The sequence below is a fragment of the Psammomys obesus genome, unplaced genomic scaffold (assembly GCF_907164565.1).
Source record: "Psammomys obesus unplaced genomic scaffold, mPsaObe1.curated_primary_1811, whole genome shotgun sequence".
NCBI lineage: Eukaryota > Metazoa > Chordata > Mammalia > Rodentia > Muridae > Psammomys > Psammomys obesus.
Genome location: NW_026585698.1, coordinates 11484520 through 11545031, shown reverse-complemented (window position 1 = coordinate 11545031; position 60512 = coordinate 11484520). Strand labels below are relative to the sequence as shown.

General features: G+C 39.2%; 1 protein-coding gene across 4 annotated transcripts; it reads right to left on the bottom strand.

The window, feature by feature from the left end:
- Positions 1 to 2334: 2334 nt before the first annotated feature.
- Zwint (ZW10 interacting kinetochore protein) lies at positions 2335 to 32850 on the bottom strand. Of its 4 annotated transcripts, none has more exons than XM_055598858.1 (8): positions 32786 to 32850; positions 32063 to 32153; positions 31775 to 31898; positions 31447 to 31613; positions 31253 to 31309; positions 30948 to 31087; positions 30752 to 30868; positions 2335 to 2520 (listed from the first exon to the last, which is right to left on the bottom strand). In XM_055598858.1, the coding sequence occupies exons 1-7, from the start codon at positions 32821 to 32823 to the stop codon at positions 30754 to 30756; spliced, it is 732 nt and encodes a 243-aa protein (XP_055454833.1). In that variant the 5' UTR covers positions 32824 to 32850; the 3' UTR covers positions 2335 to 2520; positions 30752 to 30753. The 4 variants fall into 4 exon arrangements, with proteins under 4 accessions (XP_055454833.1, XP_055454836.1, XP_055454834.1 ...); XM_055598859.1 differs by lacking the exon at positions 2335 to 2520 and adding an exon at positions 14536 to 15208; XM_055598860.1 differs by lacking the exon at positions 2335 to 2520 and adding an exon at positions 28283 to 28658.
- Positions 32851 to 60512: the final 27662 nt, after the last annotated feature.

The following is a 60512-nucleotide window of genomic DNA, read 5'->3' as shown; positions in this document are numbered from 1 at the left end:
GGGGAGGGAGGAAGGAAGGAAAGAAAAGAAAAGAAAAGAAAAGAAAAGAAAAGAAAAGAAAGAAAAAAGAAGAGAAGAAGAGAGAAGAGAAAGAGTTAGGGCTGACTTAGGTGGGCTTTATATTATTCTAAATGTTTTCCCTGAAACTTTACATTGCAATAGGGAGTCAAGGAAAGTCACCAAAATTCTCAAAGATAAATGAAAATCCATGAAGGCTGGAGGCATTGACTAACACCTTGCAAGAGACGAAAGTCTAGTAGAGTTAATGATATCCTAGGGCATAGGTAATGTACTGTATCAGAAAAGCAGAATAGGTAGGGAATAGAAATGTAAATTCTGTTTTATTAGGCATGTATACAGGCAGTCTTGGGAGATAAGGGTAGAAATTAGGTGAATTTGGGTCATGATATATAATGCCTTTTTGGAACTAGTAGGGGAATCTATAATTAATTCTGAAAGAAGTAAGGAGTCAGGGAAATTGCTTTGCATATTTTGAGGCCTAATTAAATCTCTGTTTAAGAACATAAATTGTTTCAGCACCCAAAAAATTAGACTTCCCAATTATCTAACCTTCCAAGTGTACCTCCCAGTAAGAGTATTTTAAATTATGTCTGTCATGCAAAAAAAAAAAAAATCATGCGCCCTGTTAACCTCATTAATAAATAAAGACATCTTTGGAAAGTCTATTATCTTTGTACCAAATCACCTAAAATGCTTTCTTAGAAAATATATCCAGTAAGTGTTAACTATACTAAGTAGACTCTGTGGTTTGCAAGCAATCAAGATGCTGGTATTCAGCAGAGCTCACTTACCTCTGAAAGTATCGCATCCTTTTTGGTCCTTCTCTCCTTGATTGACAAGGTTCCGTCAGATCTTGTAGTCATTTGGGTAATTATTATAGTAATCCTCTATAGTAATTCCTCTTCAGAATTTTATAAACATGCATGTATGAGCCTGATTTTCCTGTCTTGTCTTCTTGGTACATGTAGAGCTCACTAACAGATGTGAACCTGCCACAACTGGAAATCCAGTCTAGGTTTGCTGATTGCCCCTACTGTACTCAACTTTCAATCCACTTCAGACTCTTGTACATTCATAATTTTTCTAATCAGTCCCAAGTGTTTTCTAATAGGTATATTGGTTTCTGTGTTATTTAGGAAACAGTACCTGTACTGTTGATTTCTCTAAACCCTACAAATATTTTTCTTTTATTCTATATCTACTTTTGGGCTCTGATACTATTGTAGGTCATAATAAGTTCATGGATGAAAACAGTGCAGGCAAGTTGCCATTTCTGCTTTATAGATAATGTGATCATTGCTGTTTTTCCATAATTTCTGTCATACATGAGACAAGAATGGGAGCACCAGGAACATCTACACACAACCAGGTCAAACGCATCCACTTGAAACTTCAAATAAAACCTGAACCTAAAACACTAAGAAAGATTATGTACTTGTAGGTAATTGCCCAAGTGCTGCCTCATCAACTTTCTTCATTAACACAAGTGCTGTTAGCACCTAATTAAATTTATAAAAACAAAAATTTCCTGAGCTGTTTTACTGTGTAAAACACATTCTTGTGTAGTTTAGAAAAAGAAATTTAAAATGTAGATATGTCTCCTCTGTTATTATAACTGAATACTATTTTCAAATGATCAATAGTTTGTGAAGTATTTTTTCCAGCTTCACATTTTCTGTGATGAAAGCCTGAATATTTGAGGATTTAGATTATTTAGATGTGAAGCAGAAAAGGTTCCTTAGCAGACATTTTATTTCTATGTCTATTGTACATCACTTCTCCAGCACAGTATTAAGGAATCTGCTAAAGAAATATGACATGCAGAGAACTAAAGAGGCCTGGGAGAACACAATAAAAGTCAATGAAAGTCATCGTTGTCCTCAGGTTCCTACACCTAATCTTACCTTTACTGTTGCTCTTTGGAACTAGAACAAAACTCTACTTGAGTTAACTCTTTACTTACTTGAACTATGTGCTTTTTAAACCAATATCTTCATGCTTTATAAAACATAGAGATAAAACACTCGCCTCAGAAAAGAATGGGAGTTTAGCTAAGTGCAAACTACTTAGACATAAAACTAATTGCCTGGAATCTAGATCTATGTTGTCTTCCCATATGCCATGTCTGTAAGTGTATAGTTGGAAGAAATCAGAGACAGTGAATGCGCATAAGATCTATGTGCGCAGACAGAATATATTGGAGATGGTGGGAGAGAGTAAGGCTAGAACACACATAGATTCATCCCTCTGATTCCACCAACTCCATTCTTGACAAACTCAAAATAACAGAACTCTGGGACTATTACAGTCAACTTGAGTTAGAGTTTTTATTGCAACTGGAGGTACAAAGTATTTCTTTTATCTTATACATGTCAACCGAAGTCAGGGAAGGAAGTCAAAGCAGGGTCCTGGAGGCAGGAACTGATGAAGAGGCTGTGGAGGACTGCTGCTTACTGACTTACTGGACTGACTTCCTTCTTGTCGTTCCCAGGATGTCACCTTCATAAATAGCACAACATAAAATTTATTATAAACTTGAAAGTCTTAGTCTTCAGAATTTCAAACAATTTAAACAATTTAAAAGGTCAGTCTCTTTAAACTATCTCAAGTCCCTAAAGATCCTGGCCTCTCTAAAGATCCAAAAGCTCTTTCAAAGTTCAAAGACTCCTATCTTTGGGTTCCTATAAAATCAAAATAAGTTGAATACATTGTTCCTCCAATGCAGAAGAACCAGGGCATAGTCATAATCAAATCAAAGAAGAACCAAAGAGCAACAGCATAAAGCTCAGGGTCAGACTTCTGAGATTCATTCAGTCTTCTGAGTTCTTCCAGCTGGCTTCAGCCACTTTTCTGGCTCCACTCTCCACATAGCATTTTTACCTAGGCTCAGGCTGGCTCCACTCCCTGGATGCTGCAGGCCTTGGCAGCTATCCCACTGCATTGGTTATGTCCATAATGCTCTGGTCTCCACTGCAATCAGGCTGCCTTTTCACCACCAGTCTCTCCTGAGATCTCTCAAGGGCCTGTAACCCTGCCATATGAAGCAAAGCCTCTACATGACCTCTCTCCATGACCCCTTCAACCGTAAGCCTTTTACTGTAACTGAGGCTGCAACTCACCAATGAACTTTGCCAGCCTTTCTTCAAAGACATTAGCCCTACCACATAGTGTCACGCCTCAGCTTCTCTCTATGAAACTCTCATGCCTTCAATACTAATACCAAACTGATGACTCTCAGACTACCAAGTCTGGCTGCAAGCACAATGTATAGCCTTGCCCAACTTTTGATTTACAGCCATCATGTGTTGAGCTTGAGGAAACACTTCCCTGATGGTTCTACCTCAGTGATGCTGGTCTCTCTTTTTTTTTAATTTTTATTAATTACACTTTATTCACCTTGTATCCCCCCTGTAGCTCTCTCCTTAATCCCCTCCCAACCTCTCCCTCTCCCTTCTCCACCCATGTCCCTCCCCAAGTCCACTGATAGGTAAGGTCTTCCTTTCCTTCCTTCTGATCCTAGTCTATTAGGTCTCATCAGGAGTGGCTGCATTATCTTTTTCTGTGGCCTGGTAAGGCCGCTCCCCTCCTTAGGGGGAGGTAATCAAAGAGTAGGCCAATCAGTTCATGTTGGAGATAGTCCCTGTTCCCATTACTAGGGAACCCACTGGGACACTGAACTGCCATGGGCTACATCTGTGCTGAAATGCTAGGTTATCTCCATGCATGGTCCTTGGTTGGAGTATCAATCTCAGAAAAGACCCCTGTCCCCAGATTTTTTGGTTCTGTTGTTCTCCTTGTGGAGGATATCAAAGCAGATGCTGAGACTTATGGCCAACCTTTGGGCAAAGTGCAGGGAATCTTATGAAAGAAGTGGGAAATAGTAAGACCTGGAGAGGACAGGAGCTGGTCTCTTCTTAATCAGCTGTTTCTCTAAGTCCCAGCGGAAAAGCACCCATCACCCCAGGAAAACAATGGTTTTACTTCAGTGATGCTGGCCTCTTCTTAATCACAGCTGATTCTTCACCTCCAACTGACCAGACATCACAGATCCTTAACAAAAATGGCCCGGGAGAGACTTTAAGGGACTCAACTTCCTTCTGAAACTTCACAAGCATACAGTGTGTATATCACTCTCAACATGCTTATTTTCTAAACCACCACAAAACAGCCCACTGAGCTTTGAGCACCCAATGGCTTTTCCACCCGAATATTCCAAAATCCTTCCACAGTCCTGCTCCAAATATGGTCATGTCTGTCTGTCAGAACAGCACTTCATTCTCTGGTACCACTTTTTGTCTTAGTTAGGGTTTCTACTGTTGTAATAAAACACCATGACCAAAAGCTCCTTGGGGAGGAGAGTGTTTTTCTCTTCTTACAGCTTGTGTAGTTCAGCATCCTGGTCAGTCAAGGTGGGAACTCAAGGCAGGAACTGAGACAGAGGTCATGGAAGAGTGCTGCTTACTAGCTTGTTCCTTATAATGTAGTCAGCCTGAATTCTATTATTATTGTTAATTACTTTGCAGACTGATCCCAACCTCTTCCCTCCCTCCTCTTCTCCTAGTCCCACCCTCACGCTTCCACCTCTCATGACCCCCTCCATCTCCTTGAAGAGGACCCCCTTGGGTACCAATTCACACTGACACATCAAGTTGCAGCTGGACTAAGCACATCCTCTCCCAGAGGCCAGACAAAGGAGCCCAGCTATGGGAGAGGGATCCAAAGGCAGGTAATAGAGCCAGCCTGATTTTTTCTTCTCATTTGCTTTATTTTATTGGTCCAGGATCTCTTGACCAGGGAATGGTGTCACCTGTGGTAAGCAGGTCTTACCTCAGTTAACACAATCAAAATAATTCCCACAGGCATCCCCAGAGAACCATCTCCTGTTGACAATTAACACTAACCCCATGTCTCCACTCCTTTTATTTATTTATTTTTTTTGGCATTTCTTATTTTTTTTTATTTTTTTAACTTTTATTAATTACACTTTATTCACTTTGTATCCCCCATAAACCCCTCCCTCCTCTCCTCCTTCTTCACCCATGCCCCTCCCCAAGTCCTTCCTTTTGATCCTAGTCCATCAGATCTCATCAGGAGTGTCACCTTCTGTGCCCTGGTAAGGCTGCTCACCTCTCAGGGGGAGTTGATTAAAGAGCAGGCCAATCATTTATGTCAGAGGCAGTCCCTCTTCCATTACTATGTAACCCACCTGGACACTGAATTGCCATGGGCTACATCTGCACTGGGGTTCTAGGTTATCTTCATTATATCCCCCAAGGAAATAGAAGCGGTCATCGAAAGTCTCCCATCCAAAAAAAAGCCCAGAACCAGATGGTTTCAGTGCAGAATTCTACCAGACCTTCAAAGAGGAGCTAACTCCAGTTCTCTTCAAACTTTTCCACAAAATAGAAACAGAAGGAACACTACCAAACTCATTCTATGAAGCCACAGTCACCTTGGTACCTAAACCTCACAAAGACCCAACAAAGAAAGAGAATTTCAGGCCAATCTCCCTTATGAACATTGATACAAAAATACTCAACAAAATACTTGCAAATCAAATAGAAGAACACATCAAAGATATCATCCACTATGACCAAGTGGGCTTCATCCCAGGTATGCAGGGGTAGTTCAATAAACGGAAATCCATCAATGTGATCCACCATATTAACAAACGGAAATAATAATAATAAAAAAAAACATGTGATAATCTCCCTAGATGCTGAAAAAGCATTTGACAAAATCCAACATCCATTCATGTTTAAAGTACTGGAGAGTTCAGGGATACAAGGCACATATCTAAACATAGTAAAGACTATGTACAGCAAGCCTATAGCCAACATCAAACTAAATGGAGAGAAACTTAAATCAATCTCACTGAAATCAGAGACAAGGCAAGGCTGCCCACTCTCTCCATATCTGTTCAACATAGTTCTGAAAGTCCTTGCTAGAGCAATAAGACAGTCCAAGGAGATCAAAGGGATACAAATTGGAAAGGAGGAAGTCAAATTATCACTATTTGCAGATGATATGATAGTACACCTAAGTGACCCCAAAAATTCTACCAGAGAACTCCTACAGCTGATGAGCACCTTCAGCAAAGTGGCTGGATACAAAATTAACTCAAAAAAATCAGTAGACCTCCTGTATATAAAAGACAAAAGGGCTAAGAAAGAAATTAGGGAGACAACACCCTTCACAAGAGCCACAAATGACATAAGTACCTTGGAGTAACCCGAACCAAACAAGTCAAAGACTTGTATGAAAAAAATTTAAGTCTCTGAAGAAAGAATTGAAGAAGATATCAGAAGATGGAAAGATCTCCCATGTTCATGGCTTGTCAGGATTAACGTAGTAAAAATGGCCATCTTACCAAAAGCAATCCAAATACTCACTCATATAGATTCAATGCAATGCCCATCAAATTGCCAACACAATTCTTTACATACCATGAAAGAAAAATTCTCAACTTCATATGAAATAACAAGAAACCCAGAATTGCTAAAACAATCCTCTACAATAAAAGATCTTCTGGAGGTATCTCCATCCCTGATCTCAAGCTGTACTATAGAGCAACAGTAATAAAAACTGCATGGTATTGGCATAGAAACAGAATGGTGGATCAATGGAACTACAACAGACAACCCAGAAATAAACCCACACACTTATAGACACCTCATCTTTGACAAAGATGCCAAAACCATACAATGGAAAAAAGATAGCATCTTCAACAAATGGTGCTGGTCTAACTGGATATCTATATATAGAAAACTGCAAATTGATCCATACTTATCACCCTGCACAAAACTGAAGTCCAAGTGGATCAAAGACCTCAACATAAAACCAGACACATTAAATCGGTTAGAAGAAAAAGTGGGGAAGACCCTAGAACTCATTGGCACAGGAGACAATTTCCTGAAGAGAACACCAACAGCACAGGCTCTAAGATCAACAATCAATAAATGGGACCTCATGAAACTGAAAAGCTTCTGTAAAGCAAAGAACACTGTCATCAAAACAAAACGACAGCCTACTGCCTGAAAGGATCTTCACCAACCCTTTATCTGACAGAGGGCTAATATCCAGCATATATAAAGAACTAAAGAAGCTGAAAAGCAACAAACCAAGTACTCCAATTAAAAAATGGGGAACAGAGCTAAACAGAGAACTCTCTGTAGAGGAATACTGAATGGCAGAGAAACACTTAAAGAAATGCTCAACCTCATTAGCCGTCGCAAATCAAAACAACCCTGAGATTTTACCTTACACCCATCAGAATGGCCAAGATGAAAAACTCAAGTGACAACACATGCTGGAGAGGTTGTGGAGAAAAGGGAACCCTCCTCCATTGCTGGTGGGAATGTAAACTTGTACAACCACTCTGGAAATCAATCTGGTGCTTTCTCAGACAAGTAGGAATAGCGCTTCCTCAAGATCCAGCCATACCAATTCTAGGGATATATCCAAAAGAGGCTCAAGTACACAAGAAGGACATTTGCTTAACCATGTTTGTAGCAGCTTTATTTGTAATAGCCAGAAGGTGGAAACAGCCCAGATGGCCCTCAACTGAAGAATGGATGCAGAAATTGTGGTACATCTACACAATGGAATATTACTCAGCAATGAAAAATAAAGAAACCATGAAATTTGCAGGTAAATGGTGGGACCTAGAAAGGATCATCCTGAGTGAGCTGTCCCAGAAGCAGAAAGACATACACACTGTATATACTCACTCATATAGACATATAATATAGGATAAACTTACTAAAATCTGTACATTAGTTTCTGTAAAGAAACTAATCTAGAGGGAGGACCCTGACTAAAATGCTCAATCCCTATCCTGAAAGGCAAAGAGGATGGACACCAGAAGAAAAAAAAACAAAACAAAACCAGTAAACAAGTTAGGAACCTGCCACAGTGGGTCTCTGGAAGGCTCTGCCCTGCAGACTATCAAAGCAGATGCTGAGACTTAGGGCCAACTGTTGGGCAGAGTGCAGGGAATCTTATGAAAGAATTGGAAAATAGTAAGATCTGGAGAAGACAGGAACTCCCAAGAAGAGCAACAGAACCAGAAAATGTGAACACAGGGGTCGTTCCAGAGACTCACACTCCAGCCTGATTTTTTAAAGTACCTGCCCCTGCCTGTGGGATGGCACAGACAACTATGACCAGTGCCCTCCCATACCAATCTTCAGTTTTAAAAATGGACCAAGGATTTGCCCACAGGTCAAGCGAGGGGATGCATTTTCTCATCTGAGGTTCCCTTTCCAATATGACCCTATCTTGTGTCAGGTTGACCTAAAACTAGTGAGCATGGCTTTGTGAACAAAAGACTACTGACAAAGCAGCACAGCCTGAAGTATGTGGAATGCGAGTGTCTTGTCCATAGGTCCCAGTCATCTAGCAGCCCTAATGATATGCTAATGAGAAGCTTAGGAATATGTGTGGCTTCTACTTTAAGCTTAATGAAATGAGACTTTGTAAAGAAAGTTTTTTGTCATGTTTAGAAGCCCAGTGGGTGACTTGATGACAACTGCTAGGAGGGTTCTGGGGCTGAGCTAACTTATTGCCATCATCTGCTTCTGACCTCATTTGTGTCTACAGCTGCCAAGGGAGGTTTTGCATCTAACCACAGGAAGCTTGCATCTGGACACCAGATTTCTTAGAGTTTTTATATACATCTATCATACCCACTTAGAAAGGACACAAATCCATTCAGTTTTAGCTGTAGCAGTGTTTATGACTTTGAGTTTATGCGAATATTTTCTATGTGTGCATATCCACATATGTGGATCCCTATGTTTTATTTTCAATCAGTCTTCTGTAATATAATTCTTTTGTATTTAATCCTATGGAAAAGTTATTGGAATTTAAATAGAGACTATTGCATATGAATGCCCACCTAAACATAAGCAGCCAGGGCCTAAGGATGTAGCTCAGTGGTAGGGTACTTACCTAACATGTGGAAGACCCTGAGTTCCATCTCCAGCACCATTATATTCATTACTAATTAAAAGCATTTATTCACAGTCTCTCATTTGGATTAATGGTTCATTGGCAGTTGTGCTTTTTACACATTTGACAGTAAATTACTTAATTCCAAGTGTAACAACTTAATTGCTTTGAACTTTGAACAGAGTTACATTACAGTAGATTCTTGACGTTTTCAAAGAGTAGCTCTTATACATTTGTAAACTGCCCTTTTTGCTAACCATTTGGGAATAGCACGATGATATGTTAATATATACTCTAAGACATAATGCCATAAATAACAATTAAAAAAAAAGTGGATTTTTGTCTGTGGCTGTGAAATTACCCAACCTCACTCCACCACTGCCTCTTCCTTTATATATTTATCTTGTTTACAACTTTGTTTACAAAAAAAATGCTAAATCACCACACAATATTGATTTTCAAACAATCAACTCCATAAATACTTAAACTAAAAGAATTATTCTGCCTGTTTCTGATTCTTCTCAAACTTTTTTACTTTACAGAGGTTTGTAGTTACAAGGACACCCCTTTAACGGCAGAACCCACATAACTAAACACATGGCAGACTGATCCTTTTCAGTAGACGTTATCCATTTGTTGAAAAGGTGAGACAGAGAGGACAGTATTCTAAATACACTCCAAAGACTAAAACACGCTACAAGGACATTGGACAATCTGATAGACATGTGTGTTGTTTTATTGCCTATAAAACATTGTTTTTGGTTCAATCAATAAGCAATTATCAAGTATTTACTCATAGACTTCCCAAAACTTTAACACAATAGTCAATAGTGTGAGTTCACAGAAACACAAGGTTTCAAGCTCTGAATTCAGGATTAAGTGACTACTGAAACTGTTTAGTTCCATAGTCAGTTTTTATAGGTAAAAATGGAGCGTGTGCTACTTTTCTCATCTCTGTGATGAAGCATCTTAAAGAAAGAATTAGTTTGGTTTTGTTTCCTGTTTTTGTGGACTGTTTTTCAGACCAATCTTGCTATAGTCATGGCTGGCCCAGAACTCCCCAACTAGAGAAGAATGGCATGAGAACCACACGTTTCATGCCACATGATTGCAAATGTAATCGTTTATTTTGTTGCCTTTTGCCTTGTTTTGTTTGAGATGGGATCTTGTTCTGTACCCCAAGATGGCTTGGAACTCAGAAATCTTCTTGCCTTGACCTCCTGAACAACAAAATCACAGGTCTGGTTCGGTACATTTCCCTGCTTACGCAGTGCCCCTCCCCCCACACACAATGCTGCAATCAGATCTTTAGTGAACACAGGGCCCTAATGGGAACTAGTGATGCTGAACATTGTACTCTCAGGAGTCTTTTCAAATAGGGATTAATTACACAATATGTTCAAAGTTCCTGTGTTATATATTGAATCCCTCCCTCATTCATAAGCAGGTTTCTTGGTAAATTTTGGAGATACCAGAAATTTCAATTTAATATAGACCAGATATTTGATATAAACTGTGATCCAGAGAATACAAGTCACCTGACATCTAGAAATAGGAAAATTAGAAAGAAATTAGTCAGATTATGAAATCAGAACTTAATTTGCACTAGTATCAATTGCTATTACATATGCCTGATAGAAGAAAATAATGTCAGAGAGTCTTGCCCAATGTTACTGGCTAAACCTAGCGCCTACTGTTCTTTTTCCTAAACTAAAATCTAATGAATGATTCCAACCAGGAGTCAGTGTACCCATGAAAAACACCAAGAGGAATAAAATGGTAACGCATTCATGTATTTTAGTAAATTCTTGAATCAAACATTCTACATGGGAAGCTGGGCACAGTGGTTCACACTTAAATCCCAGTACCTGAGAGGCTGGAATGTAGGAGACTCAAGGCTTCAAGGTTAGCCCTAGTCACATGTTAGAGTCTCTGCCTGGGATTTACAAAGATACTGCCTCAAGAACACTACATTTAAAAATGACTGTCAACTAAATCAGAATACATTTACTTATCGTATGTATTTTATTTAAGATTCATTTTTCTGTTGGAATTGTTTATCCTCAAAGCAGTGGATGCCTTTCAGCTAAATCCTGAGGAGTGCTTGGCAACCACTACCCCAACTGACTGAGCTTCCTGATACTTTTAGTCAGAACTTTGCTTGTGAAACTACAGGTGTCCTTGTACTTCACTGCTATTTTTGTGACTACTGTATACTTATAATGCATGCTAGACACTCAATGGTCTTGGAAGTCAGGTAAACCTGTGGAAGTACACGCTGAGACAGTTACTCTGTGTGTGATTTAGGAAAGGAGCTTGTCAGGATTGCAACAGCCTGGGTAACAGGCCATGCAGCACAGTGGCTTCTAAGGTACATTCAAAACCCTATGAGCACTGATGCTTTCACTACTGTTAACTCAGTTTGTGGGGATAACTCTCTAACTCCCTTATAAGGCATGATTGATCCCTAAGACATCAGAATGAGTTGTCATCTTCTCTTCAATTTATTGCCACATTAGGTTTGTGGCTAGCTGGATTCTGGTTCCCATATACTGTACAATCTTCTATCACTATGCTATTAAACCACTTACTAAGAACATAATCTGACTAATTGTGTGACAGGACTGTCAATCCTATCACACAGTATTAAAATGAAATGTCAGCTTTTGCAAATTATTCAAGAATGAGTCTTGTTTTACCTCATGTCAACACAAGAAACACTCATAAACTCAATGGGCTGTTTAAAGATCTACCACACAAACCTTTACTACATGTCTATGAGATATTGAGTGTAAAATTATAATTACACATACGTGCAAAATTACATGAATGAATGTTGGACTACCCCAAAATCAAGTTCAGGCTCCAAAAGTTCCTGGTTTCCCTGAGCCCTAAGTGACCCTGCAAACGTATCTAGTTTTGCTTGGGCTGTTACTGTACTTGGCCTTACCTCTTACTCCATTTTACCCATACTCATTTGCAGACCTTCCAGAATACCCGGCATGGCCATTTATCTCAATTAAGACATGCATCTGCACATTCAGGAGCATGTAGATTATTCACAGGATGCACAGCATGCCTAGAGTCATCTGAATGCATTAAAATGATCTCATAATTCTAAATCCTGCATTAGGGCATACAACAAACTGACCTAAATTTTTTTAAATAAGTTCCATTTAATTTTTGATATTACAGTTATATAATTACTCCTTTTTTTTTTTCCTCCCTCCAAGTATTCACATCTATTCTACTGTTCTTGCTCTCTTATAAATTCTTGGCTTTTTATATTAATTGTTGTTTTGTATGTGTGTGTTTACATAAATAGCACAACTGTGTCCATATCCAACAACAACTAGTTTAGGATAACCAATCTGTGTGCTCTTACTTGGGGAGGATAATTTGTGTAGGGTTGAGGCCTCTTGAGCAGACCCCTCCCTGCATTAGGCTGTCTATTGGTATCACCCAGAAGATAAGCCTTATTTCAAGTTTAACTTACACAAAAGACTTGGAATATTCTGTCAGTGAATGCTAAAACATTCACCTTCACATATTAAATATTATGTACTCTTACAGCTGACTGAACTCAAAACCCAAAATTCCTAGTCACTCTGAGAAATGATAACCTTCCATATATGTGATTCTTTGATGAGGACTGGAGTGAAATATCTGAATTATTTCAGCATTTTCTCTACATCTGCTTAGATTCTGAAAGAAACGGGACATCCTTTCATCAATTTTATGCTTCTCTCTGACAGGATGCCTGATCGGGATCATTGATCATATAGTGTCAGGTGTTCTTTGAAAGCCAAGCTGTACTGACAAGGAAGAATTTGAAATTAAATGCAGAGGAGAATTCATTTGTTCTTCCTGGAGGGCATGTTTTCATGACCATATTTCTGGTGCACTAATTAGGTTATCAATCTAGGATTACAGGGAGAGAATGAAACAATAACATAATTTAAACCCAAAGGTATTCAAAGTGATGAAAGCAAGTGTCTATTGTATATTTTCATATGTCCTTTTCCCCCCAGTTATGTTTCAAATTAAAACTTAAAAGCTAGGGGATTTTCCTATGGCACTAAGCAAGATCATACTAAAATTCACCTACTTCACGAGCTCGTGTCAACATATGATGGATTCTAGGCTACGTTGACCAGTGCGCATCACCTGCATGGAAGCTTGTATATAAATTCACACAGTTATTGAAACATATATATGTGGTTTGGGTCAATATAGTTGTATGAATTTGCTACAGGATGACTTTGACATTAATATAAATTTACCTAAAATTGTATGATGACATTCTGACCATGCAAACATACTGCAGGTTACACTGACACTGATGTGTCACCACACAACCAGGACAGCAAATGCACTGTGTTCTGGGCAATGTCGGCTGTTATGTGTAGTTTGAATGAGAATGGCCCTCACAGGCTCATGTTTGAATCTTCGCTCACCAGTGGAGGTGTTAGAGAATTACTAGGAGGTATGACCTTGTCAGAGGAGGTGTGTTAAAGGGGGTGGGCTTTGAGGTTTCAAAAGCACATGCTAGGCTCAGTCTCACTCTCTGCCTACTGCCTGTGGAGGAGTATCTAAAACTTTCAGCTGCTCCAGCATGATACCTGCCTGTTTTCTGCCATGATCATAACAGACTAACACTCTGAAACTGTTAGCAAGCCACCATCAAATGTTTTCTTTTATAAATTGTCTTGGTCATAATGCCTATTTAACAGCAATAGAACAGTAACTAAACAAGTAAGTCTCAGAATACTGTTACATAAGTTTCTTTTTTAATGATTATCTATACTAGCTCTTATGTAGCATACTTTGTCTGTTTACCAGTTATGTTCTAAAAAAAAAAAAAAAGAATGGGATAAAATCTACTCTTCAGTGACTCTTTGGAATTTTATTTGGAAAATTGGCTTTATAGCAGTAGTTAAATTAAAATGATATCATTAGGGTCAGTTCCTATTAAGTATCAGTGGTATCTTTAGTCAAAAATAAATAAACAAACAAATAAATCAGACAAAGATATTATCACCCTGAGAGCAGATGATGGAGACATAGGAAACAGAGGCAAATCAGAAGTTTGGCTATAAACCAAAGACTGACCAATGAAGACTGCCAGAAGCCATCCTTATGAAGACAATGATATCACTCATTACCTCAAGACTCCCCGAGAACTCCCAAAATTTTTGCTTACCCTTCCCATTGAATGGCCTCCTTCAGGACAACATAGAATGTATGCACTGCCCAGAATTATACATAAAAAACAAATAAAAACATTCAAACCCAAGCATTAATATAGAAAAAGAAAAATGAATACCTCAGATCTTGAACAAACATAGCTGGTTGTATTTAAACTTATAAAAAAACTATTCCTAACGGATTCACATCAGCAAAACAGTAGGTAGATGGGAAACCAGGCTCTTTTCATAAGCTGCTCATGACAGTGTCATAATTCAGAGACATGAATCACAAAGTTTTACCAAATGTAACTAACATATCCTAAAATTTACTCAGGATTTCTCAAATTAGAAATGTAGTGCACATACCATCAGATAAATGGAAATAAATTTTATTTTTCAAATAGACTATTTAGGGAGAAGTTTTAGGGCTCAGAACAATATCAAACAGAAATGTAACAAAGACTTGCATTTTTCTAAATAAAAAAAAAATCCTGGCACACTTTAGCAACTATCTACACAATTCCTGTCACTTATTTTGTGATCATAGTGTTTCTCTTGGCTCAATTCCATCTTTTCCACCACCTATCCCTCACAATTCTTGGCAATTTAACATTTTTCCAAGTTGTTCTTTCAAATATTCATCTTCCTCTTAACTCAAACACTGTTTGTATGATTTTTTTTTTTAATAAAGCAGATTGTCACATGACAAAAAAAAGGGGGGGGGATTTAACGAAAAATTGATTCCTATTCCCATAAATGGTCCCCAACAACATAAGGTTTCCCAGGAAGCCCATCTCACTCCAGGGCACTGCATCTTGCCACGTATTCTTCAGCCACTGTGTACACTTGCTGCACTTCATTACATCTTTCTGAAGATCTGTGGACAGGTTTCTCAACCAGCAGTCCGTCTTAACTAAGTTTCCTTCAATCCATACTCCATACCTCTTGAAGATATCATCACATCATCTTACTTCTTAAGCCACAAGCATATCAAGCCACTCCTCACTCTCAGTGGATAAAGTGTTCAGTATTTTTCTTTGTTCCTTCTGAAAGCCAAACATGCATAATATAACAATGTTAAAGACCTCATGATGTCAATCCTACCTTTAGCTGTTACAGTATTTTTTCCTTTATACTCTTAGCCACATCACCCCTATAAGAGTCATATATAGAAGCACTAAAGCTGTATAATTCCAAGGTCATCCATGGGCAAATGTGCCACTTGGATGGATGAGCACTGTAAACCTAGTATACCTACTATTAAGCACTGTTTCCTGGCCAAGGTCCAGCCCTGTCCATTCTTCATCTCCGCATAGAACTGGATCCTACCAGCTCAGAAAAAAGAAACCTCGAATTCATCGGACATACAGTTCAAACACTTAATGTCCAATCAGTGGAGTAATCAGACCCTCAAATTATCCATGATCTAATCACATGATTTAAACCATTTCGGCCAAAAATACCCGACCTAGATCTTGGTCAGCTTTCAACCTTGTTAAATACATCCATAAATTCTAAATAATTGTATTACAAACATATTATCCCTAGTCTAATCTGTATGGAGAAGGCAAAGTGTTCCTTGTAAATATAAATCTGTTTATTTTTTTTAAATTTATTTAGTTTTATTTTATGTGCATTAGTGTAAAGATGTCAGATCTCTGAAGTTACAGACAGTAATGAGCTGCCATGTGGGTGCTGGGAATTGAACCCGGGTCCTTTGGAAAAGCAGACAGTATTCTTAACCCCTGAGCCATCTCTCTCCAGCCCGTATAAATCTGTTTATATACACAAAATTTAGCATGGACATGTCTCTCTCAAGTGGCTCAAATCCAGTGTCCTATTAGCTTTTTCATCAAAGTCCATATATTTCTCTTTAGATTTCTTTCTCATCTACTGATTCTCTTGTTATTCCTTTAAAACCTTTCATAGATGCCCATGAGTTACACAGGAGCTATCTGGCTCAGTTTTCATTCTATGGTTGTTCATTGTTCCTTTTTTAATACAGAACTATATTCCTCTATTTAATTTATTTTCATAACAAACACCATTCGATGGCAAGTCCCTTCTCCCTGCAATACTGCATTTTTCCTGTTGTATTTTCACTCAATACTTTTGTTGCTATATTTACTTCCACTCTCTGTGCTAGAGTGTCAGTGGTGTGATGCTGATGAAGGGGAAATTTTTCGAATGCATGATTACCACTTAGAAATTCGTGGTTAATGAGCTCCTAGAATTAGAAGATAAAAATACGAAAAAACAAGGACAAAAAAACATGGCAATAATAGGAAAGGCATATTTTATAATATTTTTTGATCAAAATTTGTCTGCTTGAATTCGTGTTTTAAGTTATAAATCAGACACAAAATTTGGGATAGAGTCTAAAAACCATGGCTACATTGACTCAATTTCTCAGTATTTATTGTAGAGGAGGTTTTCCAGTATTATAAAAAGAATGGGAGTTTAAGGAAGAGAAAATATTTTCTTATATGACTTTAGTAACACTTCGGAAACTTTATTTTCACCTGTATCATTTTCAGAAATGTCTAAATGAAAAAGTATTTGCAATTATACTGTGTGACTGGCAAGCAAGCACACCCCTAGATTCTGAACTAATGGGTAGGTTTGGTATGCATCAGCTGAGGCGGCCTTCATTCATGCAGAACAACCCAGCCAATGGCTTGGAGGTAAGACCTTGTAATCCCACACACCTGGCTTTTGTTAGTAAGCTGTATTCTCACCAGTAGTCTGGCCAAGTAAGTAGCAGGACATCTGTGTGGTGGATGGATTTAACATCTGGGTTAATGAAGCTGTTTCATCTCCTTCGTCACTGAGTGGCTTTGAAACACTGATTTCTTTTTCATGATCCATAAATGTAGTATAAAAAGGCAAACTTCACCTGTTAGTATTTTCAACCTTATAATTATATAGGGAAATATTTTAAATTGTGATAGGAAATTCCCTCACAGATCACATACCAGCAGGGAATCATTTCAGGTTCTGACAAAACAACCCTTAGATTTCAGATTTTCAGAAGTCTGGGGCAATTCAAGTAACTGCCTACAGTCAAGCCAGACTTCGTGAGCAGAGCTGTTATTGTGAAGGGTACCCCAGCTTTTTATTTTGTAGTATGTGTGTGTACATGTGGGAGTGTACATGTATAGAATCACATTTGAGAAAGGATCTCACTCTGAATCCCAGGCTGATCTAGTTCTTACTATACAGCTCCAGGTAAACCTTAAATAGTGATTCTCCAGCTTCAGCCCTCCAAGCATAAATATTATGGGTATGCACTATCACATCTACTTTCAAAAAGAAATTCAAGGCACACTCAAGAATGGGCACTTGTTTCTCCTACCACAAATGATGGATGCTAAGAAAACTGTGAGAAAAAAAATATATACCTTACTTCACAAAACAAGATATAATGAGAACTTTGGGAAAGTCACTGTATTACTCTTAGCTAGCTTACTAAATTATATACCTACCAAATATTCAGCATGACAAAGAAAGTCCTCTTTCACTGGAGTCGGCTTACACAGGACGCTGGAGTCAGAGCACTGCATCTAAATTCCAGCGTCACTACTTCTAGTCATTTTGAAGAGATTACTCAATACCTGGTGCCAGTCCATCTATCTTTAATATAAACTACCTTAAATTTTGACTTCTTGGCAGATAAAAATTAACGTAATGTGTTGGCACAATATTTCATAGGTGTAGGTGTCAGAGAAATCTACTGTACACATTAGGGACACTAAGGATTCTCACCGTGACTTGTGCTGAGATCAAAACAGCATGCAGCAGAGGTCCATGCTACTTTGTCTTAGGATGAGTCATGTAAACATAAGAAGGAACCAACAGGAAGGCACCGGACAGCTTGTGGGGGAATTCACAGATACTCACTAAGGACAAGCTCACCGTGCTCTTAACCTTTTGCACGTCCCTTTTACCTAAGGACTAGTTATTTGCCTTACTTGCAAGAATGTTACTTTTGCCATTAATTTACCCAAAAGCCTAATTTCAAATACAAAAACAAGAAAAGAAAAGAAAAAAAAAAAAAAGATATTACTATCGGGTGTGAAACTCAAAGTCTCACTTGGGTTACTCACAACAGGACATCAGAGAGCTGCCTAACACCTCAACAGGCAAGTAAGCAGTAAGCGTGACGCACAGAGGATGAAGACATGCCAGCACACTGAGAAACCACAGACTCTGGGGTGTCTGCATCAAAAGGAGGAGTCACAGCCAGAACACAAACACTTTTCATAGGGCTTGGGGAAATTACACTTCTGCAATTATTCCTTTCACTTCTCAAGGTAAGCTAATTTAAAACAAAACAAAAAGAGACTCGCAAATATCCTCTCCAATATCACTGACACATACATGCCCTTCGTACTCTGACTATACAAACAGGCAGCATCCACAGATTCTCCCAGAATGATGTAAAAGAGGTGTGAGTTCTTCCAGTCATGGCCCAGAAAGAAGAAATTTTGATATTTGGGACTAATGTTGAAGTTTAGTTTTATGATTCTGTTAAAATTATCTACATTCGATATTCCTCTACAGAGAATTCTCTCTTTAGCTCTGTTCCCCATTTTTTAAGTGGATTACTTGGTTTATTGCTTTTCAGCTTGTTTAGTTCTTTATATATATTGGATATGAGTCCTCTGTCAGATAAAGGGTTGGTGATGATTCTTTCCCAATCTGTAGGCAGTCGCTTTGTTTTGATGACGGTGTCCTTTGCTTTACAGAAGCTTTTCAATTTCATGAGGTCCCATTTATTGATTGTTGCTCTTAGAGCCTGTGCTGTTGGTGTTCTGTTCAGGAAGTTTTCTCCTGTACCAATGAGTTCTACCATATTCCCCACTTTTTTTTCTAGCCGGTTTAATGTGTCTGGTTTTATGTTGAGGTCTTTGATCCACTTGGACTTTAGTTTTGTGCAGGGTGATAAGTATGGATCTATTTTCATTTTTTCTACATGTAGACATCCAGTTGGACCAGCACCATTTGTTGAAGATGCTATCTTTTTTCCATTGTATGGTCTTGGCATCTTTGTCAAAAATCAGGTGTCCGTAAGTGTGTGGGTTTATTTCTGGGTCTTCTGTTCGATTCCATTGATCCACCATTCTGTTTCTATGCCAGTACCATGCAGTTTTTATAACTGTTGCTCTATAGTACAGCTTGAGATCAGGGATGGAGTACCTCCAGAAGATCTTTTATTGTAGAGGATTGTTTTAGCAATTCTCGGTTTCTTGTTATTCCATACGAAGTTGAGAATTTTTCTTTCCAGGTCTGTAAAGAATTGTGTTGGCAATTTGATGGGAATTGCATTAAATCTGTAGATTGCTTTTGGTAAGATGGCCATTTTTACTGTTAATCCTGCCAAGCCATGAGCATGGGAGATCTTTCCATCTTCTTATATCTTCCTCTAATTCTTTCTTCAGAGACTTGAAATTTTTTTCATACAAGTCTTTGACTTGCTTGGTTAGGGTTACACCAAGGTACTTTATGTCATTTGTGGCTATTGTGAATGGTGCTGTTTCTCTAATTTCTTTCTCAGCCCTTTTGTCTTTTGTATACAGGAGTGCTACTGATTTTTTTTTGAGTTAATTTTGTATCCGGCCACTTTGCTGAAGGTGTTTATCAGCTGTAGGAGTTTCCCGGTAAGAGTTTTATTGAATGGCAGAGAAGCACTTAAAGAAATGCTCAACCTCATTAGCCGTCGCAAATCAAAACAACCCTGAGATTTTACCTTACACCCATCAGAATGGCCAAGATGAAAAACTCAAGTGACAACACATGCTGGAGAGGTTGTGGAGAAAAGGGAACCCTCCTCCATTGCTGGTGGGAATGTAAACTGGTACAACCACTCTGGAAATCAATCTGGCGCTTTCTCAGACAACTAGGAATAGCGCTTCCTCAAGATCCAGCCATACCACTCCTAGGCATATACCCAAAAGAGGCTCAAGTACACAAAAAGGACATTTGCTCAACCATGTTTGTAGCAGCTCTATTTGTAATAGCCAGAAGCTGGAAACAACCCAGTTGCCCCTCAACTGAAGAATGGATGCAGAAACTGTGGTACATCTATACAATGGAGTATTACTCAGCAATGAAAAATAAGGAAATCATGAAATTTGCAGGTAAATGGTGGGACCTGGAAAGGATCATCCTGAGTGAGTTGTCCCAGAAGCAAAAAGACACGCATGGTATATACTCACTCATATAAACATACAACATAGAATAAACCACCCACTAAAATCTGTACATCTAAACAAACTAAGCAAAAGAGAGGACCCTAACTAAATGTTCAATCCCCATCCTGAAAGGCAAAGAGGATGGACATCAGAAGAAAAAGAAAATAGGAAACAACCTCGGAACCTGCTACAGAGGGCCTCTGAAAGCCAGAAGAAAACAGGAAACAACCTTGAAACCTGCCACAGAGGGCCTCTGAAAGCTTCTGCAGTATAGACTGTCAAAGCAGATGCTGAGCCTGATGGCCAACTGATGGGCAGAGTGAATGGAATTTTATGTAAGAAGTGGGAAATAGTAAGAGCTGGAGGGGACAGGAACTCCACAAGGAGAGCAACAGAACAAGATAATTTGAACACAGGGAACTTCCCAGAAAATCATACTCCAACCAAGGACTATTCGTGGAGATGACCTGGAACCCCTGCACAGGTGTAGCCCATGGCAGTTCAGTGTCCAAGTGGTTTACATAGTAATGGGAAGAGGGACTGCCTCTGACATAATCTGATTGGCCTGCTCGTTGATCACTTCCCCCTGAGGGGGGAGCAGCCTTACCAGGCCACAGTAGAGGACAATGCAGCCACTTTTGATGAGAACTGATAGACTAAGATCAGAAAGAAGAGGAGAACCTCCCCTATCAGTGGACTTGGGGAGTGGCACGCATGCAGAAAGGGGAGGGAGGGTGGGATCGGCAGGGGAGGAGGGAGGGATTTATGGGGGGATACAAAATGAATAAAGTGTAATTAATAAAAAATTAAAAAAAAATTATCTACATGTAATATATACAAAGAGAGACAGAGAGAGTAAGTGTATATATAGCATGAATATACATATAATGCATATATAATAACACACACATACACATAAAACATACTTTAAATACTACATATATACATAGACATTTAAGAAAATGAAGAATAAAATATAGAACTATTTTTTGGAACATTAACCAAATTAAGGAGGCTGATTAAAATTAAGAGCCAAAGCCAGTAACAACCGAATTCCAAGAATTACATCTGCAATGTTAAAGCTGGAGTTCAAGAGCTGGAGATCTCACTGGGTAAGAGCTCTTGCTGATTTTGCAGAGGACCAGAGTTTGGTTCTCAGACCTCAGTCAGGTGGCCCACAAATGCACTTTTAACTCCAGCTCCAGGGAATGCCAAATATTCTTTCAGCTTTTGCAGATTCCTGCAACTCACATGCATAGACCCACAGGAAGACAAATATGCATGCACATGCATTCAAGAGCTGACGTGTACACTCACATGCACACACACATGCATACTTAAAAATTTTTTTAAAGAAAGAATTCAATGGTCAAGGTTCTTAATTTAAAATTTTGTTTCATTAAATCTTCGTAAATTAGATTAAGTCTTGAAACAATAGGTCAGGTCATCAACTGCTCTGACAGCGTGAATGGATCCCAAATGTTTCTAAAGAGTGTCCAGCAAGGAACTACCCTTTGATATTTACACACAAGGATTATTATTTTTTAATAAAATAAAATAATCTTTAAGCTATTCCTCTGCACCTAAGTCCTAAGATTTTCTGATTCTATAGAACCACTGCGTACCAAGGACAAACATCCCTTGAGGAGTCTAATGTGTCAGGGAGACCAGCTGCCTCCACACTGAGGAGTGCAGATGTGGGGAGATGACCTCCATCTGGAGGTTCAGCAGGGCCTCTCCCTAACAGAGCCCCAACTACATGTTTGTCTGCTTGCATTTCCCACTAACATCCCTTGGCAAACTTGCACACCAAGGTCAAACAAGACACATGGTATCGCTACTCCATCAAAGTCCCCTGTCAGCAACTGAGACAAGATTTCTAGAAAAGGAAGAAAGGCAGCTTGACAGCAGCAGTCTGAAGTTCTCCCGGACTACAGCAACATCTTATTTAAGAGAGTATGATGTTTCCTGCGGTTAGCTTTTATTATTCCATCACAGTTTCTTTTTGGATATACTACACAGTGCCTTAACAGGTGTGAGGCCATCAGGACCCTGCTTAGATAAAGTCTGTCAAAAACAACAGGGTCAGAGCTGGCTTTCAATTCACAACACAGTATTCATACTGCTGTTTTTCCATCAGAAATGCAGAGGGTGCATATTAGTTAGCTTTTTTTTTTAACTTCTATCAACATCTCACTGTTTATCACTCCCTCCAAAGGCACACTCTGATTCAATCAAATATCACCTTTTGCCTCAGATTACATTTTTTTAAATCCATATAGCACCTTTAAGTTCTATTAAGTCACATACATATAGTTGTCTTCAAAATCCATGCTAGCTTCTGAAGTCAGAATAAAACCTAAACTCCCAACCACAAGTCCACAAAGCCCCAACATGACCTGGCTCTGAGCTTTTCAGGCATTATTTCATCTTTTTATTCTGTTCTCACCCTTTGCCTTCTAATAATTCCCAAAAGACATGACGCACTTTCCTATCTCAAGGCTATTGCTTTATATTTCCTCCACCTTTCTGGAAGCTCTTCTGGCATCACTGATTTGAGTTTCTACCATATTTTACACTAGTTTATTTTCAAATAGCACTGTACAGAAGTTTGATATCTTCAAGAGGAGAAAACAAAAATGTATTTGGTCATATAATTCATGAGGCTCACTTTCTCATGCTCCTTCAGACTATAGGGGAGTTTCAAAGAGCTGGGAGATACAGTCAAGTAAGTGACATGAAAAGTAAAAAGGAGCAGATACTGAATTGATATACATATGGGACTCACCTAAGAGAGAGCAACTGAGTAAACAGTTTCCTCAAATAGACTAGAATGTTTTAAAGTCAAAAGTGCCATGTCAACTATTTCCCTCCCTTACAAGCTTTGATAAAAGACCTGATACAAGTATGTATCAGGTCAGGGATCAGCAGAAGCATTCATTAGTATTCTAAAATTCCCTGTGTGAGAGGAAGATTATAAACTTAGGACATCTTCCCAAGTATGATACAACTTATTGAATACTTATTGGATACAGTATTTCTGAGAACACAGTGGTATTTCGTGACTGATGAGATATTGAGGGTACAAACATTTCAGTAAGATTTCTTCAAACTACATATGGCTGTGTGTTTAAGCATAAAGGCTTCTTGAAGGAATAGTAGAGTAATGGCAGTACAGTTTCTCATCATTTTTGTGAGGACAGAATCTAATGAACACATCTGAAACCTGTTATTTTAAAAATGAACGTGAATAATAATAATAATAATAATAATAATAAGCTACGTGAAGTAGTAGCTTCTCATATTAGAAAAAAATTGGCACCAAATATAAATGGGATTTTCATAAAATATTTGCTTGAAGATATCAGAAATTTATATGTGATAAAACTCTTCTGAAAGTAGCATATAATGGACAAATTTGCCTCTTCCTTTCATAGGCAGTCCAGCACACCTGTCCTTACTAGCGCTATTTCTTAGAAATAGCTCATTTGGGACCCTTGCCTCCTCATGGTCTCCAACACTCATAGAGAAGAACAAAGGAGGGGATCATGAGCAAGACGTTGGCATGGTATATGTCCTTACTGCTCAATATCTCTTTGCTCTAATCCAGGCCCATGTGTGGTACAGTGTGAATAAGGCTCAGCTGTGAGAATTTGGTAAACTAGGAGTTTGGCAACTATCTCTTCCCAGATACGTATTTCTATTCCCTGACCTTGTTTCCTATGAGCATAAACTTCTACTGTTATCAAATTTGCTTGCTCTCATACCACCAGCCTTTGCATTTATAAATGGTTAAGCATAAAGATCACTTTGCCAAAGCATTCTAAAGCAGGATTTGCTCCCAGTTTATTACTCTTTGGAAATGACCCCGTTGCTTCTGCACAACTCAGACTTCAGACCTAATTACCAAGTTCCATACCCAACAGCCCCAAGCACATCAGTACCTCCAAGATCCTTACGGGATCACAATTCTTTTCAAAACATACATATCTCCAGCTGGGTGTTAGACCTATAATCCCATCAAAGAGAAGGTCGAAGCAGTCAGGTAATGAGTTTGAAACAGATCTGAGCTACATAACATGGTCCTGTCTGATGAAATTTAAGACAAAAAAATGAATTTACGGTCACTGTTTCAATGGTAGTTATAAAAGCTGCTTAGTGAGCTGACCCTGTTAAGAAGTTGATGCTGTTACATGGCATGCAGTTCCTCAAGACACAGTCCCTGAGCCCACTGCATTACAATCACGAGACATGTTTAATATGTTTTCAAGGCCTACACCAGGATCCATGAATGACAAATCTCCTCTATAGTCAATCTTGCTTTAAAGAAACCACTGACTCTACTAAGCTGGATCAAGGACTTCAATATAGTATATTTTGACTATTAAGTAGATGGAAATATAAATACATATTAACTACGACCTGTACAAAGAAACTTGAATTTGAATGCTATAGCAACTGCTGGAATTTTCCTTACCTTAGGCAAACTGTCTGTCCCTCAGTAACTCAGTCTGGCAACAGTAATAGTATGTATTCAATGGCTGCAAGCCAAAAGGTGTACAATAACAAAGGACTATTACCATTGTACAAGAACTGTAGAATTGTTTTTTAAAAAATGTTATTTTCATTTAAAAGATAATGAAATAAACAAATTAATGTCAAAAGGACAAATAAAAGCTTAATTGAAGTTTTAGCATGTTGTCTTGTGTCTAATCTTCAATCTTTTCAGTATATGCTTTACCTCACCATCCAGAAATTTCTTTGAGTCAAGCAATGTTCTCTCCTGCTATTAGATCTATTAGATCTAATAGCCATCTATTAGATCCTCCTTAGCCATGTTTCTTACTGTTAATCAAAATATTTATGCCATCATTCATATTTGAATGTTTATTCTGCTTAAAATATGCTTTAATGCTTCTTTGATAAAACTTTACCTCTATATCAAATTCACACTTCACCATCTCTAGGATATTTTCTGATGTACTCTATTTCCAGGGAGTTAGACAATCGCTCATGTGTATGTGTGTGGATTTCAAAGAACAGCCTTCGGTAACATTCCTCAGGTGGTGCCCACCTTGTTTAGGGGAGGTCAGAATTTCTCACTGAACCTACAGTTTGCTGATTTCAGAGCCTCAGGGATATGTCGGTCTTCACCTCTACAACACCGGGATTAAAGGAACTGCAGTCACCAGGTCTAGCTTGTTTGAAATAGGTCAGAGACTGAACTCTGGTCTTCACACTTGCACACTAAGCACATCACCAACTCACTGAATAACAAAATTTAATAAATTTATCAAGATAATTAAAGCAGCCTATTTCTAGTACCAAGGATGAAAGAGGCACTTGATATTTCCTATTAGCTTTAAATTTAAGGAATCTAAAAATATTGTCAAATCTAAGTGTTAAAAGTTGTTAGACTGACAAACCACACTCACTGCTAAATAATATGCAAGGACAGCTCTTAGTTAATGTTTGTATACAGAAGGAGTTCTTTTCCTTTCATGTATTCAATTAACTCCTACGGCTATAACAAGTAGATTACTATTACTCAGACACAACGAATGATTTTGCATTGCTGAAAATGGTTTCGAATATTCATGAGCCCTTAGTGACTATTACCATGAAGCATCTACTGTAAAAGTAGGTGGTTCCTCATTTTTCCAAAGGTATCTTTTATTTTTTTTCTAATTGCTAACTACCACCATCTAGGAATATAAGAGCCATTCAACTGCCTTAGTTATTATCTCGGAGTATAATATGCTGCAGCTCATAGTTACACTGTACTCTTTTAAAGTAGGCTTTTCAACATAGCAACATTCCAAATTAAGAGGCTACAGTTGCTTTCATGTAGTAGCTAATTGTTTGAAGTGGATTTCAGATTTTCAGCTACTGTCATTACACCCCCCCCCCCCAAAAAAAAAAATGATGGAAGTACTTGTACTTTTTTTTTTTTTCTGATGCTCATTCTACCAAGAACTGAAACACTGGTACCACAACTTCCCTGAGTTAAAATGCAATTGAAGATTTTGTGCCAACGTAAGAAACCTCAACAGGTTCCATATATTATGAGTAAAGACTCTCACTCTATAGATCCATGAGGTCACCAGCTCTTAGATTCACTATTTCCTCTACTGTATTATAACCTCTGATTGGCTCAGTGTTCCTGTATTCCTAGTATACCTGAGTGCACTCACTTCTCACTCATGTATTCCATCTCTGATGTTTCTTCAGCCTGACAAATCTAAGCATCTTTGATATGGCTAAAACATTCCAAAACATTCTGGTTTTGTTGTTGTTGGTTTTGCTGCTCTGTTTTTCGAGACAGGGCTTCTTTGTGTAGCCCTGGCTGTCCTAGACTTGCTTTATAGACCAGGCTGGCTTCAAATCCACAGAGTTCCACCTGACTCTGCCTTCCAGAGTGCTGGGATTACAGGCACGTACCATCTCGCCTAGCTAACATTCTGTTTCTTAGTCTTAAATGGTAGAAGGCATTATCATTTTTTAAAAGAATTTGTTTTTCTGAGGATTTTATCTTCCCATTTCTAAACTTAAGCCTGGAGAGTGCAGGACCACTGATTTCCATGCTCAAAACTTATATTCAAAACACAGCACTTTCAATACATATTTGATATTTGCCTCTGGGTGATTACATGTTTGAAATTGAGCTAAAACCTTCCAGCTTCTAGGAAGTCTTCCCTTAATATTATATAATATTTGCCAAAACTATTCAAAAAAGAATACATTACAAATCAAAGTATACACTGATCTGTGTTGACAAAGTATGCATGGTCTTCTACAGAAGAATTTGGAGAACAAGTGGCTACTGACTGGATTCATATGTGAAAAAGAAAACCTAGTATCTAGCAAGTAGTCATGCTCCTGCTTCACCTTTTGCCATTCCCTGTCCATAACAAGGGCATCTGTGTGCTTGGACACATACCATATGTATGTGTAATGTGTTTCTGTGGTTGAATTCACATACTGAACTTTCTTTTTATTCTTATTTCCTCTCATGTTGTCCATGGCATGCTGAAACAAGCCTGGTAGCTACTTTGTAGTCCAGACATCCTCCTGCTTCAGCCTCCCTGTGGCTGGGAATATAGCTTGGTAAAAGACCTGATCTCAGAATCTATAATATGTAAATATTGCTGCCACACTTATGTACATCTAAGTATGAAATTACGACATGGAATTTAACTACAAAGGGAGAGACGATGTACCAAAAAGAATATATATATATTTTTAGATCTTTGTTATTAATTCACCTAAAGTAGAATAATTTATGATTCTCAAAATAAATTTTAAAAGGTTTCAAAATAACATGTTGATTCTAGTGCAAAGTGTTTCAATAAAGCATGTTTGTTAATTAACAGACTAAGAATCCAAACAGTAAGTTCTTCAGAGCCCAACAATCTGAGTACCAAATGGGCCACTGAAAGACTGGGCTAGAAATAATGATTAAATCAATGTATTCAATTTCACACTCCACTAGTATTTCAAAACTTATGCATAAAAAAGACACAAAGAGGCTCAAAAAGGAGACATTTTAATGCTAGTTACAGAAATTCCATACAATAGGAATGAAATGTTTTCATCTCAGAAAGGCTCTAAAATGGGAGCGGACTAACAGTGTATGAAACAAGATATTCCATTTTAAAGTTAGCAGGAATTTTAATGTTATGACTGATAATTTAGTATACTTTCAGGTAACTAAGTTTGAAAGAACAAATTTATAAAATAACAATGTCTCAATAAAATATACAATCCTATATAACAATGAAAGGGCATTTGTTTTTCATCTATCAAATACTGTCTAAATTATACAAATATTAAAAATATGTCACAAGAAAGGAAATAATAGAAGATGACTAAGCTTAAAATAAAGAGCAGTAAAAAGATAAAAATTTCAAGTATTATGTCATTTATGTTACTGTTTTGTGAAGCTGTAGATTACATGTAGAGCCTTGTAAATACTAAGCATTACCCTTAGCATAAAGCTAGAGTTTGGAGAGACAAACAAAATAGAAATAAAAGCCCTTTAGGAAATGAAAGCAAAAAATGAAAAGTAGGATAGCATACAAATATAAAGATAGCAAAAATACATTCTTTAAATTTTTACAAGTTCCACTGGTAGTACCCATGAGCCACTGGGTGAAGGCTTTCAACTGTGTGTGAGGCACAAATCATTGCCAAAAACAAAGGTCGGGAAACGGAGCGCTCACGATAAGATTACTCAAAACCAAACAAATGGGAGCATGCAAATAGGCAGTATGCCAGTGTGTCCGAGCTGCAAACTTGTAATCTAGCAAACAAAGAAGATACAACTTTTGTGTGCACCATTCTTAACACAGAAAAATCAATAAACACAGTATACTGGGCTCTAATATAACATCTTGCAATGAAAAGTAAAAATTCAAAAATCAAGAAACAGATGACTGAATGATGGATAGCAACATACAACAGTTAAAACTAAAATTCAATGTAGAAAGAATAATAACAACTTTTAAAAACAAAACTGTCATAAAAAGACAACCAAAGAGATACATTTGAAAAAGACAAGGCTGAGAAGATTTTAGAACCGTAGAAAGGCTGATATTTGCTCAATTAACTGCAAGTAAAAGTAAATCCCAAACTATTCATAACCTAATAAAACAGGAGAGTACAAAACATAGGATTCTGCGAGCAGCCACTGAGAGTGAGAACCCATGAATTTGTTCTGGCAATCTACTGTACAGCACAGTGACAAGTTGATTTACATTAAAATGAAGGCATGAAGAAAATTTAAAAAATAAAATTACTGTAAAAACTGGCACAAACATGAAATTACTTTTTTTTACAGAACTGAAAATTACAAAGTCTTAAAGACAAGTATTACTGAAGCTGATTAAAAAAGTCACCCTAAAAATACTGTGTCCAAATGACAAATATAAAGATTAAGAAAGGTTGAAACTCAAGATGGAAATCAAGGCAAAGATAATCGAGGCAAAAGGTAAGTAAAGAGAGTTGGTAAGGTTACATTAATATTAAAATGCTGTATTTCAAGTCAAACGCATTAGTGTAGAGATAAGGTAGGCAAGTGACTGATACAGAAGAACATAAATACAAACATGTAAGTGCTGAAAATCCAGCAAGCTCAATAGGACTATGATGAAAAATAAAGGGTCATCATAGTTGAAAATGTGAACACAGTTCTCTAAACTCAAAAAAAAAAAAAAAACATTAAAGACATAAGTGGAAAAAATAGAAAACATTACACAACTCTAAAACAAATAATTCTAAACCCATAGGAATTGTTAAACAAAGACCACATTGAGGCTACAAATGGTTTCCCTGTCTTAAAAAAAAAAAAAAAAAAGATGGCTCAGAGGTTAAGAGCACTGTCTGTTCTTTCAAAGGTCCTGACTGAATTCAATTCCCAGTAACCACATGGTGGCTCACAACCATCTGTGTTGGGATCTGCTGCCTTCTTCTGAGATACAGGTGTAAATGCAGATAGAGCACTCATACATAAAATAAATAAGTTTTTTTTAAAGCAATTATTACAAATGGAATTCTCTAACAACAATTAAAATATACTTAGTGAAGGGACTCTGGCAGGCCTTTGCTATTCAACTCCACTCCCTCTACCTTGTTTAAAGCCATTGGATTACAACCCTAAAGCTAGCCACCTAAGTCTCTTCCCTTATTTGGCCACTTCCTCTTCCTGAGACTGCCAACCAAAGTCCAACCATCAGAGTACTGAAGTCCAGCTATCAAGTCTCCTTTGGTTCACCTAAAGAACACGCTCAATCAAAATACATGCCCAAATGCAAGCCCATTCTAACACAGATGTCTCCCTCCTCTGTTTCTCTTATTAAATGTTTTACCTGAAAGGTCATTTGCTTCTGTTTTGCTGCCTGAGTCAGAGAGCAGCCACTTTTACTTGTCTTCCCTGCTTAATGAATGCTCTCAGTGAAAATAGCTGTTTGGGTATGGTTTGTGCCTAATCTGGTCCAAAAGGGAATGGGCTGTTTAGGTCTCCTAACACATGGGAGCATCACCTTCTCACTAACAACAGATCTTATGAGCCTGTTCTTCCCACATTTCTACTTCCTGTTCTCTCAGATTTAGAGTTCAGATGTAGAGGATTTCCTTCCATCAGTTCAAGGACACCAAAAACTGAGATGGCTTCTACCTGTTGGAGGATCCTTGTCCATACTTCTCTGACCCAGAAAATCATCACTTGAGGGTGTGGACCTTTGGCCTTACTGTACATGAGCAATGAGTAAGATCAAGTTCCAGCTCCTCTTTCCACCTGCCAAGTCAATGCTAACTCACTTTGAAGGACACACCACTGACTCCCCATGGTCTTCTTGTCTTCTCTACTCCTAGGCTTGGCCAGATGATGGGGCTTACCTTTACAGAGATTCAGATGGAAGGGCAAGTTCCGTGGTATCTTTGTCCTTAGCCTTAGCCTCTGAGATCTGCAGGTTATTCTGCAAGGCATTCAGCAGCTGGAGGTAGGTCTGGTTCCTAAAAAGACAAAGTTGGTGGGAAGCCAAAGGAGTCTCGGGTGGACTTGCCTGAGTCTTTAATCCAGGCTACAACTCACCTCTGCAGCTTATCCTGTTCCTGTCCTGCTTGCTGCTTCAAGGTTTCAAGTTCCTGGCGTGACTCCTCAAGTTTCAGCTTTGCTCTGCTCTGGCGTTCCTTTATCTCCGCAGACATCTCTGCCAGACTCCTTACACGCTTCTGATGGGGTAAGAGTGCAGATGTGACTTGCTGAATGCTGTTGTCTTGGAGCCATTCCTCCAATCTCTGCTGCTTGGAGGGAGCCTGGGGCTCAGACTCACTGACACAAAGAGATAGCTTATCACTTGGAGGCAGAGAAGGGCCTCGAGGAAAGTAAGAACCCACCTGATGCAGCTGCCATTGCTTGTGAGCTGCTCGCTTTTTCTCTACAAGTACTTGCTTCTGCAGGAAAAAAAAAAAAAAAAAAAAAAAACAACTACTATCCTCCTTAGGTCTGATTTTTGGAGCTAGCATGAGAAGTCCAACCCAGCTAACTCTCTCCTTCCTTCTGTCCCTCAGTCCCTCCTTTCTAGGTGTACCTTAGCCTGGAGTTTCCCCAAAGCTGCCTTGAGTTCTTTGTACTTCCTTTGGATCTCTTCCAACTTGGGTAAGGCCTGACTCAGGCCACATTTTATGGCTTCCATGTGATCCTGGTATACAGCCTTCAGTTCCTTCCACTGCTCCTTGGCTTCAGTTGCCTTCTGTCCTAAGGCGACCACAAGAATGAGAGAATGAGTGAGGCTGGCCTGAAGCCAGCTTTCTACAGCACTAGGCCACAGTCTTCCCATTAGCTAGACACAGACATAACACATATCTTCCCTCTTCAACTATCAGACCAGACCTTACCACAAATCCAAGCCTACTCACGACTTGTGTCTTCAGAAACCAAAGTGTCTGGGCTCTGGGCGGTATCCTCCTGAGCCAGAAAATTCTGTAACAAGTTCACAACCTGAAGCTGGCTACAAAGCAGCTTGTCTTTCTTCCGAGAGTTCTGTTTAGAGAGAAGACAGGAGCAGGCACTCTCCTTACCTTCCCGCACTATAGGCCAAGATTGTCTTCCATTTTGTTCTTCACCATTGCTGCCCCCTATCTCAATAGGCCATCCCAGGACCAGACCCCCTCTTCTGAAAAGCTAGGCCCCCACCTTGTACATACCCTCACAAACTCCTCCAGGATCCGGGCTGGCAGCTCTGCTTCTTCCTGCAGGCCTACAGGTTCCAAAACGCCTGCTACCTCAACCAGGACCCTGTAAAGCAGAAGTGAGACTGTGCTATCATGGCACACTAGCTCTAAAGGACATGTACCATGTACGCATGCATCTATGTAAGGGACTGTGCCAACGCGCAGAGTCCCAACTTGACCAAAGTCTACACAAAGGCCTGAGGGTACTTCAGACGGGGATCAGAACCACTGTGTGCCTGGAGAACACATAGTGACAACTAAGAGGCATGTGAAAAGTCATCAGAATAATGGGGAATCAGGAGTGTGCGGATGTGGCTAAACTTGTAAACAGGAAGTGCTGGGTAAAAGCTACTTGAGTCCGTGTGAAAATAGCCAGGGTCATATATGACTTCGGGCCCTGGACAGGAGAATTGACGGGTGCCACAGAATCGGCATTCCGAACTGAAGTGACACCATTCCTCAGACGTCGTACTCCTGGGTAGGGTGACACAGTTCCTCGGGGCCCCGCACTCCCGAGTTAGGGTGGCGGGGTCACCCTGGGCCCCACTCCTGAGCTAAGGCGGCACAGTCCCCCAGGGCCCCGCACTCCCGAGTTAGGATGACAAGGCCCCTCAGGGGCCGCACTCCCGAATTAGGGTAACCCCGTCGCTCGACCGCCGCCGCCACCGCCCCGAGCCGCTCGCCTTCCACTCTCACCCCTCAGCAGCCGCAGGAGTAGTCTCCTCGGACGCCATCTCTCCGCGGCACTCCGAGCGTTTGGATTCCCCCAACACTGCGCGCCTAGGTAAGCGATTGGCTTCTGGGTCCACGGGCGGGACTCTACGGAAGAGCGTCCCTTTTCATTGGGTGATCCTGAGTCAAGACCCGCCCCTTGACGCACGCTCGGAGGAGTCTGGGCCCTGTGGCGGGGGCTGGGGGTTCTGCGCCTGCGTGGTAGGAAGCGTTTGCAGCTGGAAGCCGGAAGAGTGAATGACTGGGAACTCTGGAAGCCGCAGCCAACCGAGAAAAGGCTCTTCTTTATGTTGTCTGTTCCTGTCTTCACGCTTTCTTTTCTCTTCTCTTCTCTTTTTTTTTTTTCACCCTTTCTTTTTAGAATTTACTTCCAGAGAAAGAAAGTGGGGCTCTCCTCCAGGACGCTGAGGAGTAGTATTCTTATAAGTAAACAATATGAGTTCAAAGCATTGTGCTTTTAAAGATGTTTTTAGACACCCCAGCGGAACCAGCGCCTCGCTCCCTTGTGTGGGCAAGATAACAGCTGAAATTGAGGGAGGTACCATTGACCGAGTACCAGAGGAAGAAAAGAAAGCTGCCGCTAAACAACCTGGGCCGGCAGTTTTCTGAAATACTCAGCTGAGTCGTGAGCAACATCTCAGGACATTTTCTAAGGGTTTTTTTGTTTGTTAGTTTTTGTGTTTTTTAAAGATAGTTGGAGATGAAAGCAGAGTCGATATTAGGTACTGTTTTCACAAACTGGGATTGTGCATACTCCGTGGTGAGTTGATAGACCACGCACGGAGAAGCTTTGTCCCCAGAGTGGCAATAATTAACCCTGCACCAAGCACTGCTGTGGTTAACAGTCACTTTAACATGAGACCGACTAAACTTCAATGATGGCTAGGAAGTCGCAAACGTCTGCAAACAATAGGTTCATGTGGCTCTCCCTTGTTCCTGGGGTCCTTGGTGTCTGTCCTCAAGAGCAAGGGAGCAGAAGGGACAAACTGGGCATTAGGATGGATGAAGTGACCTCAGGGAACCACTCATAGCTCAACTTTATTCAGGTTGAGCAAAGACTTTGGGGAGAAAGTTGGGGGTGGAGGGTTCCACAGGATAGGTGTACATAATTAGTTAAGGTTAGGGATTCCAGAAATGCTTTAATTTGCATTAGGCATCACAGTCCTATGGACACAAGGAAGGGAGAGCTAGCAGAGAACTGTGCCAAAGGCCATATACCATATATGGTTAAAGGCATCTGTGCCTACACACACTGTCCAGATGAGGTCAGGGAGAGAGTAGGAGGCCCTGCTGGGGAGAGGGTGTCCTCCATCTCGGGCTGAGTTCAGAAAGGCTACCTGGACTGCATGGACTGCAACCTCAAAGAGCAGGGTCCTCCAACAGGTTCATTTTACGATTTCTGATCTTCACTTAGTCATTACCAAGCATGACTAAAAGAAAATTCATTACTAGAAAAATAAGTCACTGATGAGAACTGAAATGGATGTTAAGGACAGCAGGTGAGTAGTTGTAAGCACATTCGTCTGTATGTTCCAAAGAATGAGTAGGGAGAACGAAAAGTCAGGTGCTGTGCAGGTGTGGGACACTAACACTCTTATTTTGCTGTTTGGAATGTAAAATGACACATGTGCTTTGAAAAAGTAACGTAGCCATTCTTCAAAGTGTTAAACATAGCATTACTAAATGAGCCACAATTTCCCAAGTACAATTACAAATGAAGTCAAAATATACATAGACACAGATTTTGTGCATTGTGTGCATTTTTGGAGGGCAAAACCCATCATGTCCTACAAAAATGGGACAAGCCCATCGTGATACATGGAATAAAAAGACTAACTGCACACACGGTCAATGTGAAAACAAATTGGCAATGACAAAGAATATGGTACTTATACTTGGAAAACAAGCAATGAGCTTTAGAAAATGAAACTAAAGAAACCAGGTACCAAAAATCCGTACAGATTTTATTATTTTCTTTACATGAGACATCCAAACAAGGCAAACCTATGAAAATAAAAACTGTATTAATACTTGACCCACAGGTTGGAGCTAGGACAGAAAGTAAGGTATGGACACATTGATGAGAGGAACTGGAAATGAATAAAGAGTTTCTTTTAAGGGGCTTAATAAAAATGTTCTAAAATTAGGTTGTGGTACATGTTGAATAACCTATGCAAAAGTCATTTTATGCTATAAAGAAATGTGCACAACACCATTATTTTGGGTTTTGAAACAAACTAAAGACCTGCCAACCTTACAGAGATGGGCACACTATACTCTAGTATGAGCGATTAGATGGCCTCAGTATCACATTAAACATGAACATTAAATCAAGAAGCTCTAAAATATGGAAACCATACAAAGCGAGTCACAGAGTGTCTTCAAAGAAATGAAATAAAATGGGCAAACAATTCTGAGTGGAGACACAAGTTCTTACATAGTGATGTACGTGGAAATAGAATTCCTGAATGAAAGACAATGAAATAAGGGAAAGAAGCAATGAGTACTGACAAAAAAAAAAAAAAAAAAAAAAAAAAAAAAAAAAAAAAAAAAAAAAACCTCGAGTTGAAGTTTAATTAAAAATCAAAAATTTCCAAAGCCCTTACCACACTGGTTCTCAGCCTTCCCAATGGAGTGACCCTTATATATGGTCCCTCATGTTGTGGTGACCTGAAACATAAAATTATTTTTATGGCCTAGATGTAGTGGTGCATGCCTTTAATACCAGAATTCAGGAAGCAGAGGCAGGTAGACCTCTGTGAGTTCAAGGCCAGCCTGGATTACAAAGTCCAGGATAGCCAAGGTTACACAGAAAAACCCTATCTTGAGAAAAAAATTATTTTTTATTGCTGCTTAATAACTATAATTGTTCTGTGGTTATGAGTCAAAATGTAAGCATATGTGTTTTCTGATGCTCTTAGGTGACCCCTGTAAAAGGGCCTTTTGACCCCCAAAACAGTTGGGACCCACAAGTTGAGAACTGCTGCCCTAACACAAGAAACATGAGTGAAACTCTGACTATATACCATAATTATTTAACTTTACTCAAGACCATTAATAGAAGGAAAACACCATATGCAAATGGTAAAAGAAAAAAGAATGTTACATGTAGAAAAACAAAAATAATGAATATAGGATTTTTTTTTTGTTATAGTGCAATAAAAAGCCAGTGGGGCAACAACTTTAAAACACATTTTTAAAATTAATTATAATGCATTAACTTTGTATCCCAGCTGTAGGCCCCTTTCCCATCCCCTCCCAATCCCACCCTCCATCCTTCTTCTCTGCCCTTGCCCCTCCCCAAGTCTAGTGATGAGGAGGTCCTCCTCCCCTTCCATCTGACCTTAGCCTATCAGGTCTCATCAGGAGTGGCTGCATTGTCTTCCTCTGTGGCCTAGTAAGGCTGCACCCCACTCAGGGTGCAGCCACTGAGTTCATGTCAGAGACATCCCCTGTTATTCTTACTAGGAAACCCACGTGGAGACTGAGCTGCCATGGGCTACATCTGTGTAGGGCTTCTAGGTTATCTCCATGCATGGTCCTTGGTCGGAGTATCAGTCTCAGAAAAGACTCCTGAGCCCATATTTTTGGTTCTGTTGCTCTCCTTGTGGAGCTCCTGTCCCCTCCAGGTCTTTTATCTCCCCTTTATTTACACAATAGAATACTACTCAGCAATTAAAAACAAGGAAATCATGAAGTTTGTAGGCAAATGGTGGGAACTACAGAAGATCATCCTGAATGAGGTATCCCAGAAGCAGAGAGACACACATAGTATAAACTCACTTATAAGTGGATATTAGACATATAATAAACATATGATAAACATACTAAAATCTTCATACCTAACGAACCTAAGCAAGAAGGAGGACCTTGGGTCAATCCTCATTCAGAAAGGCAAACTGGATGGACATTGGAAAAGGGAGAAAACAGGGAATAGGAAAGGAGCCTACCACAGAGGGTCTATGAAAGACTCTACCCAGCAGGGTATTGAAGCAGATGCTGAGACTCATAGCCAAACTTTGGGCAGAGTGCAGGCAATCTTAAAGCACTTTTTTCAAAAGGCAAATTAACCTTGATTTCTATATGCAGCAAACAGCCTTCAAAATGACAGTCAAGTAAAGGCACTTTTATTGTGGTAGTAGAAGCAATTTTTCAGATCCATATTATGTAAGAGAGATAAAATACTTTAGACATAAGGAAAAGTGACATATAAAAACATGATGATGTACACAAGAGTAGAAAGCACCAGACATGGTGACAATATGAGGAATTTTTTCTTAATGTTTAAACATTTATAAAATATTTATTGATAATTTTGGACAAAGAGTGGATGTCATCGTACACACAGATTTCTAAGAAAATAAAAATAAAAAAAAAATAAAAAGCTCTATCATAACACCCAAATAACTATTATTTTCTATCTTAATGTTCTGTATGTATGTTAAGACCCACTCCTAGCTAGGAGAGGCATATCTCATCAGAGAGTGTGATTTTTCCCATTATAGAAGATTTTAATTAGCTTGCTTGCTGCACAATTCATGGCAATGCAAAGGAACACACTCTGGATTGAAAGAAATTCAAATTAAGTCTTAGTTCAGCCTCCTAGTACATCAAATGACCTTGAATAAATTACTTAATTGAGAATTTAATTTTGTCATTTATTAAGAATAAGATTGAGAATATTTCTTTATCTCAATTAGATGACATTTCTTTTGGAAAACCATAAAAGGTATTTTAAAAAACTATCTCCCGCTTTTGTTTGACATAGAGTAGAAGTACTAACATTTCACTTTCTCTCCCTGTCAGTGTAAATGAAAGCAGAACACAAAAGAACAGCAGAGGATTCTTGGGAAGAATCTTTTACATAGGATCGTAAGAAATGTTGAAAGGAGTAAAACATGAATTAGACTAATTTTCTAATAAGCTTGCCTCTTCTGGTTCCAGCAACATTTCCTAAGATCCATGGCTTTCCCCTTTCCAGGTTTGCTGCCACTCGTTTTTCATTGTCAATTTGATCAATACACTTAAAACTCTAATTGTGAGTTTCACTGAAACTACAATTAAGAAACAGCAACCCAGATGCTTAACATTTATCTCCGAAACAATTCTCACTGCTCTTCCATGAACCACTTCTCAGAAAGTCAGTGTTAGCATGACGTTAACTACAACTGCTTTTCTGGAATTTCCTGACCAAGATATTCCATTAAGTTTTAGAAAGGTTCACCATGTTTAGCATCTAAATTGCAGATCCTAAGGCAATTCTCATCTTGGGTTACTAGTTCCAGATGGATAGATTCTGCCTCGCACACTGTTCAATTCCCTTTTCAGTCTGTCATCCCTCCTGCCATGCTCAGCATCTGTGCAATTTGGACACGGACCACCTGACCTGAATTGCAAGCCCTTGTGAGGAAGGATGGCTTACTGAAAGCAAATCCCTTCTTCAAGCCTGATGAATCCTTCCTAATCAGTCTAGCCCTCCAGCTTCTTACTATCTGTTTTCTTGCAGAAATGAGCCAAAACACCATTAGGAAAGCTTGAAAGTTAAAGGAATCATTTTTAAGTCCCAAAGTCAATGTTATGTATATTTTACTTATTATCACATTGAGGTTGCCCTGGTTGCTTCCCATCTAATTTTAAAGGGATATTGTATTGCCTTATTTCCGCAAATCTTCACATTCACTTTGAAAATAGTCATCTTAGTCCCCATTGTTAAGGTAAATGCTAACTTGATTCAGCTTCACCATTCAATACCCGTCAAGAGAGACCCATAGACAGGGTGTCCTGGGAAAGATAGGCAGAACAAGGAAAGCATGTAGTTTCCCTAGCCTGTCTTATTCGTGTCTGTCTCTAATATGGCATTGCAATATTCTTTTAGAAGTACATAATCCCACTGGGAATTTTTTTTTTTAAGAATAAGAGAAATAAGCCACAAGTTCTTGTGTTAATAGTTGCATTCATGTTAAAAGTTTATTAAAATGCAATGTCATTCTTTGGGATTTTTCCCTTTTCTTTGTCTCTGTTAATCATTATTTTTAAGAACTGGATGTTCAAGAGCAAATTGGTTTGGAGAGTTGTGCAACTGTCCTGATAGCATTGATGTTTATTTCATTGTAACAATGTACTGGGGTAGTATAAAAGTAACAATGCCCTTGGTCTTTCTGGTAATTCTTTGGGTAGTTTTAATTCCACATATTATTCGAAACTGTATCTCAGAATATTGCTTAAGCTTCCAGCAGATTTCTGAGCTCATGCGGCCTTAGTGCCTTGGTCTCCCAGTTGTCTGCACTTCAGGCCTATGACACTATATCTGGCTCATTTTTGTTTTACTAATGGTATTCCTCCAAGAAAATTGATGTGAAATTGGTGGTAGCCCAATATATCACAGTTTTGTCTTATGACGCCTTATGTTCACACAATTTTAGTATGACCCTACAAGCTGGACACAGATTTTTTTAGCTGTTGAGACCAGAAAGTTCGTCTTTCTTACACCTAGAGTTACAGCTATAATGCATAAGTAAAATTTTGAGTGTAAATGTGAGGTAAGCATTGAAGTTCAGTCTTGTGTGTATTGCCATGCATGTAGCTCAGCACCATATATATATATATATATTTTTTTTTTTTTGAAATTTTTGTCCTTCCCCTTTGAACTATTTTGGTATTTTAGTGCAAAATAAAATGGCAGGTATGTACAGGGTTCTAGTCCTGGACTTTACATTCTGGTTATCAATATTCCTTTTTTGTGCCAATGGTGTTATAATTACTATCACATTGTCTTAGTGACTGTATATTTGCATTAATAATTAAAAGAGATCAATATATATCTTTAAGAGTCATTTATTTTCCAAATATTGAAGATAGTTGTGGTTCTTTCATTTCCATTCAAAATGTATCACTCTACAAAGACTACCTCAAACTTGGATTTTGTTTTATTCAATCTACACATAAAGTTTTGGGATTGGCCTTCTTAGCAACAATGAGCTACTGGATTGATTTAGGGACATGACCTTCTTACAGCTGTGAATGTTTTTTGCTATATTTTTCCTATATACTTCAATAGGAAGTTCTGATGATGGCTGAGTAAGACACTGATTTATGAGTTTAGTGGAATGTTATTAGGAGTAATTTTATCACTATGTTTCTTTAACACAACAGTTTCAATTGGCTTTCCCCCTAGGCCACGGTCTATCTAGTCTCAGATTCTTGATGGTAAACAGTGTCTGGCATAGGTTCTATCTCAGGAATAGACCTTAAATCCAATCAGATAGTGGTAGATTACTCTGACTAATTTTGTGCCACTATTCCACCAGTGAAACTTTCAGGCAGATCATCATTGCAGATTAAAGAATTTGTAGCTGGACCGATTACTACCTTTCTCCTCCTCCGGTAGCATGCAGAATACCTTATAGTACTATGAACATTAGTGAGTAGGGGTGAAGGCACCAGCTTGACTTAGTTTCACTTTTTAATTTCATTGGATTAGCATAGGCAGTGGTCTAGTTTTTATTAAGGTATATAGACCATCATTTTCCACACTTTTGCTTCTAACCTGACTATGTTATGATTGAAGTAAACATCTTTAAAAGGACATAGAATTCATCATATGCCTTAAGCTACTCTGAGAAACATGTCTTAAATTTGTATATTTATAAATTTTAATACTTAAAAGTAATTATATGCTGTTGTATATGTTAGCTTACAGCAATAAGTTTTCCTCATAATTTCAGTTATTTTAGTTCTTAGCTATGAAATGCCATCTAGTTGTTTTGTGTAAATTCTATTTATGGACAGAGACTTTGTAATTTTAATTTTGAGAGAATTTGTACATGATTTCTAAAGCATTAGTAGAATATGTACTTTGAAATCTTTGTTGGAAAACTGCAATGTGAGATTCATTTCTACATTGGCATTTGATGATTGCTTCTTCTAAGATGAGCCTGCTGGGTTTCCACATAGTAACTTTGTTTCTCAGACATTCTGATTATTTTCTTAGGCTGTTCTTTTTTTCTAAGTATTTCATTTTAGCTGCAGCTATGACTCCCGATGCCACCTGTAACCTGTGATTTGCAATCTCCTGAAAAGTGTAATTCTTATTCTCATGAACTTTCACAGTGCTAATCTTGGTTGCTCTTGGGGCTCCTGGTTAGCGCAATGGAAGCCATCTGTGGGGCCACAGGGTCACGTTCTGATAAGGCAAGAAAGCTTTAGACCTCAGTCTTTCTGTTATCTGATGGAAACCAGGAGACAGGTCTTTACTCCATTGCTGTGTGCAGATGGAGCACTTTTGCTTCCAGTTCTGTAGGAATAGAGCCTCTCCGGGGCTTTGCTCTGCCTCAGAGAAAGTCGTGGAGCAGACTGGACGAAAGCTGTTAGAGAGGCCGACCACAGCCTTTACTGTGAAGCTCTGGGAGCTCCGCAATGTCTCCGGGCTGGGAAGATAGGATGTTTCTATTTTGATTCAGTTTTCATTTCCCTTTTTCTTACATCTCTGTTGGCAGTTCGTTACTTTAGGCTCCTTCAGCACCTGTGCTATCTGAATGGTCAGAAGAAAACCCAGGTAAATCACTACATTAGTTTTTCAATCTTGTACTTTCAGGCCTGTCAGCCTTCTTTTCAGGGTCTCAGCGTTCACCAGTTATCTGTTAAATAAATTCCAATATGGAATTAGGCCTAAAGAGGATGCACATGAAAATATGAATTGATTCCATCTTGTTTCTGAATGCTCAGCTATTGATTTTTATAGCTGTGGTTTTGATAGTTTTCAATACAGAGTCTTGCTTTATAGCTCAAAGTGGACTCATGAGATTTCTGTTGGCATTTCAGGCATTACCATGACGATAATATTTTTATGAAAAACAGGCTGTGATTGTAGAACTTGTTAAGGATTGGAAAAGAAGAGTATAAAGTGAATTGAGAAGTGACTGCATGTGAGGAAGGGGAGGAAGGAGTGAGGGAGGAAGGAAATTAGAAAAGGAGAGTAAAGGAAGAGAGAGAAAATTGGAAAGGAAATAAAAGGAAGTGGCTAATGCCAATGGAGTTCATTAGTGTTATGTCCTGAAAGGAACACTATTCATCTTGATAACTATGTATAATTTTCATCAACAAATGACAATTCTCTCACCATAATTTTTTTGTTTTAAAAGAAAAGGCTTTGCCTATAATTTATGATCCTTTACTACTTGTGTACACTCTGAATCTTAAACAATACTATAATGACACTTTTCTTAAATATAATTATGGGAAAAGTTACAGGCACAGCTCTGGAGACAACATACAAACTTGAACACAGTGTCACAGCAGTAGGAGGCAAAAGCAAGTTAGAGGTGTGTTATGAAACAACAAGATACCCTGGTTCTTGCAAACCAGGAATGCATGAGTTGGAGGGAAAGGAGTTTCCAAAACTGAAGACCAGCAGTTTGCCTGTGAGCATATGGTCACACAATTTGGTTCTCAAAATATGCTTATACTTGGAGGGAAATCTACATAATGGCTATTACCTTTGAGCATCAAGGACAAATATGTCATGGCTAATGTCCATCCAACTGTTAGTGCAGTCTGTGCCCTTGTTGGGACTTCTGTTCCAAGCCTAAAGCATGCTTCCTTGCAGCTGTATCACCACCCTCTGCCTTGATGACTAGCAGAGCAGATCATTTCCGATTCCATTAGCACTTAAGCTTTTTTATGTGTGAATCCACTGAGAGAATACTGAGGCTTCATGTTTAATCTCTATTCCCAAACCCACTAAGGACCAAATATTAAGAGCATCAAATAATTGCAACAACAAAAATATTTTTTTAATTTAATTTTATTTTATTAATAACACTTTATTCACTTTGTATCCCCCATAAGACCCTCCCTCCACCCCTCCCAGTCCCCACCCACCCCTCCCCCTTCTTCCCCCATGCCCCTCCCCAAGTGTACTGATAAGGGAGGTCCTCCTTCTTCCTTCTGATCTTAGTCTATCAGATCACATCAGGAGTGGCTGCATTGTCATCTTCTGTGGCCTGGTAAGGCTGCTCTCCCCACAGGGGGAGGTGACCAAAGAGCAGGTCAATCAGATTATGCCAGAGGCAGTCCCTCTTCCCATTACTATGTAACCCTCTTGGACACTAAACTGCCATGGGGTATATCTGTGCAGGGGTTCTAGGTTATTTCCATGCCTGGTACTTGGAGTATGAGTCTCTGGCAAGAGGCCTGTGTTCTGTTTTCTGGTTCTGTTGCTCTCCTTGTGGGGTTCCTGTCCTCTCCAGATCTTACTATTTCCTACTACTTATCTAAGATTCCATGCACTCTGCCCAACAGTTGGCCATAAGTCTCAGCATCTGCTTTGATAGTCTGCAGGGCAGAGCCTTTCAGAGGCCCTCTGTGGCAGGTTTCTAGGTTGTTTCCTGTTTTCTTCTTCTTATGATGTCCATTCTCCTTGCCTTTCAGGATGGGGATTGAGCATTTTAGTCAGGGTCCTCTCTCTTGATTAGTTTCTTTAGATGTACAGATTTTAGTAGGTTTATGCTATATTATATGTCTATATGAGTGAGTTTATACTGTGTGTGTCTTTCTGCTTCTGTAACAGCTCACTCAGGATGATCCTTTCCAGGTCCCACCATTTACCTGCAAATTTCATGATTTCCTTATTTTCCATTGCAGAGTAATACTCCATTGTGTAGATGTACCACAATTTCTGCATCCATTCTTCAGTTGAAGGGCATCTGGGCTGTTTCCAGCTTCTGGTTATTACAAATAAAGCTGCTACAAACATGGTTGAGCAAATGTTCATATGGAATAACATGAAACCCAGAATTGCTAAAACAATCTTCTACAATAAAAGATCTTCTGGAGGTATCTCCATCTCTGATCTAAAGCTGTACTATAGAGCAACAGTTATAAAAACTGCATAGTCCTGGCATAGAAACAGAATGGTGGATCAATGGAATTGAACAAAGGACCCAGAGATAAACCCACACACTTATGGACACCTGATCTTTGACAAAGATGCCACAACCATACAATGGAAAAAAGATAGCATCTTCAACAAATGGTGCTGGTCTAACTGGATGTCTACATGTAGAAAAATGCAATTAGATCCACACTTATCCACCCTGCACAAAACTAAAGTCCAAGGGGATCAAAGACCTCAACATAAAACCAGACACATTAAATAGGTTAGAAGAAAAATTGGGGGAAACCATAGAATTCATAGGTCCTGGAGACTACTTCCTGAACAGAACACTAACAGCACAGGCTCTAAGAGCAACAATCAATAAATGGGACCTCATGAAATTGAAAAGCTTCTGTAAAGCAAAGGACACTGTCATCAAAATAAAACGATTGCCTACAGATTGGGAAAGAATCTTCACCAACCCCTTTATCTGACGGAGGGCTAATATCCAGTATATATAAAGAACTAAAGAAGCTGAAAAGCAGCAAACCAAGTAATCCAATTAAAAAAATGGAGAACAGAGCTATACAGAGAACTCTCTGTAGAGGAATATCAAATGGCAGAGAAACACTGAAGAAATGCTCAACCTCATTAGCCATTAGGGAAATGCAAATCAAAACGACCCTGAGATTTCACCTTACACCCATCAGAATGGCCAATATGAAAAACTCAAGTGACAACACATGCTGGAGAGGCTGTGGAGAAAGGAAAACCCTCCTCTACTCCTGTTGGGAATGTAAACTTGTACAACCACTCTGGAAATCAATCTGGTGCTTTCTCAGACAACTAGGAATAGCGCTTCCTCAAGATCCAGCCATACCAATTCTAGGCATACACCCAAAGGAGGCTCAAGTACACAATAAGAACAAAAATAATTTTACAACTGAGAAAAATTGTCAACAAAAGAAAACATATAACTGGATAGCTAAAATGGTATTCAACCTAGTGTCATGAACAAATTTTACAAACACAGACGCTGTAGAATTACCCTTAGCAAATGTTTAGTATAACACATGAAGTGACATGACAACATCATTGCTCTTAAATGCAAAAAAGGAAGACTGTACATAATTAATATGAGCATTTCCAAATGCTTGTCTCACATGTAAGTTGAGCTTTTGAAAATTCAAATCTTACCGTGTATTTCCATTGCTTATTGTTTTTATCCTAACATTGTTATTATTATTGTCATTGTTTTTTATTATTATTATGGAGGGCACTGCTGCTGTCAGAAGACAACTTTGTGGAGTTGGCTGTCCTGTGGCATCTCCTGCTGCTTGTCTTTCGATGGTTATTTTGAGGAAATGCATGTGTACAGTTCTTAACAGGTGATGACTTTTTTTCACTTTCAACATTTCTTAGTTACCTGTTCTTTGTCTAAGGTTGGGCCCCATGAGCTTTTCCCCTTTCATGTTAACATGTCTGCTGGTCATGTCCTTATTCCAGCCTTCCTTACATAGCTATGTTATTGTAGGTCCATGAGTGTAACTTCCTTGTCATTGCTAGGAGAGAGAATCTCACAGTAGTCATCCTGTTCTCCTGGTTCTTACAGTCTTTCTGCCTCTTGTTTTGAGACATTCCTGAATCTTAACTGAAGTAGCTGTGTTGTAGATAGGCACGAAAAGCCTCACTATTTGCTGTATTTGACTGGTGGTAGTTTTCTGTGATGATCCATCTATTGCAAAGAGAGCTTTATTTCTTTCTTGTCTTTGACATAATGTTGCAAGCCATTTTCTGTTGATTCTGGTAGCCCTAGCCTTTAACCAGATGGTTCACTACCAGCCTTCATATACTGCCTAATTAGATTTTGGGACATTATCAAGTATTTGTGATTCATAGTCTGCATGGAATAAAGCCATTTTTTGTAGCATTTTTTTTTCTGAAACTGTGTTAAGAACATAGAAAATGAAACCTTACTCTTAGAAAAGATCTGAGATAAATTTTTGTTGGTGCCATGTTCATGGGAGCATGGCAAATATCTTGAATTTTCTCATCTTTTGTAATTGAAGTGCTATAGCCACTAAACAACAGCTACTCTTTTCCCAGTCCTCCAGTCCCTTGCAACTACCATTCCACATCCTAATGTTGATGTACCCCCATACATGGAATCATGAAATATGTTTTCTTCCTTGTAACACAGTGTTATCATGTTGTAGGATACAGTAGGATTATCTCTTTAGCCTGAAAGTCACATCTCTAACTGGGTAGCACTTGATTACTCTACTTATAAATTTGCTATGCTTGTTCTTGTTTGATGAGTTATAGTTCATATATATATATATATATATATATATATATATATATATATATTTAAGGAAATGCAACTTGATTATCTCCCTTATTTTATTTTACCAGGAAAATGCAATATTGAAGGACCCTAAAATTAAACACGGATACAGGGACAAAAATAGTTTGTGTTTAACAATGAAGGCCAAATGCATCTGTATATTTGAAAACAAATGTGTATAGTCAAGAAACTCTGCAATAAGAAAGAAAAAAAAAAAAAAGGTCAGTATATGGTGGTGTGGACGCTGCAGCCCCAGGGTGAGGCCCGGTCGACAGTGAGGGAATCTTCCATACTTCTCTGCAGTGTGAGTACCCATGTCTGCTGGAATAACCTGTGTCACAAAATAGAGGGTCCTAGCAAACTAGTAGAACCTCATAATAGGCCTGTAAGGGGGCGGTGCCTGCTTCCCCTATCTGCATGGAAGTTGCCTCCTGTGCTGGCAGGCCTTGAGCCCACCTATAGTGACTGTGGGATGGTTAGCTACCCAGAGCTCAAGTCGATTCCCTATTGGTCCAAAGACTGTATTAAAATGCTTGTTCCTGCGCAACAAAATAGGTCTGCACCTCGATGTTGGTCTGCCTCCCAGGTTCTTAACTCCACCTCCTCCACCTCTTCCTGGTTCCCTGTTTAGACAGGGTGTTATGTCTCTGCAAGTGAGATACATTAACTAGAGTAAATAATAAAAGAAATGTTGGTCAAACTTAAAATTCCAATGTAACAATGCGTAATAAAATGTTACTTAATAAGCTATACTATGTTTTTATGAAAGGGCTGCACAAAATGAATGTTAGAGCTTCTAAGTGAATGGGAAATGAATGTATTTTTCCTAAGGAAAGTAAGTTCAAACTAGAACTTAATGAGTCATTTAATTGCACCAATGAAACTTAGGTTTGCCTTTGCTGGCTTGTATTTGGCAATCACATTCTTAGCCCTCACATTTGCAGGTTTGTAGATTTATAGAAACACAATGAGAACAAAAGCAGAAGAAAGGAAAGGAAAAGGCAAAACTCTTGGGAAACTCAAGCCTTGGGGGTAGGGGAGAGGAGAAGGCCAGGTTTTGCAGAGATGCCTTTCATTATCTCACTGCTTTGCTGGATTAACCTTGGCCTTGATGCTGTAAGAAGGCAACACTGAGTTTGAGGGAGAGAACACAAAGAATTATCAAAAGCCTGGCACCCAGCCTCTCATCCTTTCCACCCGGCTGCCTGGTTTCAGATGTGTTACTTACACAGGCTGAAATGGTTTAAGTGTAAGATAAAAGAAACAACCTCGCTGACCTTTACAGTACCCCAAACAACTGACAGTGTCTGGGCTTTTTCTGTGTAACGCTAACATTTTCCTTTCAAAATATCAGAGTGGAACCTAGAGAGAAACATACTCTGAGATTCTGGGACATGACTGTAGAGCTCGAAGCAGACAGTTGAAGTGCCAGCTAAGCTTTCCTCCAGCCAGGAGACACCAAGTTCCTAGTTCCTCCAATGTTCAACTTCTTAATGATTTTTTTCTTGCTATTTGTGCTTAAATATTTATTTCCATTATACCGAAGCTCAGGAAAGCTGGTGATTGGCCCTTCAGTTGTCATTATAATCTTTCAAACTTTAAAAATTCACCAACTCAAAGGAACAAGGATCAAGGATAATAAGTAATGTACGCCAGGGGTGGCAAACACTAATTACAGACATTTTCATTAAAAAATAGGAATAAAAAACACTCACAAAAGATACCGGTTTCTCTCCTTTTCTTGCTTCTCTTTTACTCCCCTCCATCTTTTTCACCCTCTCTGCCTCTTCCTCTACTCTCCATATTTCTTCCCCATCCACTGTCTCCTGAATAGCCTCAAAGGAAAATTAGAGTCAGAGTTAAGCAGGATTTTAAATTCTATCTTCACATATAGTTTCTTTAAAAGTTCTTGCTTAACACTGAGATTCCACCAAAAGTTAACGCCCCTCCCACACATAATAAAGATCAATGAGGTAGAATGTGAAACGTATCTTTTCTGTTGTCATTTCCCCACACTTCAGGTTGTTGGAATTGTCTCTAGAGGACCTATGGCCAACACCACCTCCTATGGATAGCAACAATGTTATGTTTATAAACAGGAAGTTTTATTCTGTATTTGTGCAAGTTTTCACTAATCAATAACAACATATCTCTTGGATGAGGTTAAAAAAATTGCCTCTATTTCTTTCTTTTTTTATTTATTTTTTTTTGAGATTGAAGGCATGCTTTGAAAACTATGCCCTGCGCCCTACGTTGATATAATAAGCCTGTACTCATTTGCTTACTCTGCATTGATGTGATCATTTGCCACTGATGTGCTGCACCCCTTTAACTCTCTGGATATATAGGATGTTCAGTCAGAGTGAAACATTCTAGAGCCTAAGTGATGTGTGGCAGTACTCTGCTGTTAGTCATTGTCTTGTCTCTGAAAGGGAAATCACAGCTTTTCGTTTAACTGATGGAAACAGATCCTAGATGCTCCCTTTTGAGAAACAGGAATTGCAAACTAATGTAACTCAACATACCAATGTGAGAATATCCTTTTGGTGCTATTGTGTGTGTGTCATGTAGAATTTGAACACTGAAAATATGGGGATAGGCACTTTGGGAAGCTACTATTAGGATTAGGATTCTTGTTGCTATTTTTGTTTGTTTGTTTTATTTTTGTTGTTGTTTTTTGAGATAGAGTTTCACTATGTAGCCTGGCTTTTCTGGACTCATTTTGTAGACCAGGCTGGCCTTGAACTCAGAGATCCTCCTGCTTCTTGCCTCCCCAAGTTCTGGGATTACAGGAGTGTGCCACTGCATACAGCGAAAAGACAATTCTTACAGAAGACTTAATTTCTATTTTGCCCAAAGACAGCACTTTTCCAGATCTTTGCTATCCATAAGGAACCTTATTTCTAATCCATAAAGTCTAAGCATTAGTCACATAGTTAGAATGTTGGTAATTTGGGGAACATAAACTTCAGTTTTGAGTGTATAAAAAATGTATCCAAATGGCTATATATGTGAATTCACATATTCTTTATCATTCTTTCTGGTAATAAATGTCAGAGTAGCCTTTTACAAGATTTGGTCAATTCTAGGATTAGGTGAACACAAATCCCTAGTTATTTGTTAACTATAAAGAAATATATTAAAATTAACATGAAATTGCTCTGATACCATAATAAGTATTTCATCTACTTTAATGAAATACAATAATAATAATAATAATAATAATAATAATAATAATAATAATAATAATAATACTTAAAGGTGCTTCACTTCATCCTGTTATTCCATGATATTTATAAAAAGTATGAAGTTACTTTGTTACCTTATTCTCTGTAAGAATATATCATTTGAAAATTAATATACCACCCATTAAACAAATGTTTATGTGGTGTCTACTCTCTGATAGTGAGGTAACTGTTTCTACCATAGCAGGATATAGGCTCTCTCCTGGCCTACATATGGTTTCAGAGATAGGAACAGGTTTGAGGTAAGTAAATAGGTAAATACATTTAGAAGTGCAGGTAATAAAGACACCGACAAGGCTCTAGAAAAGCAAGTGCCGAGGGAATCTACTTTATATCAGGCAGTCACAGGAGGCTTCCTTGTGGTAGAATTTATGTATAAATTCTTAAAGGATAAGAAAATGCCAAACAGATGAATAATGAGAAGTACATTTGAGGGCCAGAACATAGCAGGTGTGAATCTCATAGTCAGAATGATATTAAAAAGAAGAAAGTCTGACATACTTGCTGTGGGGTTTGAGCGTGTGCAGAGGTGGGAATGTGAGCAGGGCCAAGAGATGTATCTTATGGAGTTGATAGGCCACAGGCGAGATGGGATTCATCAAGGAGAGACACACTTCCTTAAATTCTTTTAAATTAAAATTAGCTCCCAGGATACTTTGTGGAGAGTCAGTACCTCTGATCCAGAATGTTATCCTTATGGCAGGGGTGAAAGAGATAATAACAAAAGATGGGAGATGGGGATGAGGGAGATTTGTTATATAAAATCTCAAGATTTGGCCAGTAGGTTTAAAACCCCAAAGAATTGCTAAATAGATGAAGTTTGAGCAAGTAGGACCATCAATCTTTCCATCCTCGTCAAACCTATAGGTTTAGCCAAACGCACTCAAACCATAAAGGTCACCAATTTGCCTGCCAGTTTAATCATCACACCACACAAGTTAATACATCTTTCAAATACTACTAAGGTGTAAACTGCTGGATTATACATGAATGATAAATCTAATTCCTGAAGAATTAAGCACAGATTTCTCAGAGATAGAAAATAAAAGGAAATGAATGGAAAAGTGAAGCAAGCAGACCAAAAGTCAGGAATATTGGGATGTGGAGACAAGCCAAGAGTCCTTCAAAACATACTTTCCTGCTTGTGGGAGGAGAGCTTGGGAATGGCAGTGGAGTCCCTCAGCAGTTTTTTTGTTTTTTTTCCTGTGTTCACTGTAGTCAGTGCTGGGTGAAGATCAGAAGATCAAATTGGTGGAATTAGTCCAATCTATTTTGTATTTGCCAGATCAGAGGGTATGGTACAGAACCATTCTGTGGCTGTGACAAGCAGGTCTTCACCTGCAAGTTTCATCACCATGATGTTGATCACCGTGGCTTTGCCATACCAGAGTTCCAAATCAAAAAAAAAAAAAAAAATTATCTTGATTGTCTTGAAAATGCTGCTGTGGTCGAAATTTCATCCAGATGCCTTAAAGTGTAACTGGAGATGAAGTCCCCTTCAAGTCTGTCCTCATGTCATTAAATGGATCTTCCCTTTCCTTTGGGTACAAGCTACAGCTCTCCTTAAGGCCAAGCACTCGTGGAAACGTTGATTGTTTCAATGAGGCTCTCTCTCTCATACACATTTGTTCTTTTCATTTTTATATTTCTCTCTTCTTATAAAACATCTTCATCTTTCCTCAAGAAGGAAACAGTTACCTAGTGAGTCATACAGCTTTGCAACTTCAAAGCACTTATCCCTGTTTTTTTTTAAATATTTATTATTATTATTAGTTACACTTTATTCATTTTGTACCCCCCATAAGCCCCTCCCTCCTCCCCTCCGGATCTCACCCTACCTCCCCTTTCTGCATGCATGCCCCTCCCCAAGTCCACTGATAGGGAAGGTCTTCCTCTCCTTTTTTCTGATCTTAGACTATCAGTTCTCATCAGAAGTGGCTGCATTGTCATCTTCTGTGGCCTGGTAAGACTGCTCCCCCGTCAGGGGGAGGTGATCAAAGAGCAGGCCAATCAGATTATGTCAGAGGCAGTCCCTCTTCCCATTACTATGTAACCCACTTGGACACTGAACTGCCATGGGCTACATCTGTGCAGGGGTTCTAGGTTATCTCCATGAATAGTCCTTGGTTGGAGTGAGTCTCTGGGAAGTTCCCTATGTTCAAATTTTCTTGTTCTGTTGCTCTCCTTGTGGAGTTCCTGTCCTCTCCAGCTCTTGCTATTTCCCACTTCTTACATAAAATTCCATTCACTCTGCCCTACAGTTGGCCATCAGGCTCAGCATCTGCTTTCATAGTCTGCAGGGCAGGGGCTTTCAGAGGCCCTCTGTGGCAGGTTTCAAGGTTGTTTCCTGTTTTCTTCTGGCTTTCAGAGGCCCTCTGTGGCAGGTTCCTAGGTTGTTTCCTGTTTTCTTTTTCTTCTGATGTCCATCCTCTTTGCCTTTCAGGATGGGGATTGAGCATTTTAGTTAGGGTCCTCTCTTTTGCTTAGTTTGTTTAGATGTACAGATTTTAGTGGGTTTATCCTATGTTGTATGTTTATATCAGTGAGTATATACCGTGTGTGTCTTTTTGCTTCTGGGACAACTCAGGATGGTTCTTTCCAGGTCCCACCATTTACCTGCAAATTTCATGATTTCCTTATTTTTCATTGCTGAGTAATACTCCATTGTATAGATGTACCACAATTTCTGCATCCGTTCTTCAGTTGAGGGACATCTGGGCTGTTTCCAGCTTCTGGCTATTACAAATAAAGCTGCTACAAACATGGTTGAGCAAATGTCCTTTTTGTGTACTTGAGCCTCTTTGGATATATGCCTAGGAGTGGTATGGCTGGATCTTGAGGAAGCACTATTCCTAGTTGTCTGAGAAAGCGCCAGATTGATTTCTAGAGTGGTTGTACAAGTTTACATTCCCACCAGCAGTGGAGAAAGGTTCCCCTTTCTCCACAACCTCTCCAGCATGTGTTGTCACTTGAGTTTTTGATCTTGGTCATTCTGATGGCTGTAAGGTGAAATCTCAGGGTTGTTTTGATTTGCATTTCCCTAATGGCTAATGAGGTTGAACATTTCTTTAAGTGCTTCTCTGCCATTCGATATTCCTCTACAGAGAGTTCTCTGTTTAGCTCTGTTCCCCATTTTTTAAGTGGATTACTTGGTTTGCTGCTTTTCAGCTTCTTTAGTTCTTTATATATACTGGATATGAGTCCTGTGTCAGATAAAGGGTTGGTGAAGATTCTTTCCCAATCTGTAGGCAGTCGCTCTGTTTTGATGACAGTGACCTTTGCTTTACAGAAGCTTTTCAGTTTCATGAGATCCCATTTATTGATTGTTGCTCTTAGAGCCTGTGCTGTTGGTTTTCTGTTCAGGAAGTTTTCTCCTGTACCAATGAGTTCTAGGTTATTCCCCACTTTTTTTTTTCTAGCCGATTTAATGTGTCTGGTTTTATGTTGAGTTCTTTGATCCACTTGGACTTCAGTTTTGTGCAGGGTGATAAGTATGGATCTACTTTCATTTTTCTACATGTAGACATCCAGTTAGACCAGCACCATTTGTTGAAGATTCTATCTTTTTTCCATTGTATGGTTTTGGCACCTTTGTCAAAAATCAGGTGTCCATAAGTGTGTGGGTTTATTTCTGGGTCTTCTGTTCGGTTCCATTGATCCACCATTCTGTTTCTATGCCAGTACCATGCAGTTTTTATAACTGTTGCTCTATAGTATAGCTTGAGATCAGGGATGGAGATACCTCCAGAAGATCTTTTATTGTAGAGTATTGTTTCAGCAAAATGGCCGGATACAAAATTAACTCAAAAAAATCAGTAGCACTCCTATATACAAAAGAGAAAAGGGCTGAGAAAGAAATTAGGGAAACAACACCCTTCACAATAGCCACAAATGACATAAAGTATCTTGGTGTAACCCTAACCAAGCAAGTCAAAGACTTGTATGAAAAAAATTTCAAGTCTCTGAAGAAAGAATTAGAAGAAGATATGAGAAGATGGAAAGATCTCCCATGCTCATGGCTTGGCAGGTTTAACATAGCAAAAATGGCCATCTTACCAAAACCAATCTACAGATTTAATGCAATTCCCATCAAATTGCCAACACAATTCTTTACAGACCTGGAAAGAAAAATTCTCAACTTATCCCTGTTTTTTAAGTAGTTGTGTGAAGAGTCCAACCATTTCCATCAGCGTAGAGTACACTTTTTAAGAAACAATGACAGAAATAAGTAGGACTGGGGCAGATGTTCCTGGACTCTGTTTCCTGAGTGGCCACCTCCTCATAAACATTCTGTGTCTTTTTCTGTTCAGTCTTCCCACCATTACACTTCTGACTCCTATGCAAAGCTCTGTGGTAAATATACTAAGGAGGTGAAAACTAAGAGTTAGTCCACTCTTTCCTGTTTTCACACATAAACACATATGCAATGTTGCTCATTGCACTGGATTTCCAGGATACCTGGGACATAAGAATCATACCTGAAATGTCCTCACAAGGCAACTTCCATGGCATTTATAGACATACAAGGAAGTGCCTCTACCTCAAGACCCAGACATCTGTGAAAAGTCTCCACTTAATAACAAAGTCCCATTGGTGCTCAGGTCTTAGTGAATGTGTTTCATAGAAGACAATTGTTGAAAAGCCAAACAGTAGTCAGAATTCATTCATCACCCGGAAAGCCATAATACCTGAATTATAAACTATTAACTCCCTGGCTTACACACCTACTTCCTATCATAAGAAATAATATAGAACCTGACAAAATAAGGGTAAAAGACACTTATCAACTATTCAATAATTTTGTGTAAGCCCAGACTAGGTATCTGTGGCTCTTGTGTATAACTATGAAGGGCAAGTAACATAAACCCAGCCATGGACCTTGCTTCAGATGCAGGGCAGAGGAATGTGACCCATTCTAGGTCGCTGAGCACAACAATGGCTGGGGCAGCTAAGAGATAGGACTCCTGTTTTCCACATGGTGAAGTTTTTGAGAAGGTTTAAGAGAGGTTACCTTCAGAAGTAGCTGTAATTCAAGTAAGAGCATCGAAAGGCTTCAGTGAGCACTGAACCTCATTCATCATTGCTAGAAGGAATGAGTCAGCTCCAGGTCAACACACACATAAAACCATTCTGAGCATTGGCTGTGGCTGGTCATGTTTTTGTGCTTCCAGCACATTGGGGATTTCACTGTAGCATTGGGCAGGCTCTGCCACAGATTCCAGACAAATCAGTAAAACAAGAAAATGAAACTGCTTTTTCTACACAGATTGTGAAGAGATCTTGGTACTTTTTAAAATGGCTGGGCCAGTGTGTGCCCGGATGGTGTGGATGGTCTGGCTCTCTTAAGAAGTGTGGCCTTGTTTGAAAACGTGGGTCACTGGGGAAGGCTTTGAGGTCTCAGAAGGTCAAGCTAGACCTAGTGACAAACTCTTCCTGCTGCTTAATGATCTAGATGTAGAACTCTAAGCTATCTCTCTAGCACCATGCCTGCCTGCATGCTATGCTTCCCGTCATGGTGATAATGGACTAAACCTCTGAAATGTAAACCAATGGCAATTAAATGTTTTCCTTTATAAGAGTGGCTGTGGGACTGGAGATATGGCTAAGAGGTTAACAGCACTGGCTGTTCCTCCAAAGGTCCTGAGTGCAATTCGCAGTAAGCACAGAGTGGCTCACAATCATCTATAATGACATCTCCTGTCCTCTACTGGCATACAGGCATACATGCAGGCAGAATAATGCAAATAATAAACAAATAGATAGATAGATAGATAGATAGATAGATAGATAGATAGATAGATATAGATAGATAAGAGCTGCTCTGGTGATGGTACTTCTTTACAGCAACGGTTTGTGACCTGAAAGTATATGCTGAAAAGCCCTATATTGAACAAATCTCATCATCACAACAGAAAAGCAACCAGGACACACGATGGTTTAAAATTTATTTTCTCTATCTATTACATCATTCCAAGTTTTTTTCAAGTAAATTATGGAAATAACAATACTTTAATTAATTTTTCATAAGGAAAAACTTTAAATATGTAGAAAGAAACATGCTTCATTTACCCTTAGAACTTATCAACTCCAAACCACCCTCAATTCTCCCTCTCTTCACTTAAAGTTTATCTCAACTACCATATCATTTTCTTTATAAAATGCAAATGTGTGTTTCTAAAATACAAAAGTATTTATATGATGTATCAATAATATACATAAATATCTTTAAAGAATTTAAAAGTTGATTGATTTTGACTAAGCTTGTTCATAGACCTTTCGGAATCTAACGGTAATAAGTTTGTTAGGTGCTCAGCATGCTATCCTGACCCTGGGATGTCTGTGTGGAAAAGAAATGAGATTTCCCCACCAGATCCATTTTCTTTCTGTGAGAACACTTCTTGGGTGGTGTAGTGGGTTGTACTGACTGCCAATTTCACAGGGTCTAGAATCACTTTAAAGATAAATGGCTGAGGAGCCTTCCGGATCAGTCAGTCAAGATGGGAAAACCCTATTGTGACTACTAGATGCAAGGGAGACCACTAGCTGAGTACCAACATTTACCACTTTCTACCTTTTGGGTTTTTTTTGTGGTACTGGGGTCAAATCTAAAGCTTGTATGCTGGACTAGCACTCTGCCATGAACAATATCCTCAGCCTCTCAGACATTGTGACCAATCAGTATGGCATCATCCTAGAAGAGGCCAAAGCACAAAATAGGAATGAGGTTCAGGTTAGTCCTCTAAACAGTGAGATTGATGAAAATTTGAAAAAAGCAAATGAGCAGCTTCGGAAACTACGGGCTTCCCCAGACCTGGTGCCACAGCCAGCTCTTTTGCCTCAAATCACCACAAAAACAAAAGCATGTCTAAGACTATTGGGATCTAATTTGCTTCCTGGAATGTAGACTTACTAGTTCAGCTATTTCAGATATGATAAGACGTGAGGGGAAATTTGAAGAGAGTGATTTTCTAGTAGCCAAAGGGAAAAGTAAAAAACTATTTCTTATTCAAAAATGTAACAGTAACTGGAATTTTTCCCCATTTGGATTTCAGTTTTGTTTAGGGCCTAGAGCTAAAAGCATGCTTCTGTGCTCTAAAGAGAGTGTCTGCCTAGGCAATGTGTACTTGCAGCAAAGGAATTAAAAACAGTGACTCCCAAGCATTCTTGAATCCATGGGGAAGCAAAGGGGAGTTGGCCAGTATTAGAAAGACAGGTGTGTTCAGCGAAGAGAAAGCTATCAGTTATTTTCTGTTAGTTTGACATGTGTCTTCCGGAGTTTGTGGCACTGGCAAGCTGCTGTTCAACACTTCCTTGAAAATCAAAGTCTGGAGCCCAGCATGGTGGTGGACACCTTTAATCCCAAAAGTCAGAGAGGCAGAGGCATGCAGATCACTGTGAGTTTGATGCCAGGCTAGTCTACAAATAGAGTCTAGGACAGCCAAGGCTACGCAAAAAAAAAAAAAAAAAAAAAAAAATTCTGGGACTAAGAAGAGCTGCCTCTGGTGGATGCCTTGTGCTGCAGGGAGCTCTGTGTGTTGAAATACTAGGACTGCAGTCTACCATTTAGGACTAGCCAGAAGGAAGCCTTCAGGCTGGCCTTAGGCTGGAGTTAAAGTCAAAGCCACTTTACCTCATTGAATGGCCTTTAGGATAGCATTATCTCCAAAGAAGGAACTTTGAAGGTAAATGGGCACAGTAGTTGAGGGGAGTAGCCAGTGGAGTCCATTTGACCTGTCTCATTGAGAGGGCAAGGGGAGAGCTTAGTGAACAGAATTCCCACTGAAAGAATGAGCCTCTGTGTCTACCATCAAATTAAGGAGTAATGAAAATGTGGCATAAGTACACAGTGGAGTTTTGTTCAGCCAAAAAAAAAAAAAAAAAAGAAAAAAAATACAAATGAAATGACCTTTCCAGGAGAGGCTGCAATTGGAGTCCATCAGATTAGAGAAAAAAAAAAAGTCAGACTCAGAAAGACAAATGTGGCGTGGTGTCTCTCATTTGTGGTTTCTAAATGTTAGCAGAAGCATAAAATTACTTACGGACATAGGGCATGGAAGTAGAATGGATGGGAATATCAGAGAGACAGGTGGAAAGAAGGGATCACTATAGCCAAGGTATGTAAGTAGCTATAGGAAAATGGTGCGCAGCCAGAGACTCAGCTGTCAGGCCTTTTCCATACTTGGCTTTCCACTTTCACTCTTGGATCCAGAAGTAAAGCATGGAAGAGGCAAAGCAGGCAGAGCAGAGATGAGAGTGGTTGTCAGAGAAGTGTTTTCTGCAGGCAGGTTTATGAGCCCCTTTCAATGGACATGCCATCAGTGAAGGCGAGGCTTCCTAAAATGCCCAAACAAGGGCTGATTTTAGAGTTCTAAGGGCAGGGTTGTATGCAGCTGGGTTTTGAAGTATAGCAGTACTGTTTTTCTCTCTACATTTCCCTTCTTCCTTCCTTCCTTCCTTCCTTCCTTCCTTCCTTCCTTCCTTCCTTCCTTCCTTCCTTCCTTCCTTCCTTCCTTCCCGTCTTCTTAATGGAAGTTTTCATGCTACCTGAAGAGTTCCTCACAAATGGACCTTCATTGTGATACACTGGACAATTTAGCCAGTGTTTAATGCTTCCTGACTCCATGCCTGGTTGGAGCTGTGCTCCAGGATGCTAATACATGCTGTTTCTGACTGGTTAGTTCACTCATTAAACAGTTGGAAGATTGTCCAGTCTGGAAATACACTCAGAAAACATGTGACATTGCCTGGTATGATAGTGATAATGAGATTCACTTTGACGACATCATGATGATAACTACAGCTTTTATTTAATGGTCTCGCCAGCATAGTGGTACACACTCATACTTTAAGTACTTAGGCAGCGGAGTCAGGAGGATGGTAAGTTTATGGTTAACCTGTGTTACATAGCAAATTGTTCTCAATTTTCTGATGGTTACACATTGTTGTCCTACATTTTTAGGCATCAGATAAGGTTCTTAGCAAACCTGCCTTGAAGTAAACATCATCAAATCCACCTTAAGTTGAGGAAGCCAGAACAGAGAAAAGCGACTTCCTGGGATAGCAAACACAGTAACTCCCACTGCTCACTTTTACAGTAATATCCTCCACATTCCATCATGACTTTGTAATGCCCCTGACTCAAATAACCATGGCTGTGACCAATAATGATGTGGTAGCAGGGTTATCATGGTGGGCCCATGTAAAGATGTACTCCCTGAGGAATTATGGGCCACACAACAGACCTGGTATAAGGAAGGGGGGCCTGGAGAAGGGGAAGAGGCAGTGAGTGAACCTTGAGGGCAGAGAGAGAGGGGGCAAGGAGGGAGAGAAGGAGGGCACCGAGGAGAGAAAGAGAGAAGCAGCTGGAACAGAGAGAAGACAGGGAAGCTGGGGATGGTCTGGGTCCTGACGGCAGCAGGTGATGACCTAAGATGTTCCTAGGGCCCTGAGGGCGAGCCAGCAGAATGGTCTATACACTAACACCTGTTCACCAGGTGTGGCCTTTTGTTGTTGTTGTTAATATTCATAGAAACAACCTGCATTTCACAGAAATTCAAAAGCTGAGAGCAACTCCCAAAACTGCCTTTTGAGGCCTAGTGACCTTCATGATGAGCTTTACAGTGCAGAGAGAACTTGGAGTATATACTGCTGTATACACTGGAGTATATATAGCTGTGAACTTTTGTATCTGTTGAAAAAATACGGCTATTTTCTTTGATGTATTTGTGTGAGTATGTATGTGAGTGGTGTGTGTGTGTGTGTGTGTGTGTGTGTGTGTGTATGTGTGTGCGTGCGTGCACAGGTACGTACAGGTATGTGTGCACATGCAGTGTGGACCAGAAGGTATCCTCTGGTGTCTTCCTTCAGTGCTGTTCACAAAGTCTCTCACTGGCCTGGATCTTATCAAGGAGACTGTGCAGTTTGGAAAGAAAGCCTCAGGGACCTGGCTCCACAGCCCCAGCACTGAGAGCAGAAGCATATAGCCTCTACACCTAGTCTTTTTCCCTGTACTCTGGACTTGAACTTGTGTCCTAATGCTTCAAAGTAAATACTTTACCATCTGAGCTATCTCCCTAGGGCAAGAATACTTTTATTTTATAAATCAATATTTAAATTTTTTATTGTGCAGAATATAAATATATTTTATTTATATTCCACTCTTTACTAACTAACATATTCAGTTATGATTATATTTTATTGTTTATCCATAAAGGAAATAATGTGCTATAAATAAATGACTGAGTAAATAAGTAATAATGGATTATAGCAAATGTAACAAACATTTTACTTGTTTATCCTGGAGTAAAATCCTATCATCTGAAGGTCAGAAAGCACATTTAGAAGGAACAAATATCAGGAACAAGACTGGGCAGTTGAAAATTAAAGCTCCATGCAGCACCCAGTGTGACATTTTAGATGTTAAATGGAATACAGTTCGGTTCAGACTGGACAGCTATTGTCAGCCTAGATCGCTGTTTGATCTGCAATTTATATTGAGTTGAAGCAGAAAGAATTTTTTCTGCCTCAGCTTCTTGGCTTTTAACACAATGTTTCACAGATGTCTGACCTTTGGGTTTTAATGTGATAATGCGCTCCCAACCGACAAAAACCCAAAAGCTGATTGTCAGAACAGAAGTTGTTTTTCAAAGAGAATGATCCCAAGTTGTGGACATAAATGACACCATGTATTTTTTTTTTTTTTCAGAATGTCTAGTCACATCAAATGTCAGCGTCCTGGGAGCATTTCAAGAATGGTAGGTAAATATAAAAGGCAGCATATGTTAAGGCACTAAATTTGTTGCAGTTGTTTACTTGAGGAAAAAAAAAATGTTTTTCTTCCTTGTGAAATACTCTACTCCTCGACTTATAACACTGGTCCTATCTTTTGGGGTTTTATTGTATTGCTATCATGGGGCTGGACATGCTCTTCAGCACTGCTCCCACCAGCGGTATTTACTATCCTCACTAGCTATTGGTCTTTGCCTCTGCTTACACCCTCTCTACAACACACCATAGGCTCAGATTCAGTGATATTTCCCCCAGCATTTTGTCATAGACTTCCTACTTGATAACAATGAGAGCAAGGTCACATCCATATTTTTTTTTTCCTAACCTTGACAGCTCTTTCTCATTTGGAATGGATGTTTGTTAGAAGCTAGGTTTCTCTAGAGGAAAAAAACTGTAGAATGGCTGTACACTACAAAAGAGACCCACAGTCCAACATGG

Bases quoted from the DNA above. Each gene is read 5' to 3' on its own strand.
- Zwint (XM_055598858.1), bottom strand. From the start codon at position 32,823: ATGGCGTCCGAGGAGACTACTCCTGCGGCTGCTGAGGG. The intron at 32,154-32,785 runs GTGAGAGTGGAA...TCTGCTTTACAG, and splicing joins ACTCCTGCGGCTGCTGAGGG to GGTCCTGGTTGAGGTAGCAG. The intron at 30,869-30,947 runs GTGAGTTGTAGC...TTGTCTTTTTAG, and splicing joins GAACAGGATAAGCTGCAGAG to GAACCAGACCTACCTCCAGC.